The sequence below is a fragment of the Argiope bruennichi genome, chromosome X1, assembly GCF_947563725.1.
Source record: "Argiope bruennichi chromosome X1, qqArgBrue1.1, whole genome shotgun sequence".
NCBI classification, from domain to species: Eukaryota; Metazoa; Arthropoda; class Arachnida; order Araneae; family Araneidae; genus Argiope; species Argiope bruennichi.
In genome coordinates this window covers 19,119,307-19,191,395 of record NC_079162.1, presented here as the reverse complement: position 1 = coordinate 19,191,395, position 72,089 = coordinate 19,119,307, and the positions used below count along the sequence as shown (strand labels likewise).

General features: G+C 31.2%; 1 protein-coding gene across 3 annotated transcripts; it reads left to right on the top strand.

Annotated features, from left to right (window-relative positions):
- The first annotated feature begins 49,379 nt into the window (after positions 1-49,379).
- On the top strand, positions 49,380-64,275 carry LOC129958524 (uncharacterized). Of its 3 annotated transcripts, XM_056071057.1 has the most exons (4): positions 49,380-49,561; positions 53,446-53,590; positions 56,138-56,268; positions 62,531-64,275. In XM_056071057.1, the coding sequence occupies exon 4, from the start codon at positions 62,581-62,583 to the stop codon at positions 63,892-63,894; it is 1,314 nt and encodes a 437-aa protein (XP_055927032.1). In that variant the 5' UTR covers positions 49,380-49,561; positions 53,446-53,590; positions 56,138-56,268; positions 62,531-62,580; the 3' UTR covers positions 63,895-64,275. The 3 variants fall into 3 exon arrangements, with proteins under 3 accessions (XP_055927032.1, XP_055927030.1, XP_055927029.1); XM_056071055.1 differs by lacking the exon at positions 53,446-53,590 and having other exon boundaries at positions 56,138-56,265; positions 62,532-64,275; XM_056071054.1 differs by lacking the exon at positions 53,446-53,590.
- The last annotated feature ends 7,814 nt before the right edge of the window (positions 64,276-72,089 follow it).

Sequence of the window (72,089 nt, the reverse complement as noted above, 5' to 3'; positions counted from 1 at the left end):
CTTCTTAGCATTGTGCTTTTAGACCAGATTGACACCGTATTTAAAATTTTACTGGACAGTCGTAATGAGATTCTTAGACACTTCAGAAGCTATCAGCTTACAAAGCTTGGTGGCTGGATCGGTAGAGTGTAGCTCTTAGTTTTGCATGTCTTCATTTCGAGGCTCGAAGCCGACAAATATTTTTATATATTTTCCTTTTTTTTAAATTTTGTTTTAGCCAGTTTTCTCCATCATTCCTAGAGATAAATTGAATAATTTCAAATCATCTACGTCAAAAATAGAAATTAATATCAAAATATTTCTACAATTATTCGAAATTTTACGAGCCAATTACACGCACATGCGCAGAATTCATTCGTCTTCTTAGCATTGTGCTTTTAGACCAGATTGACACCGTATTTAAAATTTTACTGGACAGTCGTAATGAGATTCTTAGACACTTCATTAGCTGTCAGGTTACGAGGCTTGGTAACTGGATCGGTAGAGTGTTGCTCTAAGTTTTGCATGTCTTCATTTCGAGGCTCGAAGCCGACAAATATTTTTATATATTTTCCTTTTTTTTAAATTTTGTTTTAGCCAGTTTTCTCCGTCATTCCTAGAGATAAATTGAATAATTTCAAATCATCTACGTCAAAAATAGAATTTAATATCAAAATATTTCTACATTTATTCGAAATTTTACGAGCCAATTACACGCACATGCGCAGAATTCATTCGTATTCTTAGCATTGTGCTTTTAGACCAGATTGACACCGTATTTAAAATTTTACTGGACAGTCGTAATGAGATTCTTAGACACTTCAGAAGCTGTCAGGTTACGAGGCTTGGTGGCTGGATCGGTAGAGTGTAGCTCTTAGTTTTGCAGGTCTTCAGTTCGAGGCTCGAAGCCGACAGATATTTTTAAATATTTTTCTTTCTTATTTTTTAAAAAAATATATTTTATCCAGTTTTCTCTATCATTGCTAGAGATAAATTGAATAATTTCAAATCATCTACGTCAAAAATAGAATTTAATATCAAAATATTTCTATATTTATTCGAAATTTTACGAGCCAAGTTCACGCACATGCGCAGAATTCATTCGTCTTCTTAGCATTGTGCTTTTAGACCAGATTGACACCGTATTTAAAATTTTACTGGACAGTCGTAATGAGATTCTTAGACACTTCATTAGCTGTCAGGTTACGAGGCTTGGTAACTGGATCGGTAGAGTGTTGCTCTAAGTTTTGCATGTCTTCATTTCGAGGCTCGAAGCCGACAAATATTTTTATATATTTTCCTTTTTTTTAAATTTTGTTTTAGCCAGTTTTCTCCGTCATTCCTAGAGATAAATTGAATAATTTCAAATCATCTACGTCAAAAATAGAATTTAATATCAAAATATTTCTACATTTCTTCGAAATTTTACGAGCCAATTACACGCACATGCGCAGAATTCATTCGTATTCTTAGCATTGTGCTTTTAGACCAGATTGACACCGTATTTAAAATTTTACTGGACAGTCGTAATGAGATTCTTAGACACTTCAGAAGCTGTCAGGTTACGAGGCTTGGTGGCTGGATCGGTAGAGTGTAGCTCTTAGTTTTGCAGGTCTTCAGTTCGAGGCTCGAAGCCGACAGATATTTTTAAATATTTTTCTTTCTTATTTTTTAAAAAAATATATTTTATCCAGTTTTCTCTATCATTGCTAGAGATAAATTGAATAATTTCAAATCATCTACGTCAAAAATAGAATTTAATATCAAAATATTTCTATATTTATTCGAAATTTTACGAGCCAAGTTCACGCACATGCGCAGAATTCATTCGTATTCTTAGCATTGCGCTTTTAGACCAGATTAACAACGCATTTAAAATTTTACTGGACAGTCGTAATGAAATTCTTAGACACTTCAGAAGCTGTCAGGCTACGAGGCTTGGTGGCTGGATCGGTAGAGTGTAGCTCTTAGTTTTGCAGGTCTTAAGTTCGAGGCTCGAAGCCGACAGATATTTTTAAATATTTTTCTTTCTTATTTTTTAAAAAAAGTTTATTTTATCCAGTTTTCTCTATGATTGCTAGAGATAAATTGAATAATTTCAAATCATCTACGTCAAAAATAGAATTTAATATCAAAATATTTCTATATTTATTCGAAATTTTACGAGCCAAGTTCACGCACATGCGCAGAATTCATTCGTCTTCTTAGCATTGTGCTTTTAGACCAGATTGACACAGTATTTAAAATTTTACTGGACAGTCGTAATGAGATTCTTAGACACTTCAGTAGCTGTCAGGTTACGAGGCTTGGAGGCTGGATCGGTAGAGTGTACCTCTAAGTTTTGCATGTCTTCAGTTCGAGGCTCGAAGCCGACAAATATTTTTATATATTTTCCTCTTTTTTAAATTTTGTTTTAGCCAGTTTTCTAAGTCATTCCTAGAGATAAATTGAATAATTTCAAATCATCTACGTCAAAAATAGAATTTAATATCAAAATATTTCTATATTTATTCGAAATTTTTCGAGCCAAGTTCACGCACATGCGCAGAATTCATTCGTCTTCTTAGCATTGTGCATTTAGACCAGATTGACACCGTATTTAAAATTTTACTGGACAGTCGTAATGAGATTCTTAGACACTTCAGAAGCTATCAGCTTACAAAGCTTGGTGGCTGGATCGGTAGAGTGTAGCTCTTAGTTTTGCATGTCTTCATTTCGAGGCTCGAAGCCGACAAATATTTTTATATATTTTCCTTTTTTTAAATTTTGTTTTAGCCAGTTTTCTCCATCATTCCTAGAGATAAATTGAATAATTTCAAATCATCTACGTCAAAAATAGAATTTAATATCAAAATATTTCTACATTTATTCGAAATTTTACGAGCCAATTACACGCACATGCGCAGAATTCATTCGTATTCTTAGCATTGTGCTTTTAGACCAGATTGACACCGTATTTAAAATTTTACTGGACAGTCGTAATGAGATTCTTAGACACTTCAGAAGCTATCAGCTTACAAAGCTTGGTGGCTGGATCGGTAGAGTGTAGCTCTTAGTTTTGCAGGTCTTCAGTTCGAGGCTCGAAGCCGACAGATATTTTTAAATATTTTTCTTTCTTATTTTTTAAAAAAATTTATTTTATCCAGTTTTCTCTATCATTGCTAGAGATAAATTGAATAATTTCAAATCATCTACGTCAAAAATAGAATTTAATATCAAAATATTTCTATATTTATTCGAAATTTTACGAGCCAAGTTCACGCACATTCGCAGAATTCATTCGTCTTCTTAGCATTGTGCTTTTAGACCAGATTGACACCGTATTTAAAATTTTACTGGACAGTCGTAATGAGATTCTTAGACACTTCATTAGCTGTCAGGTTACGAGGCTTGGTGGCTGGATCGGTAGAGTGTAGCTCTAAGTTTTGCATGTCTTCAGTTCGAGGCTCGAAGCCGACAAATATTTTTATATATTTTCCTCTTTTTTAAATTTTGTTTTAGCCAGTTTTCTAAGTCATTCCTAGAGATAAATTGAATAATTTCAAATCATCTACGTCAAAAATAGAATTTAATATCAAAATATTTCTACATTTATTCGAAATTTTAAGAGCCAATTACCCGCACATGCGCAGAATTCATTCGTATTCTTAGCATTGTGCTTTTAGACCAGATTGACACCGTATTTAAAATTTTACTGGACAGTCGTAATGAGATTCTTAGACACTTCAGAAGCTATCAGCTTACAAAGCTTGGTGGCTGGATCGGTAGAGTGTAGCTCTTAGTTTTGCATGTCTTCATTTCGAGGCTCGAAGCCGACAAATATTTTTATATATTTTCCTTTTTTTAAATTTTGTTTTAGCCAGTTTTCTCCATCATTCCTAGAGATAAATTGAATAATTTCAAATCATCTACGTCAAAAATAGAATTTAATATCAAAATATTTCTACATTTATTCGAAATTTTACGAGCCAATTACACGCACATGCGCAGAATTCATTCGTATTCTTAGCATTGTGCTTTTAGACCAGATTGACACCGTATTTAAAATTTTACTGGACAGTCGTAATGAGATTCTTAGACACTTCAGAAGCTATCAGCTTACAAAGCTTGGTGGCTGGATCGGTAGAGTGTAGCTCTTAGTTTTGCAGGTCTTCAGTTCGAGGCTCGAAGCCGACAGATATTTTTAAATATTTTTCTTTCTTATTTTTTAAAAAAATTTATTTTATCCAGTTTTCTCTATCATTGCTAGAGATAAATTGAATAATTTCAAATCATCTACGTCAAAAATAGAATTTAATATCAAAATATTTCTATATTTATTCGAAATTTTACGAGCCAAGTTCACGCACATTCGCAGAATTCATTCGTCTTCTTAGCATTGTGCTTTTAGACCAGATTGACACCGTATTTAAAATTTTACTGGACAGTCGTAATGAGATTCTTAGACACTTCATTAGCTGTCAGGTTACGAGGCTTGGTGGCTGGATCGGTAGAGTGTAGCTCTAAGTTTTGCATGTCTTCATTTCGAGGCTCGAAGCCGACAAATATTTTTATATATTTTCCTTTTTTTTAAATTTTGTTTTAGCCAGTTTTCTCCGTCATTCCTAGAGATAAATTGAATAATTTCAAATCATCTACGTCAAAAATAGAATTTAATATCAAAATATTTCTACATTTATTCGAAATTTTAAGAGCCAATTACCCGCACATGCGCAGAATTCATTCGTATTCTTAGCATTGTGCTTTTAGACCAGATTGACACCGTATTTAAAATTTTACTGGACAGTCGTAATGAGATTCTTAGACACTTCAGAAGCTGTCAGGTTACGAGGCTTGGTGGCTGGATCGGTAGAGTGTAGCTCTTAGTTTTGCAGGTCTTCAGTTCGAGACTCGAAGCCGACAGATATTTTTAAATATTTTTCTTTCTTATTTTTTAAAAAAATATATTTTATCCAGTTTTCTCTATCATTGCTAGAGATAAATTGAATAATTTCAAATCATTTACGTCAAAAATAGAATTTAATATCAAAATATTTCTATATTTATTCGAAATTTTACGAGCCAAGTTCACGCACATGCGCAGAATTCATTCGTATTCTTAGCATTGTGCTTTTAGACCAGATTAACACCGCATTTAAAATTTTACTGGACAGTCGTAATGAAATTCTTAGACACTTCAGAAGCTGTCAGGCTACGAGGCTTGGTGGCTGGATCGGTAGAGTGTAGCTCTTAGTTTTGCAGGTCTTAAGTTCGAGGCTCGAAGCCGACAGATATTTTTAAATATTTTTCTTTCTTATTTTTTACAAAAAGTTTATTTTATCCAGTTTTCTCTATGATTGCTAGAGATAAATTGAATAATTTCAAATCATCTACGTCAAAAATAGAATTTAATATCAAAATATTTCTATATTTATTCGAAATTTTACGAGCCAAGTTCACGCACATGCGCAGAATTCATTCGTCTTCTTAGCATTGTGCTTTTAGACCAGATTGACACAGTATTTAAAATTTTACTGGACAGTCGTAATGAGATTCTTAGACACTTCAGTAGCTTTCAGGTTACGAGGCTTGGAGGCTGGATCGGTAGAGTGTACCTCTAAGTTTTGCATGTCTTCAGTTCGAGGCTCGAAGCCGACAAATATTTTTATATATTTTAATCTTTTTTAAATTTTGTTTTAGCCAGTTTTCTAAGTCATTCCTAGGGATAAATTGAATAATTTCAAATCATCTACGTCAAAAATAGAATTTAATATCAAAATATTTCTATATTTATTCGAAATTTTTCGAGCCAAGTTCACGCACATGCGCAGAATTCATTCGTATTCTTAGCATTGTGCTTTTAGACCAGATTAACACCGCATTTAAAATTTTACTGGACAGTCGTAATGAAATTCTTAGACACTTCAGAAGCTGTCAGGCTACGAGGCTTGGTGGCTGGATCGGTAGAGTGTAGCTCTAAGTTTTGCATGTCTTCAGTTCGAGGCTCGAAGCCGACAAATATTTTTATATATTTTAATCTTTTTTAAATTTTGTTTTAGCCAGTTTTCTAAGTCATTCCTAGAGATAAATTGAATAATTTCAAATCATCTACGTCAAAAATAGAATTTAATATCAAAATATTTCTATATTTATTCGAAATTTTTCGAGCCAAGTTCACGCACATGCGCAGAATTCATTCGTCTTCTTAGCATTGTGCTTTTAGACCAGATTGACACCGTATTTAAAATTTTACTGGACAGTCGTAATGAGATTCTTAGACACTTCAGAAGCTCTCAGGTTACGAGGCTTGGTGGCTGGATCGGTAGAGTGTAGCTCTTAGTTTTGCAGGTCTTCATTTCGAGGCTCGAAGCCGACAAATATTTTTATATATTTTCCTTTTTTTTAAATTTTGTTTTAGCCAGTTTTCTCCGTCATTCCTAGAGATAAATTGAATAATTTCAAATCATCTACGTCAAAAATAGAATTTAATATCAAAATATTTCTATATTTATTCGAAATTTTTCGAGCCAAGTTCACGCACATGCGCAGAATTCATTCGTATTCTTAGCATTGTGCTTTTAGACCAGATTGACACCGTATTTAAAATTTTACTGGACAGTCGTAATGAGATTCTTAGACACTTCAGAAGCTCTCAGGTTACGAGGCTTGGTGGCTGGATCGGTAGAGTGTAGCTCTTAGTTTTGCAGGTCTTCATTTCGAGGCTCGAAGCCGACAAATATTTTTATATATTTTCCTTTTTTTTAAATTTTGTTTTAGCCAGTTTTCTCCGTCATTCCTAGAGATAAATTGAATAATTTCAAATCATCTACGTCAAAAATAGAATTTAATATCAAAATATTTCTATATTTATTCGAAATTTTTCGAGCCAAGTTCACGCACATGCGCAGAATTCATTCGTATTCTTAGAATTGTGCTTTTAGACCAGATTGACACCGTATTTAAAATTTTACTGGACAGTCGTAATGAGATTCTTAGACACTTCAGAAGCTCTCAGGTTACTTGGCTTGGTGGCTGGATCGGTAGAGTGTAGCTCTTAGTTTTGCAGGTCTTCATTTCGAGGCTCGAAGCCGACAAATATTTTTATATATTTTCCTTTTTTTTAAATTTTGTTTTAGCCAGTTTTCTCCGTCATTCCTAGAGATAAATTGAATAATTTCAAATCATCTACGTCAAAAATAGAATTTAATATCAAAATATTTCTATATTTATTCGAAATTTTTCGAGCCAGGTTCACGCACATGCGCAGAATTCATTCGTCTTCTTAGCATTGTTCTTTTAGACCAGATTGACATCGTATTTAAAATTTTACTGGACAGTCGTAATGAGATTCTTAGACACTTCAGAAGCTATCAGCTTACAAAGCTTGGTGGCTGGATTGGTAGAGTGTAGCTCTTAGTTTTGCAGGTCTTCAGTTCGAGGCTCGAAGCCGACAGATATTTTTAAATAATTTTCTTTCTTATTTTTTAAAAAAATTTATTTTATACAGTTTTCTCTATCATTGCTAGAGATAAATTGAATAATTTCAAATCATCTACGTCAAAAATAGAATTTAATATCAAAATATTTCTATATTTATTCGAACTTTTACGAGCCAAGTTCACGCACATTCGCAGAATTCATTCGTCTTCTTAGCATTGTGCTTTTAGACCAGATTGACACCGTATTTAAAATTTTACTGGACAGTCGTAATGAGATTCTTAGACACTTCAGAAGCTATCAGGTTACGAGGCTTGGTGGCTGGATCGGTAGAGTGTAGCTCTTAGTTTTGCAGGTCTTCATTTCGAGGCTCGAAGCCGACAGATATTTTTAAATATTTTTCTTTCTTATTTTTTAAAAAAATTTATTTTATCCAGTTTTCTCTATCATTGCTAGAGATAAATTGAAAAATTTCAAATCATCTACGTCAAAAATAGAATTTAATATCAAAATATTTCTATATTTATTCGAAATTTTACGAGCCAAGTTCATGCACATGCGCAGAATTCATTCGTATTCTTAGCATTGTGCTTTTAGACCAGATTGACACCGCATTTAAAATTTTACTGGACAGTTGTAATGAAATTCTTAGACACTTCAGAAGCTGTCAGGCTACGAGGCTTGGTGGCTGGATCGGTAGAGTGTAGCTCTTAGTTTTGCAGGTCTTCAGTTCGAGGCTCGAAGCCGACATATATTTTTAAATATTTTTCTTTCTTATTTTTTAAAAAAATTTATTTTATCCAGTTTTCTCTATCATTGCTAGAGATAAATTGAATAATTTCAAATCATCTACGTCAAAAATAGAATTTAATATCAAAATATTTCTATATTTATACGAAATTTTACGAGCCAAGTTCACACACATGCGTAGAATTCATTCGTCTTCTTAGCATTGTGCTTTTAGACCAGATTGACACCGTATTTAAAATTTTACTGGACAGTCGTAATGAGATTCTTAGACACTTCATTAGCTGTCAGGTTACGAGGCTTGGTGGCTGGATCGGTAGAGTGTAGCTCTAAGTTTTGCATGTCTTCATTTCGAGGCTCGAAGCCGACAAATATTTTTATATATTTTCCTTTTTTTTAAATTTTGTTTTAGCCAGTTTTCTCCGTCATTCCTAGAGATAAATTGAATAATTTCAAATCATCTACGTCAAAAATAGAATTTAATATCAAAATATTTCTACATTTATTCGAAATTTTACGAGCCAATTTCACGCACACGCGCAGAATTCATTCGTATTCTTAGCATTGTGCTTTTAGACCAGATTGACACCGTATTTAAAATTTTACTGGACAGTCGTAATGAGATTCTTAGACACTTCAGAAGCTGTCAGGTTACGAGGCTTGGTGGCTAGATCGGTAGAGTGTAGCTTTTAGTTTTGCAGGTCTTCAGTTCGAGGCTCGAAGCCGACAGATATTTTTAAATATTTTTCTTTCTTATTTTTAAAAAAAATATATTTTATCCAGTTTTCTCTATCATTGCTAGAGATAAATTGAATAATTTCAAATCATCTACGTCAAAAATAGAATTTAATATCAAAATATTTCTATATTTATTCGAAATTATTCGAGCCAAGTTCACGCACATTCGCAGAATTCATTCGTCTTCTTAGCATTGTGCTTTTAGACCAGATTGACACCATATTTAAAATTTTACTGGACAGTCGTAATGAGATTCTTAGACACTTCATTAGCTGTCAGGTTACGAGGCTTGGTGGCTGGATCTGTAGAGTGTAGCTCTAAGTTTTGCATGTCTTCATTTCGAGGCTCGAAGCGGACAAATATTTTTATATATTTTCCTTTTTTTTAAATTTTGTTTTAGCAAGTTTTCTCCGTCATTCCTAGAAATAAATTGAATAATTTCAAATCATCTACGTCAAAAATAGAATTTAATATCAAAATATTTCTACATTTATTCGAAATTTTACGAGCCAATTACACGCACATGCGCAGAATTCATTCGTATTCTTAGCATTGTGCTTTTAGACCAGATTGACACCGTATTTAAAATTTTACTGGACAGTCGTAATGAGATTCTTAGACACTTCAGAAGCTATCAGGTTACGAGGCTTGGTGGCTGGATCGGTAGCGTGTAGTTCTTAGTTTTGCAGGTCTTCAGTTCGAGGCTCGAAGCCGACAGATATTTTTAAATATTTTTCTTTCTTTGTTTTTAAAAAAATTTATTTTATCCAGTTTTCTCTATCATTGCTAGAGATAAATTGAATAATTTCAAATCATCTACGTCAAAAATAGAATTTAATATCAAAATATTTCGATATTTATTCGAAATTTTACGAGCCAAGTTCACGCACATGCGCAGAATTCATTCGTCTTCTTAGCATTGTGCTTTTAGACCAGATTGACACCGCATTTAAAATTTTACTGGACAGTTGTAATGAAATTCTTAGACACTTCAGAAGCTGTCAGGCTACGAGGCTTGGTGGCTGGATCGGTAGAGTGTAGCTCTTAGTTTTGCAGGTCTTCAGTTCGAGGCTCGAAGCCGACATATATTTTTAAATATTTTTCTTTCTTATTTTTAAAAAAAATTTATTTTATCCAGTTTTCTCTATCATTGCTAGAGATAAATTGAATAATTTCAAATCATCTACGTCAAAAATAGAATTTAATATCAAAATATTTCTATATTTATTCGAAATTTTACGAGCCAAGTTCACACACATGCGCAGAATTCATTCGTCTTCTTAGCATTGTGCTTTTAGACCAGATTGACACCGTATTTAAAATTTTACTGGACAGTCGTAATGAGATTCTTAGACACTTCATTAGCTGTCAGGTTACGAGGCTTGGTGGCTGGATCGGTAGAGTGTAGCTCTAAGTTTTGCATGTCTTCATTTCGAGGCTCGAAGCCGACAAATATTTTTATATATTTTCCTTTTTTTTAAATTTTGTTTTAGCCAGTTTTCTCCGTCATTCCTAGAGATAAATTGAATAATTTCAAATCATCTACGTCAAAAATAGAATTTAATATCAAAATATTTCTACATTTATTCGAAATTTTACGAGCCAATTTCACGCACATGCGCAGAATTCATTCGTATTCTTAGCATTGTGCTTTTAGACCAGATTGACACCGTATTTAAAATTTTACTGGACAGTCGTAATGAGATTCTTAGACACTTCAGAAGCTGTCAGGTTACGAGGCTTGGTGGCTAGATCGGTAGAGTGTAGCTTTTAGTTTTGCAGGTCTTCAGTTCGAGGCTCGAAGCCGACAGATATTTTTAAATATTTTTCTTTCTTATTTTTAAAAAAAAATATATTTTATCCAGTTTTCTCTATCATTGCTAGAGATAAATTGAATAATTTCAAATCATCTACGTCAAAAATAGAATTTAATATCAAAATATTTCTATATTTATTCGAAATTTTTCGAGCCAAGTTCACGCACATTCGCAGAATTCATTCGTCTTCTTAGCATTGTGCTTTTAGACCAGATTGACACCGTATTTAAAATTTTACTGGACAGTCGTAATGAGATTCTTAGACACTTCATTAGCTGTCAGGTTACGAGGCTTGGTGGCTGGATCTGTAGAGTGTAGCTCTAAGTTTTGCATGTCTTCATTTCGAGGCTCGAAGCCGACAAATATTTTTATATATTTTCCTTTTTTTTAAATTTTGTTTTAGCCAGTTTTCTCCGTCATTCCTAGAGATAAATTGAATAATTTCAAATCATCTACGTCAAAAATAGAATTTAATATCAAAATATTTCTACATTTATTCGAAATTTTACGAGCCAATTTCACGCACATGCGCAGAATTCATTCGTATTCTTAGCATTGTGCTTTTAGACCAGATTGACACCGTATTTAAAATTTTACTGGACAGTCGTAATGAGATTCTTAGACACTTCAGAAGCTGTCAGGTTACGAGGCTTGGTGGCTAGATCGGTAGAGTGTAGCTTTTAGTTTTGCAGGTCTTCAGTTCGAGGCTCGAAGCCGACAGATATTTTTAAATATTTTTCTTTCTTATTTTTAAAAAAAAATATATTTTATCCAGTTTTCTCTATCATTGCTAGAGATAAATTGAATAATTTCAAATCATCTACGTCAAAAATAGAATTTAATATCAAAATATTTCTATATTTATTCGAAATTTTTCGAGCCAAGTTCACGCACATTCGCAGAATTCATTCGTCTTCTTAGCATTGTGCTTTTAGACCAGATTGACACCGTATTTAAAATTTTACTGGACAGTCGTAATGAGATTCTTAGACACTTCATTAGCTGTCAGGTTACGAGGCTTGGTGGCTGGATCTGTAGAGTGTAGCTCTAAGTTTTGCATGTCTTCATTTCGAGGCTCGAAGCCGACAAATATTTTTATATATTTTCCTTTTTTTTAAATTTTGTTTTAGCAAGTTTTCTCCGTCATTCCTAGAAATAAATTGAATAATTTCAAATCATCTACGTCAAAAATAGAATTTAATATCAAAATATTTCTACATTTATTCGAAATTTTACGAGCCTATTACACGCACATGCGCAGAATTCATTCGTATTCTTAGCATTGTGCTTTTAGACCAGATTGACACCGTATTTAAAATTTTACTGGACAGTCGTAATGAGATTCTTAGACACTTCAGAAGCTATCAGGTTACGAGGCTTGGTGGCTGGATCGGTAGCGTGTAGTTCTTAGTTTTGCAGGTCTTCAGTTCGAGGCTCGAAGCCGACAGATATTTTTAAATATTTTTCTTTCTTTGTTTTTAAAAAAATTTATTTTATCCAGTTTTCTCTATCATTGCTAGAGATAAATTGAATAATTTCAAATCATCTACGTCAAAAATAGAATTTAATATCAAAATATTTCGATATTTATTCGAAATTTTACGAGCCAAGTTCACGCACATGCGCAGAATTCATTCGTCTTCTTAGCATTGTTCTTTTAGACCAGATTGACACCGTATTTAAAATTTTACTGGACAGTCGTAATGAGATTCTTAGACACTTCAGAAGCTATCAGGTTACGAGGCTTGGTGGCTGGATCGGTAGAGTGTAGCTCTTAGTTTTGCAGGTCTTCATTTCGAGGCTCGAAGCCGACAGATATTTTTAAATATTTTTCTTTCTTATTTTTTAAAAAAATTTATTTTATCCAGTTTTCTCTATCATTGCTAGAGATAAATTGAAAAATTTCAAATCATCTACGTCAAAAATAGAATTTAATATCAAAATATTTCTATATTTATTCGAAATTTTACGAGCCAAGTTCATGCACATGCGCAGAATTCATTCGTATTCTTAGCATTGTGCTTTTAGACCAGATTGACACCGCATTTAAAATTTTACTGGACAGTTGTAATGAAATTCTTAGACACTTCAGAAGCTCTCAGGTTACGAGGCTTGGTGGCTGGATCGGTAGAGTGTAGCTCTTAGTTTTGCAGGTCTTCATTTCGAGGCTCGAAGCCGACAAATATTTTTATATATTTTCCTTTTTTTTTAAATTTTGTTTTAGCCAGTTTTCTCCGTCATTCCTAGAGATAAATTGAATAATTTCAAATCATCTACGTCAAAAATAGAATTTAATATCAAAATATTTCTATATTTATTCGAAATTTTTCGAGCCAAGTTCACGCACATGCGCAGAATTCATTCGTATTCTTAGAATTGTGCTTTTAGACCAGATTGACACCGTATTTAAAATTTTACTGGACAGTCGTAATGAGATTCTTAGACACTTCAGAAGCTCTCAGGTTACTTGGCTTGGTGGCTGGATCGGTAGAGTGTAGCTCTTAGTTTTGCAGGTCTTCATTTCGAGGCTCGAAGCCGACAAATATTTTTATATATTTTCCTTTTTTTTAAATTTTGTTTTAGCCAGTTTTCTCCGTCATTCCTAGAGATAAATTGAATAATTTCAAATCATCTACGTCAAAAATAGAATTTAATATCAAAATATTTCTATATTTATAAGAAATTTTTCGAGCCAGGTTCACGCACATGCGCAGAATTCATTCGTCTTCTTAGCATTGTTCTTTTAGACCAGATTGACATCGTATTTAAAATTTTACTGGACAGTCGTAATGAGATTCTTAGACACTTCAGAAGCTATCAGCTTACAAAGCTTGGTGGCTGGATTGGTAGAGTGTAGCTCTTAGTTTTGCAGGTCTTCAGTTCGAGGCTCGAAGCCGACAGATATTTTTAAATAATTTTCTTTCTTATTTTTTAAAAAAATTTATTTTATACAGTTTTCTCTATCATTGCTAGAGATAAATTGAATAATTTCAAATCATCTACGTCAAAAATAGAATTTAATATCAAAATATTTCTATATTTATTCGAACTTTTACGAGCCAAGTTCACGCACATTCGCAGAATTCATTCGTCTTCTTAGCATTGTGCTTTTAGACCAGATTGACACCGTATTTAAAATTTTACTGGACAGTCGTAATGAGATTCTTAGACACTTCATTAGCTGTCAGGTTACGAGGCTTGGTGGCTGGATCTGTAGAGTGTAGCTCTAAGTTTTGCATGTCTTCATTTCGAGGCTCGAAGCCGACAAATATTTTTATATATTTTCCTTTTTTTTAAATTTTGTTTTAGCAAGTTTTCTCCGTCATTCCTAGAAATAAATTGAATAATTTCAAATCATCTACGTCAAAAATAGAATTTAATATCAAAATATTTCTACATTTATTCGAAATTTTACGAGCCAATTACACGCACATGCGCAGAATTCATTCGTATTCTTAGCATTGTGCTTTTAGACCAGATTGACACCGTATTTAAAATTTTACTGGACAGTCGTAATGAGATTCTTAGACACTTCAGAAGCTATCAGGTTACGAGGCTTGGTGGCTGGATCGGTAGCGTGTAGTTCTTAGTTTTGCAGGTCTTCAGTTCGAGGCTCGAAGCCGACAGATATTTTTAAATATTTTTCTTTCTTTGTTTTTAAAAAAATTTATTTTATCCAGTTTTCTCTATCATTGCTAGAGATAAATTGAATAATTTCAAATCATCTACGTCAAAAACAGAATTTAATATCAAAATATTTCGATATTTATTCGAAATTTTACGAGCAAAGTTCACGCACATGCGCAGAATTCATTCGTCTTCTTAGCATTGTTCTTTTAGACCAGATTGACACCGTATTTAAAATTTTACTGGACAGTCGTAATGAGATTCTTAGACACTTCAGAAGCTATCAGGTTACGAGGCTTGGTGGCTGGATCGGTAGAGTGTAGCTCTTAGTTTTGCAGGTCTTCATTTCGAGGCTCGAAGCCGACAGATATTTTTAAATATTTTTCTTTCTTATTTTTTAAAAAAATTTATTTTATCCAGTTTTCTCTATCATTGCTAGAGATAAATTGAAAAATTTCAAATCATCTACGTCAAAAATAGAATTTAATATCAAAATATTTCTATATTTATTCGAAATTTTACGAGCCAAGTTCATGCACATGCGCAGAATTCATTCGTATTCTTAGCATTGTGCTTTTAGACCAGATTGACACCGCATTTAAAATTTTACTGGACAGTTGTAATGAAATTCTTAGACACTTCAGAAGCTGTCAGGCTACGAGGCTTGGTGGCTGGATCGGTAGAGTGTAGCTCTTAGTTTTGCAGGTCTTCAGTTCGAGGCTCGAAGCCGACATATATTTTTAAATATTTTTCTTTCTTATTTTTTAAAAAAATTTATTTTATCCAGTTTTCTCTATCATTGCTAGAGATAAATTGAATAATTTCAAATCATCTACGTCAAAAATAGAATTTAATATCAAAATATTTCTATATTTATTCGAAATTTTACGAGCCAAGTTCACACACATGCGCAGAATTCATTCGTCTTCTTAGCATTGTGCTTTTAGACCAGATTGACACCGTATTTAAAATTTTACTGGACAGTCGTAATGAGATTCTTAGACACTTCATTAGCTGTCAGGTTACGAGGCTTGGTGGCTGGATCGGTAGAGTGTAGCTCTAAGTTTTGCATGTCTTCATTTCGAGGCTCGAAGCCGACAAATATTTTTATATATTTTCCTTTTTTTTAAATTTTGTTTTAGCCAGTTTTCTCCGTCATTCCTAGAGATAAATTGAATAATTTCAAATCATCTACGTCAAAAATAGAATTTAATATCAAAATATTTCTACATTTATTCGAAATTTTACGAGCCAAGTTCACGCACATGCGCAGAATTCATTCGTATTCTTAGCATTGTGCTTTTAGACCAGATTGACACCGTATTTAAAATTTTACTGGACAGTCGTAATGAGATTCTTAGACACTTCAGAAGCTGTCAGGTTACGAGGCTTGGTGGCTAGATCGGTAGAGTGTAGCTTTTAGTTTTGCAGGTCTTCAGTTCGAGGCTCGAAGCCGACAGATATTTTTAAATATTTTTCTTTCTTATTTTTAAAAAAAATATATTTTATCCAGTTTTCTCTATCATTGCTAGAGATAAATTGAATAATTTCAAATCATCTACGTCAAAAATAGAATTTAATATCAAAATATTTCTATATTTATTCGAAATTTTTCGAGCCAAGTTCACGCACATTCGCAGAATTCATTCGTCTTCTTAGCATTGTGCTTTTAGACCAGATTGACACCGTATTTAAAATTTTACTGGACAGTCGTAATGAGATTCTTAGACACTTCAGAAGCTGTCAGGCTACGAGGCTTGGTGGCTGGATCGGTAGAGTGTAGCTCTTAGTTTTGCAGGTCTTCAGTTCGAGGCTCGAAGCCGACATATATTTTTAAATATTTTTCTTTCTTATTTTTTAAAAAAATTTATTTTATCCAGTTTTCTCTATCATTGCTAGAGATAAATTGAATAATTTCAAATCATCTACGTCAAAAATAGAATTTAATATCAAAATATTTCTATATTTATTCGAAATTTTACGAGCCAAGTTCACACACATGCGCAGAATTCATTCGTCTTCTTAGCATTGTGCTTTTAGACCAGATTGACACCGTATTTAAAATTTTACTGGACAGTCGTAATGAGATTCTTAGACACTTCAGAAGCTATCAGCTTACAAAGCTTGGTGGCTGGATCGGTAGAGTGTAGCTCTTAGTTTTGCAGGTCTTCAGTTCGAGGCTCGAAGCCGACAGATATTTTTAAATATTTTTCTTTCTTATTTTTAAAAAAAAAATTATTTTATCCAGTTTTCTCTATCATTGCTAGAGATAAATCGAATAATTTCAAATCATCTACGTCAAAAATATAATTTAATATCAAAATATTTCTATATTTATTCGAAATTTTACGAGCCAATTTCACGCACATGCGCAGAATTCATTCGTATTCTTAGCATTGTGCTTTTAGACCAGATTGACACCGTATTTAAAATTTTTCTGGACAGTCGTAATGAGATTCTAAGACACTTCAGAAGCTGTCAGGTTACGAGGCTTGGTGGCTAGATCGGTAGAGTGTAGCTTTTAGTTTTGCAGGTCTTCAGTTCGAGGCTCGAAGCCGACAGATATTTTTAAATATTTTTCTATCTTATTTTTTAAAAAAATTTATTTTATCCAGTTTTCTCTATCATTGCTAGAGATAAATTGAATAATTTCAAATCATCTACGTCAAAAATAGAATTTAATATCAAAATATTTCTATATTTATTCGAAATTTTTCGAGCCAAGTTCACGCACATTCGCAGAATTCATTCGTCTTCTTAGCATTGTGCTTTTAGTCCAGATTGACACCGTATTTAAAATTTTACTGGACAGTCGTAATGAGATTCTTAGACACTTCATTAGCTGTCAGGTTACGAGGCTTGGTGGCTGGATCTGTAGAGTGTAGCTCTAAGTTTTGCATGTCTTCATTTCGAGGCTCGAAGCCGACAAATATTTTTATATATTTTCCTTTTTTTTAAATTTTGTTTTAGCAAGTTTTCTCCGTCATTCCTAGAAATAAATTGAATAATTTCAAATCATCTACGTCAAAAATAGAATTTAATATCAAAATATTTCTACATTTATTCGAAATTTTACGAGCCAATTACACGCACATGCGCAGAATTCATTCGTATTCTTAGCATTGTGCTTTTAGACCAGATTGACACCGTATTTAAAATTTTACTGGACAGTCGTAATGAGATTCTTAGACACTTCAGAAGCTATCAGGTTACGAGGCTTGGTGGCTGGATCGGTAGCGTGTAGTTCTTAGTTTTGCAGGTCTTCAGTTCGAGGCTCGAAGCCGACAGATATTTTTAAATATTTTTCTTTCTTTGTTTTTAAAAAAATTTATTTTATCCAGTTTTCTCTATCATTGCTAGAGATAAATTGAATAATTTCAAATCATCTACGTCAAAAATAGAATTTAATATCAAAATATTTCGATATTTATTCGAAATTTTACGAGCCAAGTTCACGCACATGCGCAGAATTCATTCGTCTTCTTAGCATTGTTCTTTTAGACCAGATTGACACCGTATTTAAAATTTTACTGGACAGTCGTAATGAGATTCTTAGACACTTCAGAAGCTATCAGGTTACGAGGCTTGGTGGCTGGATCGGTAGAGTGTAGCTCTTAGTTTTGCAGGTCTTCATTTCGAGGCTCGAAGCCGACAGATATTTTTAAATATTTTTCTTTCTTATTTTTTAAAAAAATTTATTTTATCCAGTTTTCTCTATCATTGCTAGAGATAAATTGAAAAATTTCAAATCATCTACGTCAAAAATAGAATTTAATATCAAAATATTTCTATATTTATTCGAAATTTTACGAGCCAAGTTCACACACATGCGCAGAATTCATTCGTCTTCTTAGCATTGTGCTTTTAGACCAGATTGACACCGTATTTAAAATTTTACTGGACAGTCGTAATGAGATTCTTAGACACTTCAGAAGCTTCAGGTTACGAGGCTTGGTGGCTGGATCGGTAGAGTGTAGCTCTTAGTTTTGCAGGTCTTCAGTTCGAGGCTCGAAGTCGACAAAAAGTTTTATATATTTTCCTTTTTTTTAAATTTTGTTTTAGCCAGTTTTCTCCGTCATTCCTAGAGATAAATTGAATAATTTCAAATCATCTACGTCAAAAATAGAATTTAATATCAAAATATTTCTATATTTATTCGAAATTTTACGAGCCAATTTCACGCACATGCGCAGAATTCATTCGTATTCTTAGCATTGTGCTTTTAGACCAGATTGACACCGTATTTAAAATTTTTCTGGACAGTCGTAATGAGATTCTAAGACACTTCAGAAGCTGTCAGGTTACGAGGCTTGGTGGCTAGATCGGTAGAGTGTAGCTTTTAGTTTTGCAGGTCTTCAGTTCGAGGCTCGAAGCCGACAGATATTTTTAAATATTTTTCTATCTTATTTTTAAAAAAAATTTATTTTATCCAGTTTTCTCTATCATTGCTAGAGATAAATTGAATAATTTCAAATCATCTACGTCAAAAATAGAATTTAATATCAAAATATTTCTTTATTTATTCGAAATTTTTCGAGCCAAGTTGACGCACATGCGCAGAATTCATTCGTATTCTTAGCATTGTGCTTTTAGACCAGATTGACACCGCATTTAAAATTTTAGTCGACCGTCGTAATGAAATTCTTAGACACTTCACAAGCTGTTAGTTTACGAGTCTTGGTGGCTGGATCGGTAGAGTGTAGCTCTTAGTTTTGCAGGTCTTCATTTCGAGGCTCGAAGCCGACAGATATTTTTAAATATTTTTCTTTCTTATTTTTTAAAAAAATTTATTTTATCCAGTTTTCTCTATCATTGCTAGAGATAAATTGAAAAATTTCAAATCATCTACGTCAAAAATAGAATTTAATATCAAAATATTTCTATATTTATTCGAAATTTTACGAGCCAAGTTCACACACATGCGCAGAATTCATTCGTCTTCTTAGCATTGTGCTTTTAGACCAGATTGACACCGTATTTAAAATTTTACTGGACAGTCGTAATGAGATTCTTAGACACTTCAGAAGCTTCAGGTTACGAGGCTTGGTGGCTGGATCGGTAGAGTGTAGCTCTTAGTTTTGCAGGTCTTCAGTTCGAGGCTCGAAGTCGACAAAAAGTTTTATATATTTTCCTTTTTTTTAAATTTTGTTTTAGCCAGTTTTCTCCGTCATTCCTAGAGATAAATTGAATAATTTCAAATCATCTACGTCAAAAATAGAATTTAATATCAAAATATTTCTATATTTATTCGAAATTTTACGAGCCAATTTCACGCACATGCGCAGAATTCATTCGTATTCTTAGCATTGTGCTTTTAGACCAGATTGACACCGTATTTAAAATTTTTCTGGACAGTCGTAATGAGATTCTAAGACACTTCAGAAGCTGTCAGGTTACGAGGCTTGGTGGCTAGATCGGTAGAGTGTAGCTTTTAGTTTTGCAGGTCTTCAGTTCGAGGCTCGAAGCCGACAGATATTTTTAAATATTTTTCTATCTTATTTTTTAAAAAAATTTATTTTATCCAGTTTTCTCTATCATTGCTAGAGATAAATTGAATAATTTCAAATCATCTACGTCAAAAATAGAATTTAATATCAAAATATTTCTTTATTTATTCGAAATTTTTCGAGCCAAGTTGACGCACATGCGCAGAATTCATTCGTATTCTTAGCATTGTGCTTTTAGACCAGATTGACACCGCATTTAAAATTTTAGTCGACCGTCGTAATGAAATTCTTAGACACTTCACAAGCTGTTAGTTTACGAGTCTTGGTGGCTGGATCGGTAGAGTGAAGCTCTTAGTTTTGCAGGTCTTCAGTTCGAGGCTCGAAGCCGACATATATTTTTAAATATTTTTCTTTCTTATTTTTTAAAAAAATTTATTTTATCCAGTTTTCTCTATCATTGCTAGAGATAAATTGAATAATTTCAAATAGTCTACGTCAAAAATAGAATTTAATATCAAAATATTTCTATATTTATTCGAAATTTTACGAGCCAAGTTCACACACATGCGCAGAATTCATTCGTCTTCTTAGCATTGTGCTTTTAGACCAGATTGACACCGTATTTAAAATTTTACTGGACAGTCGTAATGAGATTCTTAGACACTTCATTAGCTGTCAGGTTACGAGGCTTGGTGGCTGGATCGGTAGAGTGTAGCTCTAAGTTTTGCATGTCTTCATTTCGAGGCTCGAAGCCGACAAATATTTTTATATATTTTCCTTTTTTTTAAATTTTGTTTTAGCCAGTTTTCTCCGTCATTCCTAGAGATAAATTGAATAATTTCAAATCATCTACGTCAAAAATAGAATTTAATATCAAAATATTTCTACATTTATTCGAAATTTTACGAGCCAATTTCACGCACATGCGCAGAATTCATTCGTATTCTTAGCATTGTGCTTTTAGACCAGATTGACACCGTATTTAAAATTTTACTGGACAGTCGTAATGAGATTCTTAGACACTTCAGAAGCTGTCAGGTTACGAGGCTTGGTGGCTGGATCGGTAGAGTGTAGCTCTTAGTTTTGCAGGTCTTCAGTTCGAGGCTCGAAGCCGACAGATATTTTTAAATATTTTTCTTTCTTATTTTTTAAAAAAATTTATTTTATCCAGTTTTCTCTATCATTGCTAGAGATAAATTGAATAATTTCAAATCATCTACGTCAAAAATAGAATTTAATATCAAAATATTTCTATATTTATTCGAAATTTTACGAGCCAAGTTCACACACATGCGCAGAATTCATTCGTCTTCTTAGCATTGTGCTTTTAGACCAGATTGACACCGTATTTAAAATTTTACTGGACAGTCGTAATGAGATTCTTAGACACTTCATTAGCTGTCAGGTTACGAGGCTTGGTGGCTGGATCGGTAGAGTGTAGCTCTAAGTTTTGCATGTCTTCATTTCGAGGCTCGAAGCCGACAAATATTTTTATATATTTTCCTTTTTTTTAAATTTTGTTTTAGCCAGTTTTCTCCGTCATTCCTAGAGATAAATTGAATAATTTCAAATCATCTACGTCAAAAATAGAATTTAATATCAAAATATTTCTACATTTATTCGAAATTTTACGAGCCAATTTCACGCACATGCGCAGAATTCATTCGTATTCTTAGCATTGTGCTTTTAGACCAGATTGACACCGTATTTAAAATTTTACTGGACAGTCGTAATGAGATTCTTAGACACTTCAGAAGCTGTCAGGTTACGAGGCTTGGTGGCTGGATCGGTAGAGTGTAGCTCTTAGTTTTGCAGGTCTTCAGTTCGAGGCTCGAAGCCGACAGATATTTTTAAATATTTTTCTTTCTTATTTTTTAAAAAAATTTATTTTATCCAGTTTTCTCTATCATTGCTAGAGATAAATTGAATAATTTCAAATCATCTACGTCAAAAATAGAATTTAATATCAAAATATTTCTATATTTATTCGAAATTTTACGAGCCAAGTTCACACACATGCGCAGAATTCATTCGTCTTCTTAGCATTGTGCTTTTAGACCAGATTGACACCGTATTTAAAATTTTACTGGACAGTCGTAATGAGATTCTTAGACACTTCATTAGCTGTCAGGTTACGAGGCTTGGTGGCTGGATCGGTAGAGTGTAGCTCTAAGTTTTGCATGTCTTCATTTCGAGGCTCGAAGCCGACAAATATTTTTATATATTTTCCTTTTTTTTAAATTTTGTTTTAGCCAGTTTTCTCCGTCATTCCTAGAGATAAATTGAATAATTTCAAATCATCTACGTCAAAAATAGAATTTAATATCAAAATATTTCTACATTTATTCGAAATTTTACGAGCCAATTTCACGCACATGCGCAGAATTCATTCGTATTCTTAGCATTGTGCTTTTAGACCAGATTGACACCGTATTTAAAATTTTACTGGACAGTCGTAATGAGATTCTTAGACACTTCAGAAGCTGTCAGGTTACGAGGCTTGGTGGCTGGATCGGTAGAGTGTAGCTCTTAGTTTTGCAGGTCTTCAGTTCGAGGCTCGAAGCCGACAGATATTTTTAAATATTTTTCTTTCTTATTTTTTAAAAAAATTTATTTTATCCAGTTTTCTCTATCATTGCTAGAGATAAATTGAATAATTTCAAATCATCTACGTCAAAAATAGAATTTAATATCAAAATATTTCTATATTTATTCGAAATTTTACGAGCCAAGTTCACACACATGCGCAGAATTCATTCGTCTTCTTAGCATTGTGCTTTTAGACCAGATTGACACCGTATTTAAAATTTTACTGGACAGTCGTAATGAGATTCTTAGACACTTCAGAAGCTTCAGGTTACGAGGCTTGGTGGCTGGATCGGTAGAGTGTAGCTCTTAGTTTTGCAGGTCTTCAGTTCGAGGCTCGAAGTCGACAAAAAGTTTTATATATTTTCCTTTTTTTTAAATTTTGTTTTAGCCAGTTTTCTCCGTCATTCCTAGAGATAAATTGAATAATTTCAAATCATCTACGTCAAAAATAGAATTTAATATCAAAATATTTCTATATTTATTCGAAATTTTACGAGCCAATTTCACGCACATGCGCAGAATTCATTCGTATTCTTAGCATTGTGCTTTTAGACCAGATTGACACCGTATTTAAAATTTTTCTGGACAGTCGTAATGAGATTCTAAGACACTTCAGAAGCTGTCAGGTTACGAGGCTTGGTGGCTAGATCGGTAGAGTGTAGCTTTTAGTTTTGCAGGTCTTCAGTTCGAGGCTCGAAGCCGACAGATATTTTTAAATATTTTTCTATCTTATTTTTTAAAAAAATTTATTTTATCCAGTTTTCTCTATCATTGCTAGAGATAAATTGAATAATTTCAAATCATCTACGTCAAAAATAGAATTTAATATCAAAATATTTCTTTATTTATTCGAAATTTTTCGAGCCAAGTTGACGCACATGCGCAGAATTCATTCGTATTCTTAGCATTGTGCTTTTAGACCAGATTGACACCGCATTTAAAATTTTAGTCGACCGTCGTAATGAAATTCTTAGACACTTCACAAGCTGTTAGTTTACGAGTCTTGGTGGCTGGATCGGTAGAGTGAAGCTCTTAGTTTTGCAGGTCTTCAGTTCGAGGCTCGAAGCCGACATATATTTTTAAATATTTTTCTTTCTTATTTTTTTAAAAAATTTATTTTATCCAGTTTTCTCTATCATTGCTAGAGATAAATTGAATAATTTCAAATAGTCTACGTCAAAAATAGAATTTAATATCAAAATATTTCTATATTTATTCGAAATTTTACGAGCCAAGTTCACACACATGCGCAGAATTCATTCGTCTTCTTAGCATTGTGCTTTTAGACCAGATTGACACCGTATTTAAAATTTTACTGGACAGTCGTAATGAGATTCTTAGACACTTCATTAGCTGTCAGGTTACGAGGCTTGGTGGCTGGATCTGTAGAGTGTAGCTCTAAGTTTTGCATGTCTTCATTTCGAGGCTCGAAGCCGACAAATATTTTTATATATTTTCCTTTTTTTTAAATTTTGTTTTAGCAAGTTTTCTCCGTCATTCCTAGAAATAAATTGAATAATTTCAAATCATCTACGTCAAAAATAGAATTTAATATCAAAATATTTCTACATTTATTCGAAATTTTACGAGCCAATTACACGCACATGCGCAGAATTCATTCGTATTCTTAGCATTGTGCTTTTAGACCAGATTGACACCGTATTTAAAATTTTACTGGACAGTCGTAATGAGATTCTTAGACACTTCATTAGCTGTCAGGTTACGAGGCTTGGTGGCTGGATCGGTAGAGTGTAGCTCTAAGTTTTGCATGTCTTCATTTCGAGGCTCGAAGCCGACAAATATTTTTATATATTTTCCTTTTTTTTAAATTTTGTTTTAGCCAGTTTTCTCCGTCATTCCTAGAGATAAATTGAATAATTTCAAATCATCTACGTCAAAAATAGAATTTAATATCAAAATATTTCTACATTTATTCGAAATTTTATGAGCCAATTTCACGCACATGCGCAGAATTCATTCGTATTCTTAGCATTGTGCTTTTAGACCAGATTGACACCTTATTTAAAATTTTACTGGACAGTCGTAATGAGATTCTTAGACACTTCAGAAGCTGTCAGGTTACGAGGCTTGGTGGCTGGATCGGTAGAGTGTAGCTCTTAGTTTTGCAGGTCTTCAGTTCGAGGCTCGAAGCCGACAGATATTTTTAAATATTTTTCTATCTTATTTTTTAAAAAAATTTATTTTATCCAGTTTTCTCTATCATTGCTAGAGATAAATTGAATAATTTCAAATCATCTACGTCAAAAATAGAATTTAATATCAAAATATTTCTTTATTTATTCGAAATTTTTCGAGCCAAGTTGACGCACATGCGCAGAATTCATTCGTATTCTTAGCATTGTGCTTTTAGACCAGATTGACACCGCATTTAAAATTTTAGTCGACCGTCGTAATGAAATTCTTAGACACTTCACAAGCTGTTAGTTTACGAGTCTTGGTGGCTGGATCGGTAGAGTGAAGCTCTTAGTTTTGCAGGTCTTCAGTTCGAGGCTCGAAGCCGACATATATTTTTAAATATTTTTCTTTCTTATTTTTTTAAAAAATTTATTTTATCCAGTTTTCTCTATCATTGCTAGAGATAAATTGAATAATTTCAAATAGTCTACGTCAAAAATAGAATTTAATATCAAAATATTTCTATATTTATTCGAAATTTTACGAGCCAAGTTCACACACATGCGCAGAATTCATTCGTCTTCTTAGCATTGTGCTTTTAGACCAGATTGACACCGTATTTAAAATTTTACTGGACAGTCGTAATGAGATTCTTAGACACTTCATTAGCTGTCAGGTTACGAGGCTTGGTGGCTGGATCTGTAGAGTGTAGCTCTAAGTTTTGCATGTCTTCATTTCGAGGCTCGAAGCCGACAAATATTTTTATATATTTTCCTTTTTTTTAAATTTTGTTTTAGCAAGTTTTCTCCGTCATTCCTAGAAATAAATTGAATAATTTCAAATCATCTACGTCAAAAATAGAATTTAATATCAAAATATTTCTACATTTATTCGAAATTTTACGAGCCAATTACACGCACATGCGCAGAATTCATTCGTATTCTTAGCATTGTGCTTTTAGACCAGATTGAAACCGTATTTAAAATTTTACTGGACAGTCGTAATGAGATTCTTAGACACTTCATTAGCTGTCAGGTTACGAGGCTTGGTGGCTGGATCGGTAGAGTGTAGCTCTAAGTTTTGCATGTCTTCATTTCGAGGCTCGAAGCCGACAAATATTTTTATATATTTTCCTTTTTTTTAAATTTTGTTTTAGCCAGTTTTCTCCGTCATTCCTAGAGATAAATTGAATAATTTCAAATCATCTACGTCAAAAATAGAATTTAATATCAAAATATTTCTACATTTATTCGAAATTTTATGAGCCAATTTCACGCACATGCGCAGAATTCATTCGTATTCTTAGCATTGTGCTTTTAGACCAGATTGACACCTTATTTAAAATTTTACTGGACAGTCGTAATGAGATTCTTAGACACTTCAGAAGCTGTCAGGTTACGAGGCTTGGTGGCTGGATCGGTAGAGTGTAGCTCTTAGTTTTGCAGGTCTTCAGTTCGAGGCTCGAAGCCGACAGATATTTTTAAATATTTTTCTTTCTTATTTTTTAAAAAAATATATTTTATCCAGTTTTCTCTATCATTGCTAGAGATAAATTGAATAATTTCAAATCATCTACGTCAAAAATAGAATTTAATATCAAAGTATTTCTATATTTATTCGAAATTTTACGAGCCAAGTTCACGCACATGCGCAGAATTCATTCGTATTCTTAGCATTGTGCTTTCAGACCAGATTGACACAGTATTTAAAATTTTACTGGACAGTCGTAATGAGATTCTTAGACACTTCAGTAGCTGTCAGGTTACGAGGCTTGGTGGCTGGATCGGTAGAGTGTAGCTCTAAGTTTTGCATGTCTTCAGTTCGAGGCTCGAAGCCGACAAATATTTTTATATATTTTCCATTTTTTAAAATTTTGTTTTAACCAGTTTTCTCCGTCATTCCTAGAGATAAATTGAATAATTTCAAATCATCTACGTCAAAAATAGAATTTAATATCAAAATATTTCTATATTTATTCGAAATTTTATGAGCCAAGTTCACGCACATGCGCAGAATTCATTCGTCTTCTTATCATTGTGCTTTTAGACCAGATTAACACCGTATTTAAAATTTTACTGGACAGTCGTAATGAGATTCTTAGACACTTCAGAAGCTGTCAGGTTACGAGGCTTGGTGGCTGGATCGGTAGTGTGTAGCTTTTAGTTTTGCAGGTCTTCAGTTCGAGGCTCGAAGCCGACAAATATTTTTAAATGTTTTTCTATCTTATTTTTTAAAAAAATTTATTTTATCCAGTTTTCTCCGTCATTCCTAGAGATAAATTGAATAATTTCAAATCATCTACGTCAAAAATAGAATTTAATATCAAAATATTTCTATATTTATTCGAAATTTTTCGAGCCAAGTTCACGCACATGCGCAGAATTCATTCGTATTCTTAGCATTGTGCTTTTAGACCAGATTGACATCGTATTTAAAATTTTACTGGACAGTCGTAATGAGATTCTTAGACACTTCAGAAGCTGTCAGGTGACGAGGCTTGGTGGCTGGATCGGTAGAGTGTAGCTCTTAGTTTTGCAGGTCTTCAGTTCGAGGCTCGAAGCCGACATATATTTTTAAACATTTTTCTTTCTTATTTTTTAAAAAAATTTATTTTATCCAGTTTTCTCTATCATTGCTAGAGATAAATTGAATAATTCCAAATCATCTACGTCAAAAATAGAATTTAATATCAAAATAATTCTCTATTTGTTCGAAATTTTACGATTCAAGTTCACGCACATGCGCAGAATTCATTCATTGTGCTTTTAGACCAAATTGACACCGTATTTAAAATTTTACTGGACAGTCCTAATGAGATTCTTAGATACTTCAGGAGCTCCCAGCTTACGAGGCTTTGTGGCTGGATGGGTAGAGTGTAGCGCTTAGTTTTGCAGGTCTTCAGTTCGAGGCTCGAAACCGACAAATATTTTTATATTTTTTTTTTTAAATTTATTTTAGCCAGTTTTATCCATCATTCCTAGATATAAATTGAATAATTCCAAATCATCTACGTGAAAAATATTATTTAATGTTAAAATATTGTTTTATTTGTTCGATATTTTACGAGTCAAGTTCACGCACATGCGCTGGATTCATTCGTATTCTTAGAATTGTGCTTTTAGACCAAATTGACACCGTATTTAAAATTTTTCTGGACAGTCGTTATGAGATTCTTAGACACTTCAGAAGCTCTCAGGTTACGACGCTTGGTGGCTGGATCGGTAGAGTGTAGCGCGTAGTTTTGCAGGTCTTCAGTTCGAGACTCGAAGCTGACAAGTATTTTTATATATTTTTCTTTTTTTTAAATTTATTTTAGCCAGTTTTATCCATCATTCCTAGAGATAAATTGAATAATTCCAATTCATCTACGTCAAAAATAAAATTTAATGTCAAAATATTTCTATATTTGTTCGAAATTTTACGAGCCAAGTTCACGCACATGCGCAGAATTCATTCGTATTCTTAGCATTGTGCTTTCAGACCAGATTGACACAGTATTTAAAATTTTACTGGACAGTCGTAATGAGATTCTTAGACACTTCAGTAGCTGTCAGGTTACGAGGCTTGGTGGCTGGATCGGTAGAGTGTAGCTCTAAGTTTTGCATGTCTTCAGTTCGAGGCTCGAAGCCGACAAATATTTTTATATATTTTCCATTTTTTTAAATTTTGTTTTAGCCAGTTTTCTCCGTCATTCCTAGAGATAAATTGAATAATTTCAAATCATCTACGTCAAAAATAGAATTTAATATCAAAATATTTCTATATTTATTCGAAATTTTACGAGCCAATTTCACGCACATGCGCAGAATTCATTCGTATTCTTAGCATTGTGCTTTTAGACCAGATTGACACTGTATTTAAAATTTTACTGGACAGTCGTAATGAGATTCTTAGACACTTCAGAAGCTGTCAGGTTACGAGGCTTGGTGGCTGGATCGGTAGAGTGTAGCTCTTAGTTTTGCAGGTCTTCAGTTCGAGGCTCGAAGCCGACAGATATTTTTAAATATTTTTCTTTCTTATTTTTTAAAAAAATTTATTTTATCCAGTTTTCTCTATCATTGCTAGAGATAAATTGAATAATTTGAAATCATCTACGTCAAAAATAGAATTTAATATCAAAATATTTCTATATTTATTTGAAATTTTACGAGCCAAGTTCATGCACATGCGCAGAATTCATTCGTATTCTTAGCATTGTGCTTTTAGACCAGATTGACACCGCATTTCAAATTTTACTGGACAGTCGTAATGAAATTCTTAGACACTTCAGAAGCTGTCAGGCTACGAGGCTTGGTGGCTGGATCGGTAGAGTGTAGCTCTTAGTTTTGCAGGTCTTCAGTTCGAGGCTCGAAGCCGACATATATTTTTAAATATTTTTCTTTCTTATTTTTTAAAAAAATTTATTTTATTCAGTTTTCTCTATCATTGCTAGAGATAAATTGAATAATTTCAAATCATCTACGTCAAAAATAGATTTTAATATCAAAATATTTCTATATTTATTCGAAATTTTTCGAGCCAAGTTCACGCACATGCGCAGAATTCATTCGTATTCTTAGCATTGTGCTTTTAGACCAGATTGACACCGTATTTAAAATTTTACTGGACAGTCGTAATGAGATTCTTAGACACTTCAGAAGCTGTCAGGTTACGAGGCTTGGTGGCTGGATCGGTAGAGTGTAGCTCTTAGTTTTGCAGGTCTTCAGTTCGAGGCTCGAAGCCGACATATATTTTTAAATATTTTTCTTTCTTATTTTTTAAAAAAATTTATTTTATCCAGTTTTCTCTATCATTGCTAGAGATAAATTGAATAATTTGAAATCATCTACGTCAAAAATAGAATTTAATATCAAAATATTTCTATATTTATTCGAAATTTTTCGAGCCAAGTTCACGCACATGCGCAGAATTCATTCGTATTCTTAGCATTGTGCTTTTAGACCAGATTGACACCGCATTTAAAATTTTACTGGACAGTCGTAATGAAATTCTTAGACACTTCAGAAGCTGTCAGGCTACGAGGCTTGGTGGCTGGATCGGTAGTGTGTAGCTCTTAGTTTTGCAGGTCTTCAGTTCGAGGATCGAAGCCGACATATATTTTTAAATATTTTTCTTTCTTATTTTTTAAAAAAATTTATTTTATCCAGTTTTCTCTATCATTGCTAGAGATAAATTGAATAATTTCAAATCATCTACGTCAAAAATAGAATTTAATATCAAAATATTTCTATATTTGTTCGAAATTTTACGATTCAAGTTCACGCACATGCGCAGAATTCATTCATTGTGCTTTTAGACCAAATTGACACCGTATTTAAAATTTTACTGGACAGTCCTAATGAGATTCTTAGACACTTCAGGAGCTCTAAGTTTACGAGGCTTTGTGGCTGGATGGGTAGAGTGTAGCGCTTAGTTTTGCAGGTCTTCAGTTCGAGGCTCGAAACCGACAAATATTTTTATATATATATTTTTTTAAATTTATTTTAGCCAGTTTTATCCATCATTCCTAGAGATAAATTGAATAATTCCAAATCATCTACGTCAAAAATAGAATTTAATGTCAAAATAATTCTATATTTGTTCGAAGTTTTACAATTCAAGTTGACGCACATGCGCAGAATTCATTCATTGTTGTTTTAGACCAAATTTTACTGGACAGTCCTAATAAGATTCTTAGACACTTCAGGAGCTCCCAATTTACGAGGCTTTGTGGCTGGATGGGTAGAGTACAGCGCTTAGTTTTGCAGGTCTTCAGTTCGAATCTCGAAACCGACAAATATTTTTATATATATTTTTTTTTAATTTATTTTAGCCAGTTTTATCCATCATTAATAGATATAAATTGAATAATTCCAAATCATCTACGTCAAAAATAAAATTTAATGTCAAAATATTTCTATATTTGTTCGATATATTATGAGTCAAGTTCACGCACATGCGCAGAATTCATTCGTATTCTTAGAATTGTGCTTTTAGACCAAATTGACACCGTATTTAAAATTTTTCTGGACAGTCGTAATGAGATTCTTAGACACTTCAGAAGCTCTCAGGTTACGAGGCTTGGTGGCTGGATCGGTAGAGTGTCGCGCTTAGTTTTGCAGGTCTTCAGTTCGAGGCTCGAAGCCGACAAATATTTTTATATATATATTTTTTTAAATTTATTTTAGCCTGTTTTATCCATCATTCCTAGAGATAAATTGAATAATTCCAAATCATCTACGTCAAAAATAGAATTTAATGTCAAAATAATTCTATATTTGTTCGAAATTTTACGATTCAAGTTCACGCACATGCGCAGAATTCATTCATTGTGCTTTTAGACCAAATTGACACCGTATTTAAAATTTTACTGGACAGTCCTAATGAGATTTTTAGACACTTCAGGAGCTCCCAATTTACGACGCTTTGTGGCTGGATGGGAAGAGTGTAGCGCTTAGTTTTGCAGGTCTTCAGTTCGAATCTCGAAATCGACAAATATTTTTATATATATTTTTGTTAAATTTATTTTAACCAGTTTTATCCATCATTCCTAGAGATAAATTGAATAATTCCAAATCATCTACGTCAAAAATAGAATTTAATGTCAAAATAATTCTATATTTGTTCGAAATTTTACGATTCAAGTTCACGCACATGCGCAGAATTCATTCATTGTGCTTTTAGACCAAATTGACACCGTATTTAAAATTTTACTGGACAGTCCTAATGAGATTCTTAGACACTTCAGGAGCTCCCAGTTTACGAGGCTTTGTGGCTGGATGTGTAGAGTGTAGCGCTTAGTTTTGCAGGTCTTCAGTTCGAGGCTCGTAACCGACAAATATTTTTATATTTTTTTTTTAATTTATTTTAGCCAGTTTTATCCATCATTCCTAGATATAAATTGAATAATTCCAAATCATCTACGTGAAAAATATTATTTAATGTTAAAATATTGTTATATTTGTTCGATATTTTACGAGTCAAGTTCACGCACATGCGCTGGATTCATTCGTATTCTTAGAATTGTGCTTTTAGACCAAATTGACACCGTATTTAAAATTTTTCTGGACAGTCGTTATGAGATTCTTAGACACTTCAGAAACTCTCAGGTTACGACGCTTGGTGGCTGGATCGGTAGAGTGTAGCGCTTAGTTTTGCAGGTCTTCAGTTCGAGGCTCGAAGCCGACAAGTATTTTTATATATTTTTCTTTTTTTTTTTTATTTATTTTAGCCAGTTTTCTATATCATTCCTAGAGATAAATTGAATAATTCCAATTCATCTACGTCAAAAATAAAATTTAATGTCAAAATGTTTCTATATTTGTTCGAAATTCTACGAGTCAAGTTCACGCACATGCGTAGAATTCATTCGTATTCTTAGCATTGTGCTTTTAGACCAATTAATACCGTATTTAAAATTTTACTGGACAGTCGTAATGAGATTCTTAGACACTTCAGAAGCTCTCAGGTTACGAGGCCTGGTGGCTGGATCGGTAAAATGTAGCGCTTAGTTTTGCAGGTCTTCAGTTCGAGGGTCGAAGCCGACAAATATTTTTATATATATTTTTTTTAAATTTATTTTAGCCTGTTTTATCCATCATTCCTAGAGATAAATTGAATAATTCCAAATCATCTACGTCAAAAATAGAATTTAATGTCAAAATAATTCTATATTTGTTCGAAGTTTTACAATTCAAGTTGACGCACATGCGCAGAATTCATTCATTGTGGTTTTAGACCAAATTTTACTGGACAGTCCTAATAAGATTCTTAGACACTTCAGGAGCTCCCAATTTACGAGGCTTTGTGGCTGGATGGGTAGAGTACAGCGCTTAGTTTTGCAGGTCTTCAGTTCGAATCTCGAAACCGACAAATATTTTTATATATATATTTTTTTAATTTATTTTAGCCAGTTTTATCCATCATTAATAGATATAAATTGAATAATTCCAAATCATCTACGTCAAAAATAAAATTTAATGTCAAAATATTTCTATATTTGTTCGATATATTATGAGTCAAGTTCACGCACATGCGCAGAATTCATTCGTATTCTTAGAATTGTGCTTTTAGACCAAATTGACACCGTATTTAAAATTTTTCTGGACAGTCGTAATGAGATTCTTAGACACTTCAGAAGCTCTCAGGTTACGAGGCTTGGTGGCTGGATCGGTAGAGTGTCGCGCTTAGTTTTGCAGGTCTTCAGTTCGAGGCTCGAAGCCGACAAATATTTTTATATATATTTTTTTTTAATTTATTTTAGCCAGTTTTATCCATCATTCCTAGATATAAATTGAATAATTCCAAATCATCTACGTGAAAAATATTATTTAATGTTAAAATATTGTTATATTTGTTCGATATTTTACGAGTCAAGATCACGCACATGCGCTGGATTCATTCGTATTCTTAGAATTGTGCTTTTAGACCAAATTGACACCGTATTTAAAATTTTTCTGGACAGTCGTTATGAGATTCTTAGACACTTCAGAAGCTCTCAGGTTACGACGCTTGGTGGCTGGATCGGTAGAGTGTAGCGCTTAGTTTTGCAGGTCTTCAGTTCGAGGCTCGAAGCCGACAAGTAGTTTTATATATTTTTCTTTTTTTTTTTTTTATTTATTTTAGCCAGTTTTCTATATCATGCCTAGAGATAAATTGAATAATTCCAATTCATCTACGTCAAAAATAAAATTTAATGTCAAAATGTTTCTATATTTGTTCGAAATTCTACGAGTCAAGTTCACGCACATGCGTAGAATTCATTCGTATTCTTAGCATTGTGCTTTTAGACCAAATTAATACCGTATTTAAAATTTTACTGGACAGTCGTAATGAGATTCTTAGACACTTCAGAAGCTCTGAGGTTACGAGGCCTGGTGGCTGGATCGGTAAAATGTAGCGCTTAGTTTTGCAGGTCTTCAGTTCGAGGGTCGAAGCCGACAAATATTTTTATATATATATTTTTTAAATTTATTTTAGCCTGTTTTATCCATCATTCCTAGAGATAAATTGAATAATTCCAAATCATCTACGTCAAAAATAGAATTTAATGTCAAAATAATTCTATATTTGTTCGAAATTTAACGATTCAAATTCACGCACATGCGCAGAATTCATTCATTGTGCTTTTAGACCAAATTGACACCGTATTTAAAATTTTACTGGACAGTCCTAATGAGATTCTTAGACACTTCAGGAGCTCCCAGTTTACGAGGCTTTGTGGCTGGATGTGTAGAGTGTAGCGCTTAGTTTTGCAGGTCTTCAGTTCGAGGCTCGTAACCGACAAATATTTTTATATTTTTTTTTTAATTTATTTTAGCCAGTTTTATCCATCATTCCTAGATATAAATTGAATAATTCCAAATCATCTACGTGAAAAATATTATTTAATGTTAAAATATTGTTATATTTGTTCGATATTTTACGAGTCAAGTTCACGCACATGCGCTGGATTCATTCGTATTCTTAGAATTGTGCTTTTAGACCAAATTGACACCGTATTTAAAATTTTTCTGGACAGTCGTTATGAGATTCTTAGACACTTCAGAAGCTCTCAGGTTACGACGTTTGGTGGCTGGATCAGTAGAGTGTAGCGCTTTGTTTTGCAGGTCTTCAGTTCGAGGCTCGAAGCTGACAAGTATTTTTATATATTTTTCTTTTTTTTAAATTTATTTTAGCCAGTTTTATCCATCATTCCTAGAGATAAATTGAATAATTCCGATTCATCTACGTCAAAAATAAAATTTAATGTCAAAATATTTCTATATTTGTTCGAAATTTTACGAGGCAAGTTCACGCACATGCGCAGAATTCATTCTTATTCTTAGCATTGTGCTTTTAGACCAGATTGACACCGTATTTAAAATTTTTCTGGACAGTCGTTATGAGATTTTTAGACACTTCAGGAGCTCCCAATTTACGAGGCTTTGTGGCTGGATGGGAAGAGTGTAGCGCTTAGTTTTGCAGGTCTTCAGTTCGAGGCTCGAAGCCGACAAATATTTTTATATATATATTTTTTAAATTTATTTTAGCCAGTTTTATCCATCATTCCTAGAGATAAATTGAATAATTCCGATTCATCTACGTCAAAAATAAAATTTAATGTCAAAATATTTCTATATTTGTTCGAAATTTTACGAGGCAAGTTCACGCACATGCGCAGAATTCATTCGTATTCTTAGGATTGTGCTTTTAGACCAAATGGACACCGTATTTAAATTTTTACTGGACAGTCGTAATGAGATTCTTAGACACTTCAGAAGCTCTTAGGTTACGACGCTTGGTGGCTGGATCGGTAAAATGTAGCGCTTAGTTTTGCAGGTCTTCAGTTCGAGGGTCGAAGGAGACAAATATTTTTATATATATTTTTTTTAATTTATTTTAGCCAGTTTTATCCATCATTCCTAGAGATAAATTGAATAATTCCAAATCATCTACGTCAAAAATAGAATTTAATGTAAAAATAATTCTATATTTGTTCGAAGTTTTACAATTCAAGTTGACGCACATGCGCAGAATTCATTCATTGTGGTTTTAGACCAAATTGACACCGTATTTAAAATTTTACTGGACAGTCCTAATAAGATTCTTAGACACTTCAGGAGCTCCCAATTTACGAGGCTTTGTGGCTGGATGGGTAGAGTACAGCGCTTAGTTTTGCAGGTCTTCAGTTCGAATCTCGAAACCGACAAATATTTTTATATATATATTTTTTTTTAATTTATTTTAGCCAGTTTTATCCATCATTAATAGATATAAATTGAATAATTCCAAATCATCTACGTCAAAAATAGAATTTAATGTCAAAATATTTCTATATTTGTTCGAAATTTTACGAGTCAAGTATACGCATATGCGCAGAATTCATTCGTTTTCTTAGAATTGTGCTTTTAGACCAAATTGACACCGTATTTAAAATTTTTCTGGACAGTCGTTATGAGATTCTTAGACACTTCAGAAGCTCTCAGGTTACGACGCTTGGTGGCTGGATCGGTAGAATGTAGAGCTTAGTTTTGCAGGTCTTCAGTTCGAGGCTCGAAGCCGTCAAGTACTTTTATATACTTTTCTTTTTTTTAAATTTATTTTAGCCAGTTTTCTATATCATTCCTAGAGATAAATTGAATAATTCCAAATCATCTATGTCAAAAATAGAATTTAATGTCAAATTATTTCTATATTTGTTCGAAATTTTACGAGTCAAGTATACGCACATGCGCACAATTCATTCGTATTCTTAGCATTGTGCTTTTAAACCAAATTGACACCGTATATTAAATTTTACTGGACAGTCGCAATGAGATTCTTAGACACTTCAGAAGCTCGCAGGTTAAGAGGCTTGGTGGTTGGATCGGTAGAATGTAGCGCTTAGTTTTGCAGGTCTTCAGTTCGAGGCTCGAAGCCGTCAAGTACTTTTATATACTTTTCTTTTTTTTAAATTTATTTTAGCCAGTTTTCTATATCATTCCTAGAGATAAATTGAATAATTCCAAATCATCTATGTCAAAAATAGAATTTAATGTCAAATTATTTCTATATTTGTTCGAAATTTTACGAGTCAAGTATACGCACATGCGCACAATTCATTCGTATTCTTAGCATTGTGCTTTTAGACCAAATTGACACCGTATATTAAATTTTACTGGACAGTCGCAATGAGATTCTTAGACACTTCAGAAGCTCGCAGGTTACGAGGCTTGGTGGTTGGATCGGTAGAATGTAGCGCTTAGTTTTGCAGGTCTTCAGTTCGAGGCTCGAAGCCGACAAATATTTTTATATATTTTTTTTAATTTATTTTAACCAGTTTTATCCATCATTCCTAGAGATAAATTGAATAATTCCAAATCATATACGTCAAAAATAGAATTTAATGTCAAAATATTTCTATATTTGTTCGAAATTTTAATCAAGTATACGCACGTGCGCAGAATTCATTCGTTTTCTTAATTCATTCGTTAATTTCAAAATATTTATATATTTATTCGGAATGTTACGAGTCAAGTTCACAAGCATTGTGCTTTTCGACCAGATTGACACCGTATTTAAACTTTTACTTTACAGTCGTAATGAGACTCTTGGACCCTTCAGAAACCCCCGGGTTACGAGGCTTGGTGGCTGCATCGGCAAAGTATTCCGCTTAGTTTTGCAGGTCTTCATTTCGAATTCGACAAATATATATATATATATAAATTTATTTTACCCTGTTTTCTCATCATTCCTAGAGTTAAATTGAATAATTCCAAATCATATACGTGAAAAATAGAATTTAATATCCAAATATTTCTATATTTATTCGAAATTTCACGAGTCAAGTTCACGCACATGCGCAGAATTCATTCGTATTCTTAGCATTGTGCTTTTAGACCAGATTGACAACGTATTTAAAATTTTACTGGACAGTCGTAATGAGACTCTTAGACCCTTCAGAAGCCCTCGGGTTACGAGGCTAGGTGGCTGGATCGGCAGAGTGTAGCGCTTAGTTTTGCAGGTCTTCAGTTCGAGGCTCGAAGCTGACAAATAATTTTATATACATATATTAATTTATTTTAGCTAGTTTTCTCCATTATTCCTAGTGATAAGTTGAATAATTCCAAATCATCTACCTCAAAAATAGAATTTAATTTCAAAATATTTATATATTTATTCGGAATGTTACGAGTCAAGTTCAAGCACATGCGCAGAATTTATTCGTATTCTTAGCATTGTGCTTTTAGACCAAATTAACACCGTATTCAAAAAGGATTTGTATGGAATAGTGCATCATCAAATGCCAATATCGGAAAGTCAAGGTTACTCTCACGTAGAGATGCATAATCTACGATTTTCTGAATAACAAATAACTTTGCTATGGTTATTTTTAAATATTTGTTCCAAATATCTGTTGTTTCAATCATATTATTAATTAAAAATTATTACTTAATATTAAATATAAAATTTATTATTTGTAATTAATACTGAAATGTTAATTAATTTCAAAAGTTATTTTCTTATCTGAGGGTTATTGCCAGCATTTCTTCAGGCTGAATGCACTTTCTCATTTTGGCATTCTTATGCTGAATGATATCCTTCATCGACATTCTGAATTCATTGAAGAATCTCTTCTAACCTTATTATAACATGTAAAAAGTTCCAACTCCTCTCTTTTTTCATTAATTGGATAAATCCAAGTAAGTCGATTTTTCTTTTCTTTTCCTCTTCATTCGATGATAAAATAATAATAAATCTAGAATTTTCTTTCTGTTCATTTTAAATTACACTTAAGAGGAAAATAGTTTAAATAAGACTGTTAAGGTAAATTTCTTTGTTGATGAAACTACGTCGCAGTAGACTCTAAGGCTAGTACCAAAATTTTGCTCATAGGGAGAAACATAGGAATTTTCTAGTGTTTAGAGAAAACGCAGTCTACATTATTTCTTTGTCAGATTCCTGAGCTGTATTGTTAAATGCTGCGTATTCAAAAATGATTTGAAATGTGTCTTTGGCAGTTCCAACCATCTGGGGGGTGCAACGGATGCCATGCACCGGGGCCCCGGGATTGAGGGAGCCCCACATGATTAAGAACTAAAATGACGATTCGAAAGCAGTCATATTCTATAGTATCCAAATGGCTTGTACTTCTGGTATTCCTCATAAGAAACAAACATCAGTCATTATTAGATATGTAAATTTTAAAGAGAAAAGTTTAACTATAAATTAGTCATTTATAGGGTTTATTGAAATAACTGGTGTAACTGGTGAAAGACTGGCAAAAATTCCATTGAAAAGATTAAGTGAGTTTGATTTAGATATTGTAAAGGAATGAATTGTAGAGGACAGACATACTGCAATGGTCGCAACATGAAAGGGAAATATAAAGGCGTACAATCTAGAATAATTGCTCTAAATTTACATGCAATTTTTGTGCCTTGCCTATCACATTCTTTTAATTTATTAATTTGTGATTCCGCTTCCAGCAGAATATACTTTTTTTTTAATATTGCAACTTTTATAGTATTTATTTTCTGTATCTACAAAAATATGAGAAATTTTACAAAAACATTTAATTATTACTCTTAAAATATGATACGATACTCGTTGGGAAGCCAAAATAGATTAAACTATTTTAAGCAAAAACAATTGTATTTGATTGATTTAATTTAATTTGGTCCTTAAAATTAAAACAAAAATTCAAAATTTAACACAGTTTTAGCCAAACAAAAGAAACAGCAAGCAATTTGAATATTTCAGAACATTTCCCTGAAAAACGAATTCAAAAAAAGAAAAAGATTATATTCCGAAATAGCTGAAGATGAAGTTAGAGAAAATCTGGTAGAATATAGATGTTATTTTTAACACTGTAATTGATACTGCTATTGTACAGATAGAAAATAGATTTAAAAGTATTTCAAATAAATCACTAATAAAAATTAACTTAAAAACTTTTATATAAAATTCATTAAACTTATAAACTTATTTTTTATATAAAAACTTTAGTAAAAAAGGGATTATAAAAAGTTCCAAAAACTTTCTAAAGTTTTAAAACAGCGGTGTAAATGTAAACCTTATACAAGAAATTGGTTTGCTATGGGATTTAATTTCGAATAAAAAGAATGTAAATAACGCACAAGATATACTGCAGGACATACAAAATAATTCTTATGATGAATGATTTCTAAATATATTAACTGTATTAAAACTTTTCTTTACGCTGCCAGTTGCTACGGCAAATGCTGTGAGCACTCTTTCAGCGAATTAAAATTAATAAAGAATTGTCTTCAGTCAAGCATGTGTGTAGAACGCTTAAATGCACTTGCTGTATTAAGCACTGAAAAGGAAATTGCAAAAAATTCTAATTTCTCTGAAGTAATTAATGCAAAGATAAAATCACGCATTAAATAAACATGCAATAGTAATATATATTCGCGATTGTATTTTTTTTTTCTTTATCAGAAATTTAGGTCCTCAAATGGGTTTTTTTTTTCTCCCAGGCTCCATTATAAAAACGGCTGGCTCTGATTACATGATATGATGATACAATAAGTCCTCATTACATTATATGATGATACAATAAGTTTTCATTACATGATATGATGACACACTAAGCTTTCATTAAATGAATTATATTCATTACATGATATGATATGATTACAATCATTAAATATAAACCTTTAAAAAAAATGAGGTAGAATTTATCGTTACAAAAATACTTAGATGTAATGAAATTTGAAAAGGTATTTTATCACATAAATATTTTCTTGCTGAAACAATGTTTGCAATACTTTTATAAAAACAATGATTGTAGTGCTTTTCTTTTCATTATATTATTAAATTATTGCTGTTACAGAATTAAATAATGTATAATTTTAAAAATGCATTCCCAGTCAATATAAAAGATTTTTTAATAAGGCAGTTTTACTTTGAAATGAAGAAAAGTATTTTCATTAAAATTTTTATGTGCAAAAATCCTGTAATTAAAGGCCGTTGTATTAGGCTTCAGCGATAAAAGAAACTTGAATAACTTTCATATTTTATAAACAAATATAATTTCAAAATCTTAAGAAATCAAAAACAAGATTATGTATTTTAATAAATGTTTTTACCTAGCTGAATGCAAGACACGCATTCAATATCCCGTTTGATGTGGAATTTATTTACACAATTAAGGACAATCTTTTACCCATCTTTTACACCAATTGCCAATGAAATGATAATTCACTACCACACAGTTACGTCGTTTTCTTGGCATGTTAAATTACTATAGACGCTTCATTAGACAAGCTGCCCATATACTTACTCCCTTAGTAACATTCCTCGAGGGCATAAAGAATAAAAAGCGTTCAAAGAAAAAAGTTAACTCCAAACCAGAAGTTCTTTCATGGGCAAATGAGGCAATCACAGCTTTTGAATAGATTAAGGAAGCCCTTGCACAGGTAACTTTATTACATCACCCAAAACCAAATGCATCACTAAGTATTTGGGTTGATGCTTCAGATTTTGCTGTTGGCGGTGCACTAATGCAATGCAGTGATAATCTCTGGCAGCCGCAGGCATTCTTGTCAATGAAACTGACTTCTTCCCAAAAGAAATGGTCTACGTATGACAGAGAACTTTTCTATACGATGATTAAACGATTTCGGCAAATGTTGGAAGGAAGAGACATTGTGATTTATACAGATCAAAAGCCTCTTATTTATGCCTTTCAACAGAAAGCTGACAAATGCAGTCCACGTCAACTGAGACACTTGGATTTTATTTCACAGTTCTCTCCAGATATTTGGCATGTTCCGGGTATAAGAAATTTGGTAGCTGACGCCTTATCTCGGATCGAAATCGACTCAATTTCCCGAACAAGCTTTCTCAATTACAAGGACATTGCATCAGCTCAGTGAGCAGATGATGAACTCAAACAACTTCTTCAATCACTCATCTTCTTTTCTATTGAAACAGCAATATTTTCCTTTAGAAGATATCATGCTCACATGCGATGTCTCCATAAATGCTCCTTGTCCTTTCATCCCCAAGGATTACCGCTGACAGGTTTTCAAACACATGTATATTGTCTCTCATCCTGGTATTTCTTCCATAACAAAAACGATTACTCAACGTTTTGTATGGCCTAATATCAAGAGAGATATTAAGATGTGGGTGAAATCCTGTCAATTCTGTCAAAGATCAAAGATTCATCGGTATACAAAGACACCAATTGGTACGTTTGCCTTACCTGGTGCCAGATTTTCTCACATACATATCGATTTCATAGGTCCTTTTCCTCCGTCGAATGGTCAAATTTATTGTCTCACAATAATTGACCGCTTTACAAGATGGATGAAAGTAATACGTACAGTGGACATGATGGCTTAAACGGTTTATCGATCTCTTTTATCTGGCTGGATACCTCGTTTTGGTTGTCCTGAAATCATGACAACAGTCTAAGATAGAAAATTTGAATCGAATCTTTTCAAAGAACTCAATAATCTCCTCGGAATTAAACGAATTCATTGTTGTGCCTATTACCCAAAAGCCAATGGACCTGTCAGAAGAATGCATCGCCACCTCAAGAGTGCAATTAAGGCTCATGAGACATCTAGGTTGCGTGATATTATACCAATTGTTCCTCTTGGCATGCGTTCATCTGTTAAGAATGACATACAGGCTACGTGCGCAGAATTGGTGTATGGAACATCTCTTCGACTACCATCTGATCATCGCTCATCTGACAAGATTTCAACAAAATGTAATCCAACATACGTAACAATGCTACGAGATAAAATGAGGTCTTTGCAACCAGTTCCAACTTCTGTTCATGGAAGAAGTTCTACATCTGTTCCAACTGCATTAAAAAACTGTTCACATGTGTTTCTGAGAGTTGATAGCGTTCAAACACCGCTCTCATAACCTTACACTGGTCCTCATGTAGTCCTCAGACGAAGTGACAAAGTTTTCACAATTCTTGTGAATGGAAAAAAGAAATCTGTGTCAATAGATCAAGTCAAACCTGCTTTTTGTTTGGATGATGACAACGACGTTCCTTCTGTTCTTCAAGGGCTTAAACAAGAACAGGATAAAACGGAATTAACTGTATAGCATCCAGATAAAGAAATTTGTAAAACTTTTTCTCGAACAAAATCTGAACGACATGTCATATTTCCTAAAGCTTTGGAACAATTCATAACATAATTGATTTTTTTAATTTAAAAATTAATTTGATCTGTATATATTTTAGCAAAATTTTGTATTTCATGTTCTATTATGAGTATTAATTTAAATTTTGTATATGAACGTATCTTTTAGTTTTAGTTAATTAGGCAACTTGTTAATATTAACTGTATCATTTACTTTTGTATGTATTTTATGTCATCAAATTATTTTTGTTGTGCTATAATCTAGTGAATTTTGTATTTTGATATAATGTTATATCGTTCGCCAACTCACTGGAGGGATACTCTGTGGTGAAGCCAATCCCTCCACGTGACTGCTTACCTTTGTGCATGCGCAAGTAATTCAGTAGCCGGGTGAGAGTGGATGTCTAAGGGATTTCCTGTTTGAGGAGAGTACGCTCAAACGATGTAAGACGCGAGATGTAAATAAAAAGATTGTGGATTTTAATCGGAATGATTCCTTGGTGTTTTTATTCCTGAAGATAAAATTTTAGCGATTAGAATGGCAATTAACAACCTTCTAATAACAGCAATTTATTCAGCGACAAAATGGTCGCAAAAATTTGGGAAAAATGGAAATTAGATTACTTAAATAATTTGCAAATCAGACACAAATGACGGTTTGAGAAACAAAAAAGATTCTATGGTTTTTTTAAATGATGATAATCTTAACCCTTGCCAGTGAACAATGGGAAGAATACAAGATTTAATTTATGGATCAGACGACGAAGTCAGAGTAGTATTTGTAAAATCTCCGCAAGGAGTAAAAAATAGAGCAATTTCAAAGATTTGTTTATTACCATGGAAATAAAATCAATGTATATCTGGTGTAATTAGTTATAGTATTTAGTATTTAAAATGAAATATAATGCATATTCGAGTTTGTTCGTAGTACATATTGAAATATCTCATATCTTCTCTTTTCAGAAAAGTTTTGTATACAATGTTCAATTTTATTTTAAGATTGTAATATTTTTTGTATTCTGTGCAATGTAATTGCTCAATTTATGCATTGTATAATTATGTAATGTGTTACATTTTTATTTCTGTAATGTTCTGAAATTTTGAAATGATATTTCAAGGGGGACGGAATGTTGGTTCTAATAAGTCAGCAGAACTCTCCGCCTACTAATTTTATAACGCCCATCAAGTGACCAAATGATATCACCCTTTAGTGTGTGTTCCTGAGAGTATTGAAAATAAAGCAATGGTGATACAGTCCAAGAGTCTGTGTTTGAATTTATATGTGATTGAGTTTTCTAAAAAATGAGCTATCATGGGCGAAAACATATTTCAGGTAAATAAAGTAGGACTCTTTAAATGTAACTTGCTGAAAAAGGTGTTATGGAGGATTTCATAGGAAGTTATTTTATTAATAAAGATAAACATTAGCTAGGTTTAACATCTAATCCTATATCTATTTTACTGCTATGAACAGGGTTCACAAATAGAAATGTGTGATGTGCTGTACATGATTCAAAAGACTTTAAAATTGTAGCAACCTGGCTTGAAGCACAAATTGCAATTTTTGCATCCATGCTTAGTATAATAATACTTAAAAATTCTTCAAATTGGTAACACAGCAATCAATAGTAACAAACATATATATTTATATCATTCTGAGGTGCAACAAAAACTAAGCGTTGAAAGGACTATTAAAACAATAAATGCTAAGACACATTTTATATTAATTCACATTTCTATCATGATTAAAAACAATCGAAACTATATTCAAAATATTTCAAATACACCGTGTAGTCACATTTAAAATTAATCAAAAATAAATTCAAAATAATCTTTCAATTGTCAAAAATATACGGTCTCTACAAGATCGCTCCTGAGGACAGGTGCTAACTAATGAGCAACTATTCTGACGATTTTTCCCTTCGTAACTTTTTCCCTTAGAGCAGACCTTAGAGCAGGGATGCAGAGTTGGCGGTAGAGATTTGCCGACGGGGGGGGGAGACAAATCCGACAGGGGTGCAAGCACAATATCTCTAATTTGGCTTCAAAATAACTCATAATAATTAATTTTACATTTAATTTTAAGTAAATCAAGTATTATTTAATTCTTTTTTATTCAAATGCTGATCATTTTTTTCATTGTCAAAACTTTATAAAAGTATTTGTAAAAAAACAGGACTCAGTTTCTTCCCAGACTCTTGAGATTTAATTTCTCTGCGATCTAATTTTAGAAAAAAATATAGTCATATTCCATTCTAGATTGTAGTATATAGATAGAACCACAGATTATTCTAGAATGACGTGTCATGCTAAGTGGACAAATGCATACTCTTACTATTTTATATCAGAAGCTATTTAAAATGAATGTTGAAACAAGAAGTTTTATAAAAGTAACTGTTTTAGAAATCCAGAATAATAAATAAAAATTATTCAATGTTTTCTCCAAAAACCGATTTTTCTGCTTAGTCCCCTACCTAAAATATTTGTTAAGTGAGGATTGCAACAACCAGCAAGAATTAAGATGTGTTTCGAATACGAGGGAAATAAGTGCACGTACTCAACAAAAATTTACTATAGTTCGGACACGAACAACATCGAATGCAGAAAAGATACAACATGTTTTTTAAGAAAACCGGAGAAAATATTTTGTAAATATATGTACAAGCTTACTATTTTATGTAAGATATGAAAAATGTTCTTATGAAAAATAGACTGCTTAAACGTTAGACCCCCCTTGTATTTATTTTTCTATATATATTTAGGCTTTAAAAAACCAATGCATTTTATTTGAAAAAAAAATTACATCTTGAACATGAATTCACCTATCTTCATTTTTATTTATGCACTTTCTGACTATACTATGTACTATTAAGTACTTTCTTAATTCGAAGTTATTACAAGCTAATATTCCTACCAAAGGCGAGTTTTATGCCCTCAGTTGCATTCATAGGCTTTTTTTAACCCCTTCATATACAATGGCGAGTCTAACTCGCGTATGGAATTATTTAATTTTAAATCTGCAATTAAGTGAAAGTATTAAGAAATTTAAAACGCTAAAATCACTTGAAAACGCATCATTACCTCATATGCCCTTATATTTTTCTGGGGATTAAGATAATGATAATTGTCCCAAATAAGATCTGCCATCTAATTATCAAATTAAGTAAATTCATATATCAAGGGGTTAATGTGTTATTTACGACTATTCTAAGAATAACTATTTTAATCATCTTTTTATCAAGACATCTTAATTCAAAGTCTATTAAAAATTTAGGAGCATCTGAAATTATATACTTTTTGCCGATAATAGTAAGTGAAAGAAAAGTATATATAAATGATACGTTCTCCGATTACGTAATCAAAATATTGAATGCAGAGTCTTAAGCATTTAGGTAGTAATTTATTTTTAAAAAATTAGTGCATACTTGGATACATTTTTTAGTGTAGCTAAAAAGCTGCCATACCAAAAATATTTTTTTTTTTTTGTCGTCAACTGCAGTCGGTAATATTTCTTTAGTGTAATAATTGTAACATGATAAATTAGATTGCAAAAGAAAACAGATATTTCATTGTTAAATGGATTTAATTTACAACTATACAATTTACTTATTCCAGTGATTTATAATGAATTCACATAATTTGGATACAGCAAAATAGCTCTTCTTAGCATGCATACTCACAAGAGTGTCAAAAGAAAACACTGTTTTTAATTTTTTTTTAAATTTAGTTTAACCATTAACTAGATTTTAGTCAGGCAATTCTCCTAGTGAAATGAATAAAATAAATTTATCAATTCGTTACCGAGGAAGTAACAATCATATGAATAAGACGATGATTAATTTTAAAACTTGGATTTGAATTATGAATTATGGAAAACAACTCTATCGTCCTATTCATGAATAATATAAAAGCTTCAATTTCTCTAATAATTTCACTGGCAGGTAATCGAAGTGCCCGATGAAAACATTTTTTTTTTTTTTCATAATCTATGATAAAATCTTTAGTCGATTAGTCGGAAAAAATTTGACGTCGTATTCATTGACTGTTCAGCTAAACATAGTATAAATTATATGCTGAATGAACATTATGACATTTAAATAAAATGACTGTGAATTTGGACTCGTCAACATCCCTTCGCGTTGAATTCTTAGTCGACCAATCAAAATTTTTTTACAAAATGCGACATGTCTTATGTTTTATACAATGTCATCTTGTTGGTTATATTGCCAAAAGTAGTGCAAATTAAAAGCTTGATGAACGACATTTGAATCAAATGTCTGAAAATCTGTGGATATATCCTTCGACATTCATCATATTTAGTTCATAGTGGGCCGCCCAAAAATTATCGGCAGAATGTGGTATCTTATTCACTTGTCGGATATATTGCCAAATCTAATGCAAATTATGAGCTAAGTCAACGACATTTCAATCAAATGTCTGAAAATCTGCACATTTAAAGTCTTCGGCACTCACCGCATTGAGTTTAGTCGACCGACCAAAAATTGCTAGCAAAATTAGAATTTCACCTTGTCAATATCTTATTCACTGTCGGTTATATTGCTAAAAGTAGTACAAATTATAAGCTTAATAACAGACGTTTGAATGAGATGTCTGAAAATCTGCGAACTCAACGTCTTCGACATCCATTGCATTCAGTTCTTAGTTTGGTTTATCAAAAATTGTCCTCAAAATATGGCATATTATTGACCAATCTCCTTATCGATTATTGACCTACCCCCACTTTATTTTACCAAATATAGCCAAAACACTTTAATATTTCGATTGTTTACAATATATTAACTTTCAGGTGGATTTTAAATAATCATATTCGATAATGCTCAACTCTCTACAACCATTATGAAATGGTGAACACTTTTGCCGACGAAACTCTGAATTTCTCGCCGACGGGGGGGGGGGGCAAGAGGCTGCCGACGGGGGGGGGTAATTGCCCCCCTGCTACCGCCGCCTCTGCAGGGATGGCGAACCTTTATGGATAAACATACCATTTTTTCTAAAGAAATGTTTAAATGAGGTATAAACGTGCCGTCAAATAATGTTGACGTGTGATTATTGTGAAAATATTAAAACTAAATACTAACAACTCAAAAGACTTTATTTATGACGAAAAAATACATTTTGCACTGTGTAGTAGTAAAGTTTTGGTAATACGTGTAATTGAAATTAAAGTAGCATTAGCGTGACTTCTTTTGTTGCAGATTAGATGACAAATAACTTATATTAGGATTGCAAGTTGTTACTTTTAGCAAAATGCATGCTGAATACTTGTTTGAATACTTGTTTTATATTCAAATGACTCTTTAAAAAGAAACATCAAACATTTCCATTTATTAATTACCGATTGTTGCAATATTTGCTATGAAATAGCGTAGAAAATGAAGGTAAGCATATGAAAGTGTAACCTGCAAGATATTTTAAAACTCTCCAAATAAATAAAAACTTCAAGATATTCTATTTTTCCAATAATTTTTAAAAACAAAATTTTTGCTTCAGAAATATAAAAAATTGAAATAACCCCAAAATTAGAACACCCATTCGGAATTTAATAAAATTAGAACATTTATATTTGTGACCTTTTTGAGGAGGGTGGTTTTTATTTACTAAGGAAACATTACAATATCTTTCCGATGATCGGGTAAAAAGTAATTTTAATGTAAAGGTAAAAGTACGGAAACTTTGCAAAATAATCTTAGTATTGGACTTAAGAATACTAGTAAACTATATAGACAGCGCCCTGTCTAATAAAAAAAACATTATTTAAAATTAAATCTTATATGGAAATTAAATAAGCCAGCTAGAGTGATCTTCCAAAACTTCATCATTATGCTATAATAAGGGTGTTATCCCTTTCCCTATTCCCACATAAAATTGCGGATCTTGGATAAAAGCTTGTATCTTTATTATAGCATTCGCAAAGAACGGTTATGAAATATAAATCTTTGACGTAAATGTAGTGTTTTAACTGAATTTATCGTGTGATTTTCGACGATTTTTTTGGAAGGATTACTCCATAGCATGCGGTTAATAGAAGCCGGAAATCAAATTAGAGATTTAGACGAATTTTTTCCCCAATCCATTGCAAACAAAATTTGATACAAAACTATAATTGTAGTCACAAATTCATACAGCAACTAGAGTTTACATGCTTGTGAAAATTATATTTCTAATATACGTTCAACTGACTGATTTGGTTCCGGATGTGATAGATATCTATACATAACATGTTAAATCTATTTACCAAATTTTATCCCGCCAGCTCTATTCCTTTTATCATATTAATTTATATTCGCGCAGCTGGACAAATAGACTATATCTGAATGAATTTCGAACAAAATTTGGTAAAAAACCAATTTGGTGTAAATACCATGAACCGAATTTCATTTGTCGAGCTCTAAGCGCTATTGAGTTATCGCGTTCTAGGACAGACAAACAAACAGAGAATTTTTATACCATTTTATTTGTAGTCATTGAGATTTCAAACGCAGAGATTAATCAAAATCTCGAGTCAAATTTTTTAAAAATTGTAATATTTACTTTTTATTTCGTTAATGAAAAAAAAATTTTAAAAAAATTAATTTTTTTTTAATGTTATCTATTTGTTTATTGCTAGTGTTTAAAACCTGATTTTGTAGGATTCTGTTTATGTTTGTGATGAACAAAGAATTATATTTTAGGTGCTTTATATAAAACCTTATTATATAACTCTTTACGCTGTTTTACTTATCGTGTGCATCTGTACTCAAGTACCCCTACAGGCTTCCTAAGAATGGATTTCGTTCAAAATTTTAATGAAAAATTCAAATTTAGTTTAAAATCCATGCATCAAATTTCGTACATGTAGCTCAAATCGTTTTTCAGTTATCATTGTTCTAGAACTCGGGGGGATCTGAAACGTAGACAGTAATCAAAATCATGACTTTCAATTTACTTAAATTTTATTTAATTAATATTTTTTTCTAGAATTATAATTGTATGTTCTATCTACATGCACAAAATTTAGTGCATGGTTTTAAGTTTGGTTGGTTCCAAATTTGTAGAATTCTATCAAATTTTGAACGAAATCCACGCTCAGGAAATCTGTATGGCTATTTGAATACAGGTGAACACGATAAGTACAAAACGTTTAGAGATAGATTATAAGATTTTATAGAAAGCACCTAAAATGTAGTTCCATATCATATTTTAAATAATATCTAAATGCGATAACTTAAATCAAAATAAATGAAATATGGTAGGTAATTTTGTTACTAAAATTGCAATCGGTATTTGGCCGTGTGATAAGGCCTTTAGACGCTTCTCATAATCCATAGCAAATGCAAGTATCAGTTACTGCGCGTACCGCATCATCCAGAGTGTATCGGAGGGAGCTGTGTGGGAAATAGCAGCAGTAAGGTTTGGCGGTACGAAATGTACGAAATGTAAACAGTTTGGTGACATCCTGATCATCTGCAGAATCGGAATTATTCTCCAGGTATTTCTGTATTTGTAATTTAATAAATACATTACGCAACAGCTAGATAGCAAACATTCATTTTATTAAATTTGATATTAATTATAAGATTGCTCCTTTTAAACTCTTATTGATTTAGAAATAATTTATAGAACAACTCAGTAGTTTGATTAGAGAAATAATCTGAATAAAATCATCGCATTGTAACTAATAATAATGCATTCTTGAATATTTCATATTTTTTAAAAACCTGCCAATTTATTGTATGTTTGAAAACGTTTTTTAAAAGTTTTTTTTTAATCAAATGTAAGTGATAAAACTCATTTTTGTTAACATGTTTGCTAAAATATTTTATTTCAGTTATATTACATCAATCTGTGCCAAATTTCTTCATTTAGGAAGCTTGCGGGAATTTTATAAATTACTACAAGTTTACCACTAGTTTTTTTAAAAAAATTTGAAACTAGCAAATGTAACTGCCATTATTCCAAATGAATTTTTTTTTAATAATAAATATCTTTTATGCAAAATAAAATACAGAAGATGCTCTCATCATCTGCAACTATTAAAATTTAAATCACTGAAGATTAAATAGTAACACTACAAAATAACAGGCATGCATATGTTTGAAAAACACACATACATACATATAAGCAGTTACTTTTTAAAAGCTTAATGAAAATTTAAATAAATCTCTTTTTGAAGAAAAGCTTTATTTTGACTTTTAGATAGATGATTTAGGACAAAATCAATATGTACAAATGTTTGGGAATATTATACAGGAACTTCTTTTAAAAGAAATTCAATACTTTTAATACCATCATCTTCAAATAAAAAAATTAAAGAGTAACATTCGTTAAAAATTCTAAATAATATTTCTAATCATAAAAAATCAGTGATACTTAATACAAAAAAGTAGAAATAAAAAATAAGTTGAAATTAAATTATCAGGATGAAAATAGGACTCAAATTCTTTCTTGAAAAACTTCAAAATAGATTTACTGTTTTAAAAATTTATAAAAGAAACCCTATTTAATAAAATTTCACATCTACCGTATGCTTTGTGTAATTTTTTAATTAAAATTTGAAGAAAATTATTGAGCATTTTGTATGTAAATTCATCAATTACACAGAATGCTGAAGTTTTAGTATTGTCTTGCAAACTGAACCTGAGATCTTTGTCCAAGGCAGAGGTTTTCTAATTATAGTTCAGCACCAAATAACTGACTCGCAATCAGTCTATAGTTATAAATTAATTTTACATTTCTCTTTTATTTATTAGATGGTTGATAGTACTTGTGAGCAAAATTATAAGGGAATATATTTAGCAGTTTGGATGTCTGTAGTGTACAGACTATACGTTACACTTTTATTGTATCTATGTAAGCAGAAAAGCTTAATCTGAGGATGTATAGTGAAGTCATATGTTTTAAGATTAAAAAAAAAAAAAAAACTGATTTATGAATAATTTTAAAACTTTTATTATATTTCAGAGTATTTGTAAGTATAATTTGATAAAAAGCCTTTCAGTTCAGATTTTCATAACATGCAAAAGAAACTAGTATTTTGGTTTTATTTATGTAAATACACTATAGAGTTAGTTTAGTTTGACCTGGATGTTTGAAAGTAAAATCCAAGCTTGATGTAAATTTATTCTAGAATTATTCTTTTTCAAAACAGACAAAAATATATAATACCAATAATTTTTTTTCTTCAGATTATTAAAAATAGATGATGTAATTCAGTGTGCATGCTTTTTTTTTTTTTTTTTTAAATACCTAGAGAATTAAATTATGTGTATCTACATATTTGATAAATCATTTTATAAGTTAAGCCAGTAGCAGAATTTTAATTAATGATAATTATTAAATTATCCCCCCCCCAAATATCAATACCTAATTTTGAATACATTTCCAAATTCTTCATATTAAAATAGGTTGAATATGTAAAGCATTTTGTAATTTTGAGTAAATGGTTAAAGAGTTATAAACAATTGAAATTTTCAATTCCTAATTTTAAAGGAGAATTTAGGTGCTTTCAGTATATTTCAGGATATAATGAAATTCTTGATAGTAATTCTTAATTTAATTTAAAATACTCGTGTCTTTTTAAACATATAAAAGCATATTATATATTTTTATTAATTCATAAATTAAAATTTTTTTAATAAAAACATACAAAAATTTTGATACCTAAGAAGGCCTAAGATATCATTATTCCAAATTTGATTTGATACCACTAAATAGTTTTTTAATTATGTAGCATTAATTAAAATCCTTCAGAATAGCATAATTTTTGCTTTCTGTGGGGAGTATCTCAATTTTACAAAAAAATTCTCCAGTATGAATGAAATATAAATCACTAAAATAGAGTGGAAAACAAAGCATGACTTTCAATAATGCTTTTTATTCAGATATATATAATATTGAAATTATTGTAGAGATGAAGGGGGGGGGGAACGATACATAATTCTACTCTGCTTACATTTCAAGTGAAATTTTAAAAAAGATAAATGAGTCTTTGTGTGTGGATAATGTAGACAGTGACTCATAATTTGAAAAAGGAAACAAAAACTTAAAAAATATTTCAAGAAATTCACTGTTCTTAATTAATACTCTTTCTGGTAAAGGCAGATTATGTTTAACAGGGTAGCCATGAGAACATGGAAAACTGGGAAAACAAAGGGAATTTAAAAATCAATAGAATAAACCTGGGAAATTTGAAATTTTTTATAAAAAACGGGAAAATGCAGGGAATTTTATATGTTTTAGTTATTTTTTCCCATCTAAAGAATTCCATTCTTTAATGATTGCAAGAATAAATGATTGTGATCATAGCTTTTATGTCTGAAAATAAACTGATTTCAAACTTTTTAGTTAATGAACAATAATTTAAAGCTGAATTTTTATGGGCATTAAAACTTGTTGTATCACATTTGTCCTTTAATGTATTCATTGACATGTCAGAAATATTTTCACATATGTTCATTGAAAGTGAAATAACTAAAAGTGTACGTTAGGTTGTACAAAAATGTCATAACTCATTTGTTAAGGATTAACTTCCATGAAATTATTGGCTGAAAAAACTGCAGAAATTGATGCCCAAATACATGAATTGGCAAAAATGAATAAATAAAAAAATTAATCTTGCTTTGTAATATTTTTTAATAAGGAATCATTAAATGATTTGCATCATCATTACAAAAATGTTTTGTGTTTTATTTCACTCGAGTCCTTAATTTTGTGTGACTTACAATTAAAGACCATGAGAGTTAATATATCCCCTCCCCTTAATATATAAATTCTAGATAGTAAATAAAGAGAATTTTTTTGTATGTAAATATCAAAATTATTTTAATATGCTATTATTTCAAGTAATGTTTCTTCCTTTCCTTGCTTTTTTTACTCTTTAAAATCATATTGTGTTATAATGAGCACATGAGTGCTATTTTTGCATTTCCTTTTATCTTGAATATACGTACAGGAAAAACACAGGGATTTTTTTTTTTTTTTCCAGATTTGAGTAGCAACCCTGGTTTGAACAATTCTTAAAAATGATTAAATATTGAGTTGTGGGAACTTGAACATGTATATCAAGAAAATTATCTTTTTTGTTGCATATCTCTAGAGATTTTGAACTGATTTTTCTAAAATTTTATATTTAAAAATTACTCATTATTTAGTCATTCAAAAAGTGAAATGCTGGGGGCTTGCTATTGGAAAAGGTGATGATTATGCAAATATAAATGTGTAGATGGCACCTTATGTGAATGCAGTTTGCATATTTTTAAGGAGGACATACTTTCAAGTGGATTGATATATTTGCCCTGAATTTAGCTTTCATATATTACGAGAAATAAGAAGTGCCCCTATATTTTTTTGATGGATTCTACATTTGTATTCCAGATAAGTTATCTTAGAGTAATATTCTGTTGTAATAGTACAGGATATTCGTTTGTTTCTGAGCCAGTGTCCAGATTATCTAATAGGGAACTGCATAAAGGCCTCACAACTTTGAGGGACATTAGAATTTTTTCTCTGCTTTTTCAAGGTAATTTAATTTTATGGTTTTATATAATTTACAAGGATCTTGTACTCACCTTATTCAAATTAAGTTAGTATTGTTTAAATTTCAAAACATTATTATTATTATTATTATTTTGCAGTTGCCTAACTGATTTACCATATATACCAGATACTGAAACCTATTCTCTTGAAGCCTTCAATTAAATATTTTATTTCAGTTTGTCATAATATTTGTTGCTTAATAGCTGCTTATATAGAGATTGAATTAAAATCATTGAAAACTTTTTGATTTTGGAAGTTTGGTTGATTAAAGGGGGGCCTATAAATTTGCATTGCTTAAGTGCATGTACAGAGATCATTGGGACAATGAAGTAATGAAAGCAACAGGGCTCTGTGTTATACAAATATCTATTAGAATTTAATTTTGAGCATACCATCTCCAAAACTATCTGATAGGTTTTCCTGCCTAGCTGTAAATAATAGCCAAGTAAACAATTTCTTTTATTTCTAGTCTAAATCTTGAGGCTGAGTGTTGTTTAGAATCTTATTGTTTGAGAGTTTTCAAATGCTCATGAGGGCCAGTAATGCACAATGATCATACAGTGCCTTGAAAATCTAGCTTCATTTATAAAAAAGCTCCTGCTGGGGAAAAAAATCTTGTGCATTTTTGTCATAGATTTTACAGCCTTTTGCCTTCTAGCAATTAAGTATTTGTGCTCTCTTATTTCTTTACTACTATTGCTTGATTTTGTGTTCTTAACGTTCCTGTAAATTACACAGAAGTTGTTCAGAATCAATTTGTCTATATACAGGAGCTCCTGAAAAATAATTTACAAATTGTAAAGGTAGGCCAGGCATACAGAGACAAGCCATATTTGTAACAGAATTTGGTGTTGGAAATAGAAAGGAAAGACACTACAAGGCTTGCTTTGGCAGTGAATTAAGTTAAAATAATGGATGCACCAAGTAAAATTTAAACCACAGATTTATCGGAATACAAATTTGCATTAGTTTAACAACCCATTTGCATGTATAAGTACATTGTAAGTTGTAAGCTACATTACCGATATGATGAGGGCAAATAAGGTACTAATGTCAATAAGAAACCATTGGAGAGTTTAAAGTAAATGCTTAAAGGATTTGCTATGTTGAGCAATACATGTTCCACAATTGTAATTCATATAGCTCTCTTGTACTAATGCAAATTTGTGTTCCATTAATCATGTGTGTTCTTTATTTGGTGTATTTTTTTGTTTTTTCTCTCAAGAGTTGCTCCTTTATATTTGTAACAACCTTTGTATAATCATAAAATACATGTAATAACAACTAAATTTTTATTTACTAAGCACAATCAGCTTATTGCTTTTTTGATTGTCATTGAAATCCAGTCTATTCACATTAGTAGTTTTGATCTAGTGAATTTTAACTTTTATCATTCTTAAAATTATCATTTTATTGTCTGATTAAATTAATAACAACTAATACAATAAGATAAATAAATCATACCTAAATGTTTCATTTTTTATAGATTGTTAATCTTTTCTGCATCTTGTAATGCATATTTTCTAGAAACACTAGAATAAGTCACTGTAATTGTTGATTACCTACTGTTGATTCCTATCCACTGATATTAAATTAAAAACATACATAACTTGTAAAATTTTTTTTGATATTTTCATATATGATTTATTATTGCATATGTAAAATTGTTACTATTGTGTCAGTTTACTTTTAATAGATTGCAGTAGCAAAAGTAGTTTTAAACTTAAGCTTGTCATTGGTAGAATTGACTTAGAAAAAAAATTATTGGAAAGAACACTTTGATAGAAAACTGAGATGCAATTATAATGTTTAAAAATAATTTTTGATCTTGGTAACTTCAAGTCTAATGATCTCTACTCATTTTTGTTAAACTTTTATCACTTTACCTTGTACTATTTTAGATATACTATACTTATTTAATTTTTAGAAAGATATATCTAATCATTCATGAAATTGAACTTTATAAAATATTTTTTAATATATAAGGTTATATATGTATAAGGCTATAATATTTTGTAGGTTTATATACATTTTTATATATATATAAACCTACTGAAAAAGAATATAAGTATACTAAAGATGCATTTGTAAATTGATACATTTCGAACATGATTGTTTTATCATGGAATTCTCAAGAAATCATTTGAAAGTCTGATATAGAAATATCTCCTCCATTCAATTTACTTCTACATCTTTTGCATTCATTTTAAATTGGCTTATGTTCTGCAGTTTATTAATAAATTTTAAAAGATTGCATTCTCTTTCTTATAAATCTTATTCAATGCTTTTTGAGTTTTACAATTTTTTTCATATAATTTTATAACTTTTTAATATCACTCAGTTTTTTTAAAATTACTCAAGTAAATGTTCACTCTGAAAGAATAATTTGAAAGGAGAAAAATGTGATTCATTTTTAGTAATAGTATTACATTTTAATTTGTTTACTATTCATTGATTTATTAATTTTGTAAACTCTGTATTTTCTTTTTAATTAATATTGTATTTTTTTTTTTTTTTTTTACCTTTTTAGGATTTAAAAAGTGACATTTATTAGACAAATAGCAGTATAAGAAAATAAGTTGGATTTTTATGAAGATTTGATGACCATTGATATATTACTTTTTATAAGGAATGAAAAGAATTAGTGTTGAAGAACAGGAAGTATTTTTTTCATTATGCATATTTTGATAATGTAAATGATGTGTCACAACATTTTAGATTCATTTTTATACTTTAAATTTATAATTGTTGAATCTTTACCAAATCAATTGTCAGTAAAAAATCTTAATAAAAATTTTAAGAGCAAATTATGTATGTATATGATTTAAATGTGTAATGTTTTACATGTAGAGTGTAGAGATTTACATAGATTCTTTTGGAAACGACTGCTGTAAAATATCAATTAAAATTCGGATAACATTGAAAAATGCTTTGTTGTTTTAAAACTTTTAATTTAATTTCCTTATTTGAAGTAGGGGTAAATCTTGTTCACTGCCCTAAATTTCCATAGAATAATTTTACAAAAGACTTCACAGAAGATTCAGTGTTGCTAATAACATAACTAACACATGAAGAAAAAAAAATGATTTACTCCTAGAAAATTTTTTAATAATTTCGAATCAGTGTTTTGGCTTATGTGTGTTAAATTAAATTCTTATTTCATTTGATTAAGATCTGGTCAGATGGTAATCTGGTATTTTCTTAACTTGTGTGAAATGTTCTCTTTATTTCCATTTGAAACTAATTATTGTTTGTGTGTGTGTGTTATTTTTCTATATATTAAAGGAGTAAGCACTACAAAAAGATGAAGAATAATCATTTATATTGTTTTGTTACTTAATATCCTTTTAGTTACTTTTTTAATACAAAATTTTCTGAAATTCATTACTTTGCTTTTGTGTACAGTTTCTTTTCCCCCTTTTTTAAAAAATTCTTTCCCTTTATGTTCCTTCTTATTTTATCAGTAATTATTTTAGGAAATATTTATAGAGGCAAAAATTTTTTTTTTTTGCAGTTAACATGTAAACTGCTATTGTTAGGCTTCTAAAAATGTTATGTGAATCCCTTTTGTGTAAAGAACTATTAATAAAAAAAAGAGGTTAGGTAAAAAAAAAAAAAAAAAAATGTAAATTGTAAGAATAAGATAAACAGATAAAAATAAGTAAACTTCAATTCAGTCATATTTTATAATTTAGATAACTATCTTTATTAAAGTATTTTCTTCCTAATTAAAGCAGTTTTCTTCCAATATATGTATAAAATATTAATATGTATTGAAGAATGATTTCTTCATTCAATAATTACTGAAGCGGTTTCAGAAAATATTTTCCTTCTCTTAACTTTCTTTGCCGTCAATTTAGCTTTTATTATAATGCAGTTATTTAAATATATATAAATTAGTTAAAATTAATAATTAATTGACATTATAAAAATATAGTATTTCTTTTGGTGCTGATACCTTTACATGATTATTTGGTGGTGTAATAAATTATTTATAATCCTTTGTAGTTGTCTGTTCTGTTTTCAACCATCCAATAAATTTTAGTCAAAAAATATATGTTTCTCTTTTTTTAAAATTTGTAAACTCAGGTGTATTTATTCCGTTATAAGTGAAATATCAAATGACCCTGCATTCTGCTCTATGGCCCTCTTTCTCTCTCTCTTTTTTTTTTTTTTTTTTGTTCTTTTTTTTTTTGAGGATGGCTGGCTAAAACTGCATCTTGCCTATGTGGGCATAGACAGACGCCTTATAATGCAGCTTTAAGGCATAATTTTTGTTTTGATCTCTTCATTTAGAATATAGTATGATTATCCCACATTTTCCCAATCCGTCGAGGTGAGATATTATTCAGTTTGGTCTCCCCAAAACTTTCTCACGTACACTGTAATAAATATACTTGTGTATTATTAACCACATGACATTCATTAATAGAAGTTATGATGAGTTTATTAGAAGGCTATCTTTGGTGATTAACTGCCATGATGCAATTAATACATAAGTACAAGAAAACCGGATGTGTATGTTGGGCACATCCAACCGATTACACCCAAAATTTGACGCAGAACCACAATTGTTGTCATGGAATCACATATCAAATATATTTAACTCATTGCATTCTTGAGATATCATGTTTATTGTCTCGTGAAAATATAGGCAGACAGATGGTGAACCCCTTGATGGATTTGGTTTCAGATTTGCTACATATCTACTCTTTAGATATTAAATTTGGGTACCAAATTTTATTCAGCATGCTCTTTGTTTTATAGTTATCTCGTTAACTTATAATAGGGCAACCAAACAAATAGGCTTTATCTAAATGGATCTTGTTCAAAATTTAATAGATAACTACAGATTTAGAATAAAAAATCACATGCCATACTTCACCCATGGGGCTTAAAGTGTTTCTAAGTTATATTAGCAGACACACATAATTCCAAAACTGTGTTTTTTGGACTCGGAGTAGTTCTTGAAACGTGAAAATTCATCAAAATCTTGAATGTCGATTTTTTTTTGACGATTACAGTATTTGTTCTTTGTATACGAGAAAATAAAAAGTGAAGTAAAATAAGTTTTCAGTTTTTCCTAAATTACTTGAAAATGACACATTCAATCCTAAAAATAACTTGCATAAATGCTGTAGGTAAAAATTTGTTTGAATATAGGGTTATAACGTTATTAAAAGTCTTTAAAAACGGTTTATTTTTGGTTCTTAAAAGTGTTTATTGTATGTGCTAGGTGCCTATTTCTCTTTGTAACGATTACAAACAAAAATAAGTAACAACAATAAAAAACTAAAACAGAGGATTTTCTCTACTCTAGATCTGCTGAATTATATGAATGAGTTTTCTCTACAGTATCCGATCTTTTATCTCTAGCAGAATTCCAGTGAGTCTGGTGATCAGTGTAAAAGGTTTTCCCTCAGGTTTGGGAAATTCTGATTGGGTGGAAGAATATATCTCTTTCATTAACATGGCTCTTCTTTCACCTCCTCTAGTTTTTAAACAAGAGAATGCCCATATTCATGTGAAACTTTCTAAAATAAAGTTTTTTTTTTTTTTTTTTTTTTTTTCTTTTAGAGTTTATCTTGGAAACATTTATTTCAGTGTCTTTTATCACAAAGAAAGTGATATCATGGTTGTCTTTTAAGCATAACCGTCTTTGTTTTAGCCATTCATGTAATTTTATCAGTTATTCCACCGACTGCCAATAAAAATCTTTATATTAATGATTTACGAATTTCATACTATGTTAGCTATATGGAATTAACAAAAAGATAGCCTCAGCAATATTGTTGAGTGGTCTCATAGGAATGAGTTTATTATCTTTGCACGCACGCACGCACGCACACACACACACATACATTTACAATTTCATCAGAAAACGTAATTTACCCATGGTTTTCTTTTTAAAGAGGATCAATTATGTACACGATATTTTGTACATTCAGTGAAATTTCACTATGCACATTTGGAAAGTAAAACGTTTTCCTTTTGTCATTCATATAAATATACGTTACCTCAAACTCCTTGACTTCATACATTTAAGTGAGTTTTTGAAGAACTATATCATCAATCCCCTGGATCACATTGGCCTACAATATTTCATCATGGTCGTCGGATCTGATATATAAAGAAGTTGCATAACCAGAGTCATCTCTACTGTTTGGCGTTGTTCTTTCATTTAGAAACCCCTTACCCCCAATTGGATTCGCCGTAGAAGTATTTCGAAGGGTTTGGTTTTTCCCTATCAGCTATAAAATTGTGGAATCTATTTTCCCAAAAAATTTAAGGAATCTTTCATTATGAGCCGCAGATCAGGAGTGCCAAAGACACTTCCTATTCTGCACATGAAAGGACTTTTTGGGGATCTCATTTTCTTGAACACTGCTCAATAAAGTTTGGTGTATTGGTTTCTCTGAATGCGGATATTTAACCTCTATTCTCAGTGATTCTTCAAGGAATGTTATAACTTTCGGGCGTTTTTCCACTTGTCAATACTTTATTAATCACAGCTGAGGTAGCAGAATTCAACTTAATATCATCATAATTTTGATGCCTTCATTTTATCAACTTGGTCCTAATGCGCCTATGCATCTGAAATATAAAATAAACACTCGATTTGAAAAAAGTATACTAGAGTTTGAGGCAAAGACAATATTTTAGATTGGCAGTGTTCCATTTTTACCGAGATTTCTGTTGTTTCTTTGCCAAGTTATTAAACCAATAACTAATAAAACATTTAAATTTAAAAGTGATTCTGAAAGGGAGTTATATGCTGATTTAAGCAAAACAAGTAGTTTTTTACTTTCATTTGAATAAATGGCCTCTCCGAAACAATTGATTCACTAAAGTAGAAACAAAAGTGCTGATTAAAACTTCTAAACAACTGAGAAGTAATGTGCAAAAAACTATTAATAAATGTCTTAGTGGGATGAAATTCATTGACACCTTTATTGCTTGGTCCAGGAACTTAGTAAAGAACCAAACATTTTTTTTTAAAACTGCATAAGTTGCTCCAAGTTGCAAAGTTGTCCCAGTTTACATTACTATTTATTTTATGTAAGCGTTTTAAGTTCTATCATTTTATACAAGCTACTTTTAACACTCATTGTGTCGTTTTTGATTAATTTATGCAAACCCGAAAACACACATCTAATTTTACTTCACATTTTTCAAGTTAGCAGCAATAAATTACTTCGCCAGAGAGGAGGAACGTGAGAGAGTCATGCTGGACCTTAAAAGTTTAAAAAAGTTTTAAAGCAATAAAATAATAATCCATAATTTTTTTTCAAAAAGTTTCGTTCATTGTCTTATGTTAGATGTAATTTGTATTACCCCACCTCCTGGGAAAAAGAAACTATAAGGAGCGTAAATTAGAATGTCGGAGACTTTTGACAATTCATTTAAAATGACATATATAAGGTTGTGGAAAAACAAATTCTGTTAAAAAGATTTCTGAAGAAAATTGTTCAGCATTTTTGCTACTAAGTAAAATATTATTCTGAGCACAGCACAAAATATTATTCTGAGCACAGCACGAAATGTTATTTAGCACAGTGTCTATATATAAACTAAATAACTACAACTAGATTTCTTAAACTGCACCATTGTAGTCTCTCTTCAAGTACATGCGTTATAAGAATGAGAAAGTGAGGAATAAATACTGATTCAAGAATGGTTTCAAGTTAATGTTAAAGCAGTGTTTATTTCCGACTTAACCGGGATAATTCAACATTTAATGACATTATATGCGCATTATGGATTCATTGACACCTAAATGTTTTCATAAATCTCAGAGTCTACTTGAAATGAATAAATATTCTTTTTTGAGTTCATCTTTTTCATAATATTCTCACCCGTTCAGGATTTTAAATTATATGGAATGCATTTTTGCTTATTTAATATGTGCTTTTGTAAATATTTACTGCAAAATTTGTGGGTTATTTAAAAATTCGTGGGTTACACGAATAATGTGTAGTAATAGTTATGAAGTTAGTATGTATGTGAATTTACGGTTTTGTTTTGTAAATAAGGTCCTTTTGAAATAAAAACAGAGGAATTAGAGAACTTAAGAAAAAGAAAAGCTTTTATTTTGTGATGGCAAGTGTCATTTTCTATTTTACTACATAATTTCCTTTCTGATTTAAGTAATTATCACACCGAACATCGCGTTTTTGAATTCATTTCTTCATCAGTGTCTAAACGCCTTTCACCCAGGTCTTCAGAGGGACGGTAAAATGCACATATTCGAGCATCATCTCGACTGTATAAATGATGCTGGAATATCTCCAGACAAAAGATTTGATAAGATGAACTGAAACATGCGACCTTTCAAATCGTGATTCAACATAGACGTTTCCCCGACAGTCTTTCAGCAGTTTCGTTCTCACTTTACTTTCATCCATTGCATTGCTTTCATAAATGTTGCAGATCTGGAGATGGATAACGACATTTCTTTCAACATTTCTTGCAGTTTAGAATCTGAATAACTGGCTGCATTTCAGAATCGGTGGGACACTCGGATTTGCTTCAACATTTTAAACTCACACTGCGAAGTTAATGCTGTGCTTGTAAATTCCGTTCAGAGACTGCCTAAAGAATTCCTGAAGCCTGCGCGCACACTTACTCTCTTGTACATGCAGATTTTGAAACACTATTACTTAAAAAAGCAATCCTCGTATTAATTAGAATTCCTGATTGTTATTGGAAAATTGTTGTCATTTATAATTAACGAATCTTTGCGTTGCAGCTTCTTTGAAGCTACATACTTTTTAACCATAAATAATTGCGAGAGATTATATATGTATTTCGATTACACCACCAAAATGTCTTAAGGATGTTAGAAAAAAGAATATTAAAAAAAGTTTAAACCTGATTAGATGAAAATGCTTTCATTTTAAATATTTTCTTCTTCTTTTTTTAGGTGAAATCTTTACAAGTATCAACCGCTGAGTAATAGTTTTGTAAAGGATCATGCAGAAGTACAAAAGATTAATCCTTGTCATAATTGCACTTCTGTCACTAGTCTTGATGTTTATTTATAGACAGAAATATTCAAATCTCAGTTTAGTATTTCAAATGATGAATGCATTTCAGTTTCGAGATTCTGAAACGAAATACAATGAAAAGTTATTTGAATTTAAGAAGAATTTAAAGATTGACTTTAGTGTTCAAGAACAGATAGTGGGTATACCATATTGGACTGAAATTTTTCCAAATATTTATGTTTATTCTTCTTATTGGATGTATAAAAAATCACGATCGCTGATTTTTACAAAAAATACATCTGTGTCTATGTTATGGAAAATGGAATGTAAACTGCATTATGAAAAAGAAAACCAGAAATTTCTTCCAAAAACTAATCTTATTCTTTTAGATAAACAGGATACTAATATGTTTTTATTTCTTGAATGCATGCCTTTTGAAGGCGAAGTGCCTCATAGTATTAGTTTTGTTTACAGGAACTTAACATCGCTTGTTTCTTTACCTGTCATTCACAAAGAATCATACATAGGTCATTTTACAATGTGTGTGCAACCCTTACCTTCAACATTTAAAGATGTTAACAGGATTTTAGAATTCATTATTTATCATTCTCAAATGGGAATAAAATTTTTCATATTCTATGAAGCAGGTTTATCATTCAATGTTAGAAAATTGTTAAAACATGTTGCAGTGAAAGATAACATAAATTTACTTATACTGCCATGGAATCTGCCATTCTATTCTCAAAATGAATTCAGTGTTACAGAACTTTATTTCCTTGACTGCTTTCACCGGGTGCTTGCTAGAAATCATTCTGATTTTGCACTAAAACTAGAGTTAAATGACTTTATAGTTCCAAAAAATGCATGGAATTTTACATATTTTAATGCACACGATTCATCTGTTAATGTCTACAGATTATATAGAAAGGTTTTTTGTGAAGAATATCCTAATGATATCATTGCTCATAGTCTTTTTATGCCTTTTGTCAGTTTGTTGAAAACCAAGGTTTCAAATGAAAATGGAAGTGCCAAAGAAATCGCATTTGATGTAAAAAAGTTAAAACAAACTGTAAGTGATTCTAAAGAATTTCATTCTTGGTTCCAGTTAAAAAAGTTGCAAAAGACGCGTTTAATTCCTGATACATCTGTTGTTCTTCATTCCTACAATAAGTGTGGATTGAAATCGGATAATGATAAAGAGAGTTTTTCAGAAGACCGAAGTATGTGGAAATACAAAGACACTTTTTTCAAATCTCACCTTTATTTGCTAGCCAAAACAGAAGATCTGATTGATAGTTAAAGTGAAATTTTTAAAATATATATTGGTTTGATAAATCTACTTATTGATATAAAGACGCAAGTGTATGAATAAATGAAGTTATTTATGCATTTCATGATCCATTATAGTCATTCATGGCGGTAATTGCTGACCATATCGTGTCTGTTTCCTTCGAAAGATCTTAAAAGTCATATGTTTACTGAGTTTTGAGATTTATTACGAAAAAGTTTCAATCAGTTTTTTTAAGTATAAGCATTATTGAGAATTTACACAGAATCTACTATGTATTATGCTTGAGTCTTACTTGAATGTTTTTTTATAAAACAAATTTGAAATATTACAAGCAAAATATTTTCTTTGAGTAGAAAGTTGTGCATATTTTTTTCTAATTATATATTTTTGAAAGCATGTTTTATTTTTATATTATTTGATAATTATATTTGTAACAATAAAATGCTTGTTGATTATTATTGTGTTAGAAAGTTTTTTGTTACTCTAAATTTATTCAGGCTGACAAAATGAAAAGAAATATTACCTCTATTAATTAATTTTTTTAAAATTTTAAGTTGCCTTTCTAGAAAAAGTCTAGTGAATCACTGAGATGAATCGTTAACTTTAATTGTGCATTTCTGTCTTAGAGTTTTTAAATTTTATGAAATGCATTCATTTTCGCAGCAGATCTTTTTAAGGAAGCATTTACGATTGCCTTTGTTGAATTTTATATGAAATTAAAATATCCTTTTTTTGTTATGATAAATGCATAGAATATTACATGAAAAGTTACAGAAGTATTTTCTTATTTTATATTTCTATATTTGCACTATTTTACAGTTTTCAAATACTGTAATGCAATCCTTATGGAACTGCATAATGTTTGGGTTTCCAAATCACTTGTAGTGGCATACAGTAACAGAGTTTAGTTGTATTGGTATGTGTTATTTGATAGAAAGACTTAGGGGAAAACATGCATGACATATTGGTGAATAGTATTCAGACTTGATATTCTTGACAGTTAGTAGATGGTCAGCTGATGCATTGTCTTGTAACCGAATTGGAAGAAGTATAGTCAGACCGTCATTATTGAGATTAGCTGGTTCGGATTAAGCCCAGTAGGGTACCATAAGACAAATCAATCTTCAGGGCCTCTTTTTCAACTCTCAAATCCCGATATATTTTTGACTTTTATTTCATATTTAAATGTTAATTTTTTAATAATTAAATAATAATTATTATTCTATTTAGATTAATTAATAATTAATTTACTTTAAATTTAAGTTCTTGCGATTTTGTTTTCATTACTTATATATGTTTTTAAAAAAAAAACATGTTTGGTTTCACCACAAACGTTTTTGTATTGATTAAAGTTTAACTACTTCCACTTCAATTTAAAGTTCAAATTTTACGGGAGCTGGTAAAACATTAGAGATATATATAGTACAATGAACAAATAGTTCATTGTATAAGCCTTATAATATCAAATACTAGTATGAGCTATATGACTATTAAAATTTGAGGCTTAAAAATATTTTGTTGTAGAAACTATTAAGAATTGAATCATTTACATAAAGTATGACATAATTATTGAATTGAAATTACAGTTACATAGAGAAGATACAATATAATAAAATATTGAATTGAAAAATTTAATGAGCGTTAATCCCGGTGAACCTAATGGTCGCAAAAGACAGCTAGAGTAAAAAAAAACAACTGCAGAAGCACGTTATGTTTGCATGAAAAAAAAATGAATTTAAAATACTTGTTGCCAGTTAGTTTACAAACTTGTTGCTGACAAAAGTTGAAACTAAAAGATTAAGTTAAATTTTATTGAACCTAGAAAAGTATGTATTTCAACACGTGTCTACATAAAATAAAATAAATGTGAAACACGGTATTTTTTGCAAAAACAAGTGCAAGAATTGTGTATATCTGTATTATTAATGCATAAATTTTGTAGAATATAAGACAAACATGGTTTACATAAAGAAGATAGTCCTCTAATCGGGTCCCAACAGCTAATTTTTAGGCAGTTATAATTAGGTATATGTATCTAATAGGGAAAATGGTCTAAATGAAATATATTTTTTAGTCAATAAAAGTCCTAATAAGTTACGAATTTAAAATTTTTATGCATACCACCGGTACTATTAGCTATATTTAATAGTTTCTTTCTTAATGCAATAAACTCAATTTTATGTAGAATCATAATTTTTTTTTAATTATCCATTGAGAATTGCTTAAATTAAAAAAAAAAAAAAATTCTATGGTACACATAAGACCTGAATATTAAACGATTCTATCTTCTGTACTCATATTTTTAAAAAAATGTTTGGTTTCAGTAGAAAAGTTTTATTATTAGTTGTTTAATAACTTCTGCTTCAAATTATAGATCAAATTTTAAGGGTAGTGACAGAAAATAAGATAAATGTATTGTAAAATGAATAAAACTGCATAAGGTTTCTAAAATAGAGTGAGTTACATATATTTATCAAAATTTAAATCAATATTTAATTAAAGAATTTAGATCCATTAATGCAGGGAAACAGACTTTCGACAAAGACGGCTTGTATTTATAATAAATTTTTTTTTTTTTTTATTGCAGTGATGTAACTGCTTAACTGAAACTTCAGTAAGAATCCAAATTTAAAAGAAACTGTGTGCATTTACAAATACATTCAATGATGACAGAAAAATATATAAAATAAATTACAAAACAAAATTAATTAAAATAAAAAAAAATTACTAGTAGAAAAGTCATGTTCACCCGTATCCACTGAAACTCGAGTTATATGCTGAGGTGTTCTGAGCAAGTTTGTTAGAATGGTTTGCTAAGATGGGGCTGCATATCATAGAGTCTATTTTCTAGTGTTTGGGTTACAAATCTCCATCCCCACCTTTCAGACTGTGATAATGTCCAGACGAAGAGCTTCCGTTGGATAATTGATTTTGAAAGATCTGATTCTCTTTTTTATGAGAACCATAGGATTTACACTAAATAGACTTTCGATGAAGGCAGTTCATAGGGGTTCATCATATTGGTATGGTAAGTTCCAAGCGATCAGGAATAGCAAGGTCTGCAATGCCATATGTTGGATATCTGTAAGGACAAGGAAAGGACCTCCTAGTTTAGGCATAAAATTTTACTTTTCTTGTTTATGGATTTGCTTAGTGGATGTAAAGTTGTTCATACTTTGTCACCGGGCTTATAGCAAGTCTGTATACGTTTCGTATCAAAGTATTTCTTTCTTTTGTCTGGGTCTGTTCGACACGTTCCCTGATTTGAAGTGTCAAGTGAGCGGATTCTTCAGGTATGGAGTAATTTCAGCAACAAAGTTGTTATCCTTAAGCGCTCTTAAATAGTGATTGACGCAGTTCGTCATCCTAAGCTCTCTTCCAAATTGCAAATAAGCAGCAGTGTGACTTCTCATTTTGCTGTATTTATTGCACAATGAATCGTGGGCAATTTTTCTTTCCATGTATCGTGAGTGTCACACGCTAGTAGGGTTAATTCGTGTTTTAAATACTTCTTCTTTTGTACAGCTTGAGGGTGATATACAGGAATGGATTCTTATTTAATGCGAAGGAAATTGTACGCTTGCTGCATTACAGCACTAACAAATTGTATGTCGTTATCATTAATCAATCTCCTGGGTAAGCCATAACGTAAAAAAACTTACTCAATTCAGATTTTTTTTTTTTTTTTTTTTTTTGCAATGACATTTTCTAGAGCAAAGAGCTCTATCCATTTCATATCGATGTCTTCAGTAAGACAAATTCAAATTTAAAAGATTTTCAGATGAGGTTTCAAGAACTTCTTCCACTTCTTTTTTGGCTGCTATGTGTCCACCAATAATGTTATTTAACATATTCTTTGTAAATTCGTCATCAGTTTCAGAACCATTATCAGATCTCTCAGCTGTACAACCTTTAAGTTATGTAACTTGTAATCCAAACTCTAATGCTAATATTTTAATGTTCTTGTATGTGTTTTTGTTTTAAAAATAGTTCACATTGTCTCTAATCTTATTTAATATTGTTCAGCGCCGAAATTTATATAAATTGGGGGGAAGTAGGAACTACTAAAATTCTAGAGTTAAAGTTTTAAAAAGACGATAAAGAAATATTCTTTTACAAAATGCATTTTAACACAGCAATATTTATACCTTGTTTGTATCTTTTGTTAAAGAAGAGATTTTTATGTATTTTGTTAAAGAAATCAGTAATAATTCCATCATTATCCATTTTAAATTTAACGTAATATGGCAAGTATAAAAAAAGAACGCTCAACCATAAGACCTTTAGTGTTATTTATATGTAAATCTTTAACATTGACGCTTTTATTAAATTTCAATAACAATTAAATATATTTTCAAACTTTTTATAAACATTCCCAACATTCTCAGTAAAATTTTAATCATATGTTACTTTTGAAATTACTTTTTTATTATTCCTTTTATTTGTCACATTAATTAACTGTATGATCATTAATTTAATCTTTCACTCTTAAAATGAGTATGAAAGATCGTTATAGCAACAAATCTAAATAAGAGTTAAAATAATGAAATAGAAAGATTGCTATATATATTTTTTAGCGAACAATGCTTATTTCTATGCATTACTTATTTCTATAAAATAAACGCTGTTTCACTGAAGTATCAATCATATAAAAGAATCTAATATAAATAAGAAAGCCTTACGAATGACCCTTTTGTCAAGGGTACTTTAATTTCGAATCAATTTCTCTGATCGGGTAAAATATTAACTATTTATTTTCAAAACTGCAAGATGGGTATCATTTATATATGGTCACTTATTGATGAAGAATTAAACAATTACAGATAAAATCTTGTGTCTTAAAATTGTCTTGTTTTTATAAATTGTCTTTCTCAATCAGTACAGTAATATTCAGTGCAAAACAGCTTTTCCAGAGAATAAAGTGCACTGTTTATTCACCTGGCAATTTACAGGAGTTTGTTAGTGATAACTTATTCGAGCTTGCAACAGTATTCGTGGATTTATATAAGAGTAGCGGCATTATGAGAGAGACAAAAAAAAATCTTTTGATATTTTGAGCACAACTTCAAAACTATAAATTGGTACATTGACAACCTATATTTTGTTCTTAATGGAGGTGCACTCATTCATCCCGTAACATATCTAGAACAAGGGACCAGCGGTGTTGTTGAAAACATCTGTATGCAGGTTACATCAAGAATCATTATGGGCTATAAAGTGATAGTTTTTTTTTTTTTCGAATAAATTGTGCCGTACCTAAGCTATAAATTTGAAAGAGAGGTGGATAAAGCGTTCTTAAAGAGAGAAAAAAAAATTAATGTTTTGTCGTTCTCGTTGACTAACAGAAAACTCTCACGTAATCCTGCAAATAAGGAATGTTTCATTTTGCTATTCACTAGCTACCTTTCACATGTATATAGTAACAGGAAATGCTGGTATACATATTATCTGGTATACAATAGAAACATAGCTGGTATACAATAGAAACAATAGAAACATTTGTGATAATATGTCAGTAGCAGAAGAACGACTTTTCTGCAAACCAATAGAACTCAAAACCCTCCCTCGCATTATTTGCTATTTTAAATGATTTTATGAACTAGGCAAACATAGATTGGAAAAATTGCGTCGGAATATGCACCGATGGTGCTCCTTCAATGTCCGGAAGATTCCAAGGTATACAAGCACTTGTAAAACAAAAATCACCTCACTACGTCTGGACACATTGCATGATCTACAGAGAAGCTTTGGCTTCGAAAGAAACGAGTCCTGGTCTGAATATTGTGTTAACTACGTTTGTAACCGTAGTAAATTATATAAGACCCCCTGAAATTGAGAATCTTTTCCACAATTTGTAAAGACATGGGTTCAGTACATTCAGCTTTACTATTTTATTGCGAGGCAAGATGGTTATCACGTGGGAAATTTTTACAACGTTTTTGTGAATTAAGAGAAGAAATCGCCATTTTCCTAGAAGAAGAAAACAGATCAGAGGCCGAGGATTTTCGCGATGGTTTATTTATGATGAAATTGAGCTACTTGGTCGACATATTAGAGAAATTAAATAACTTGAATCTTCAACTCCAAGGAGCAAATACACATATGTTGGATACGAGTGATAAAGTTAATGCTTTTTTTTGGAAAATTGAAATTGCGGAGCAGAAATTTAAAGCAAAGAAATCTAACAATGTTTGCAAATGTGGATGATTGTACTAAAACTTAAAAGGCTGAAGAAGAACATGTAAAAATTGTTTTTGTAACCACTGAAAATCATTTAGCCATGCTGGCAAAGAATTTTAAAAAGTATTTTCTTGCTGACGACAAACTGATAGCGAGTTACGAGTGAGTTAGGGATCCATTTCATAAGACTTCTGAAGGACTCTCAATTGATGAGGAAGAAAAATTCATAGACTTCACGACAAGTGGCGAAACTAGAAGACAATTTAGTAATAAATTACTATTTGGACTTAAGGAAGGAGTAGAGGATGATTTTAATTGCACTAAAAACAAAGGCATTTCGCATTCTATTACCATTTTCAACATTATACCTATGTGAAACTGGATTTTCTACTGTGATTTCTTTGAAGGCAAAATATAGATCTCGGCAGAACTGAGAGTAGCTATTTCTAATATTAAGCCTTCCTTCGAAAAACTTTGCTTTGCAAGACAGGCCCCAGGAAGTCACTAATAATTATTAAATTTGTTTTAATTTAGTATGTTTTGATTAAGTAAGTTTTGATTTAGTAAGTTGTTTTACTTTAATAAGTTATTAAATATGTCGAAATGTATTTTGTTTTCTATGTGTATGTGTGTTTTCCTTTCAGTCAACTGTTTTAAATAATATTTTCTCTTGGATATTCTCGCGCGCCCCTTCTAGTGTGCTCGCGCCCCCTAGGGGGTTGCGCCCCACAGGTTGAGAATCGCTGCTCCACACCATATAACATCCACTATCCAAACGAACCCCGGAAATTTCGTAACAATATATATATATATATATATATATTACCATTTTTCGCTCTAATTGTATTGGACTGGGGATCCTCAGCAAGGGTGATGTGATAGACAACAGAGTTTAAAAAAAAAAATTTTATCATCTGTTACACCGTCTTTTTATTAGGAATGCAAGAAGAAAAAAGAAATGAACAAACAAAAACCTCGTGTCCAGATTAGATATAAATATACTATTACTTATTTTCGTTCTTTGAAAACTTCTATTAGACGGCAAAAAAAAGAAAAAAAAAAAAAAAAGCAAACAGTATTATTAAGAAGCGAATCAATTAATTATTTGGATTTTTTATAAACTAAATCTAAAGAGAAGAATCAGAAACCATTTTCATCAAAAGTAAAAGTATATAACTCAGATTTTATAGGCAATAATATGTATTCTTGAGATGTAAAACGATGAGACATATAACGAACCAATAATTATCGGTTATTTTGTATTTTCCTACAAACGAAATAAATTTATTTATTTATTCGAAATTATATGAAATAACGGAGAATTTCGGAATATGTATCGATACTATGTATTACGCGGCAAAGCTCATACGCATCGTGTTTGTAGTTTGTGACTTCCGTGATTCAATCCATTTATTTTAATTCGTTTTCCTACATGAACGGCTTCTTCAAATCATTTCATGTGGACAAAAGAATTTATGAAAATGTATAAAATGTTTCATAAATATTTTAAAATAGATTGTTTGTACAGACAACTCTATGCAAATGATAATTCTATTCTATTGATGAAATTTTAATTTCTTCATAAAGCTGCTTTCAGCTTATTCCATTAACTAAGATTCAGTATCATAGTCGCATATATTGAAATGTGTACCACTGAAATTCCTGTAAAATGTGTTAGATACAACCTGATTTTATTGAATTCTTTAGAATTACAATTAATTTGTCTGATTTTCAATTATTCAATTAAGTAGAAATTTGATTTCTAACTCAGACTTGATTTGCTCAGAATTATAATTTTTACCAATCCCTTCACCACTATAAAATAATGAATAAACAATATTTTAATAGAAATAATTATTTTGAATAATATCGATATCTTAATATTGTTGGTTTCCTAAGAAACTGCTCGCTAAAAAATGTAACAAGATAATAGAGATGAAACGTCTGTACAGAAAAAAAAATATGTACAATAAAAATGTTTGGGGATCATAAAACAATAAGACAATTAGATATTCATATTGAAA

Bases quoted from the DNA above. Each gene is read 5' to 3' on its own strand.
- LOC129958524 (XM_056071055.1), top strand. From the start codon at position 62,581: ATGCAGAAGTACAAAAGATTAATCCTTGTCATAATTGCACTTCTGTCA.